This window comes from Solanum pennellii, chromosome 3 (genome assembly GCF_001406875.1).
Source record: "Solanum pennellii chromosome 3, SPENNV200".
NCBI classification, from domain to species: Eukaryota; Viridiplantae; Streptophyta; class Magnoliopsida; order Solanales; family Solanaceae; genus Solanum; species Solanum pennellii.
The window spans coordinates 74,823,697-74,893,177 of NC_028639.1; the positions used below are offsets into that span (position 1 = coordinate 74,823,697).

A 69,481-nucleotide genomic window follows, 5' to 3' on the forward strand; every position below is an offset into this window, starting at 1 on the left:
ATTATCTGATAGAATATATGATTATGACATCTATAATGATCTTGGAAATCCAGATAGAGGCATTGATTTTGCTCGTCCTAAACTTGGAGGAGAAGGCAATGTTGCTTACCCTAGACGTTGTCGTTCTGGTCGTGTTCCTACAGACACAGGTTAGCTAATTAGTTACACTCTCAGTGTAGATAAGTTAAATTTGTGATTCAGTTACGATTGTTGTCTTATGATTAATGTTTTGTAGATATAAGTGCGGAGAGTCGTGTGGAGAAGCCAAATCCAACATATGTTCCGAGAGATGAACAATTTGAGGAGTCTAAAATGAATACATTCTCAACTTCCAGGCTTAAAGCAACGCTCCATAACCTAATTCCATCTCTTATGGCCAGCATTTCTTCTAACAATCACGATTTCAAAGGATTTTCAGATATCGATAGCCTTTATAGCAAAGGGCTACTTTTGAAGCTTGGTCTTCAGGATGAAGTCTTAAAAAAGCTTCCATTGCCTAAGGTTGTTAGCACTATCAAAGAAGGAGATCTTCTCAAATACGACACGCCAAAGATACTATCAAGTAATTAGTCCCTAACCTGTTGCTTAATAGGATGAATGACTGATTTTGCTGATCAAAACCTATTGTGCAGTTCTTTTAACTAGTGATGAATGCTTAATTTTAACCAATGTAAATATTGTGAACATTGCAGAGGACAAATTTGCCTGGTTACGAGATGATGAATTTGCTCGACAAGCAATAGCCGGAGTGAACCCAGTGTCCATCGAAAAGCTTCAGGTTTTTCCACCAGTAAGCAAGCTTGATCCTGAAATCTATGGCCCTCAAGAATCCGCCCTCAAGGAGGAGCACATTCTTGGTCATCTCAATGGCATGACTGTTCAAGAGGTAATTAAACACAATTGGATTCACTTATACTAACAATATACATTAGTTTACATTATCAGTATATTTTAACTTACTGTCAAACTAATTAAAAATGTTCATTTCCTAAATGTGACAGGCTTTGGATGCAAATAAGCTTTTCATTCTGGATCATCATGATGTATATCTTCCGTTTCTCGATCGGATTAATGCACTTGATGGCCGCAAAGCATATGCAACACGCACCATTTATTTCTTGTCTGATGTTGGCACACTTAAGCCCATTGCCATTGAACTTAGCCTCCCCCAAACTGGTCCAAGTTCACGATCCAAACGTGTTGTCACTCCACCTGTTTGTGCCACTGGTAACTGGATGTGGCTGATCGCTAAAGCACACGTCTGTGCTAATGATGCTGGAGTTCACCAACTCGTCAACCACTGGTAAGTAATTATCATGAAAAATGAGTTGATGCAGAAAAAACAGAATTTCATCTTTATTTAATACTTGTAGTTTTGTGGATGATTTTATTAACTGATTTTGGTCATGTAGGTTGCGTACACATGCAAGCTTGGAACCATTTATATTGGCAGCACATAGGCAGTTAAGCGCGATGCATCCGATTTATAAGCTTTTGGATCCACATATGAGATACACTCTAGAAATTAACGGCTTGGCTCGCCAGAGCTTGATCAATGCTGATGGTGTCATCGAGGCTTGCTTTACTCCTGGTCGCTACTGCATGGAGATCAGTGCTGCTGCCTACAAGAATTGGCGCTTTGATTTAGAAGGCCTTCCAGCTGACCTTATCCGAAGGTACAATTTCCCCTATAGTCAATAAGGATTTGAGTTATATACTGACATTGGGACAAAATTATATCGTCACAGTGTCACTGTTATTTATCGGATCCCAGCACATTAATTAGCTAACCTTCATGTTCTAATATTTTTTTTGTATGTAGTCTTTATTATTGTGGATAAAAAGTGAAAACTAAATAAATTTTGGTCTTATTTCAAAATGCAGAGGGATGGCAGTACCGGACTCAACACAGCCTTATGGACTGAAACTTCTAATTGAGGACTATCCTTATGCTGCAGATGGGCTTATGATATGGGGCGCAATCGAGGGCTGGGTTCGCGATTATGTAGATCACTACTATCCATCCTCGGCCCAAGTTTGCAGTGACAGGGAGCTGCAAGCTTGGTATGCTGAGACTATTAATGTGGGCCACGTTGACCTTCGCAATGAGGACTGGTGGCCCACGTTAGCTACTCCAGAGGACCTCATTTCCATCCTCACCACCCTCATCTGGCTGGCTTCAGCGCAACATGCTGCCCTGAATTTCGGGCAGTACCCTTACAGTGGATACGTTCCAAACCGACCACCACTCATGCGTCGATTAATCCCTGACGAGAACGATCCCGAGTATGCGGTGTTCCTAGCTGATCCACAAAAATATTTCTTCTCAGCTTTACCAAGTTTGTTACAAGCAACAAAGTTCATGGCCGTGGTTGACACATTATCGACACATTCCCCAGATGAAGAATACATTGGGGAAAGACAGCAACCGTCTACTTGGACCGGAGATGCAGAGATTGTTGAAGCATTCTACAAATTTTCCGCGGAAATAAGGAGAATTGAGAAGGAGATAGATGAAAGAAATGCCGATACAAATCTAAAAAATAGGTGTGGTGCTGGTGTATTACCATATGAACTATTGGCACCAAGTTCAGGCCCTGGAGTAACATGTAGGGGTGTTCCAAATAGTGTATCGATATGAGCAATTATAAGTAAATATATATTATATATAACCTATGTTTATAAAGCCCATAAATAGGGCGGACTGGTGTGTCTTCTCTGCATATATGTTATGTCAAAATGTATGTTTGTATCTACGGCTAGATTTTTGTAAGAACATTAATTAAATTAAATAATTAGCCAGTAATACTAGCTTAAGTCCATCTACCACATACTTAAGTGTCGTCACTTTTTCATTTGCATTGGATTATTATTATGTTCCAAAATTTGTTGCTTATCTTGACTTACAGACATATTATCTAAATGTTTTGCTAAATAACGACTCCGACACAGTCAAATAATATTACCGCCTGCCTTCGTTATAAAATTATACCGATTACAAATCATTATAATCATGACAAAAATCTTGGTTAAAAGATACTTTTAGATTGCGAATTCATAATTTTAATTAATTTTTTTCTTCAAATCATCAATACATCTTATTGCCACTAGTGCAGTTTCGTGCAGTACTCTTTTAACTTTTTTCTAAGACCTTACCTTTCGTTCTCGCTAGTGCAATAAATATTGCAACATCCAATTGTGTTCACGACCTAGATGTCCAGTTTAAAGCTTGTGGGAATGTTACAATATCTCACATAATATTGGACTATACGCATCTCATGAGTTGACTTTTGAAATCGTGTTAGTTTCACTATCTAATTCACATAATAAATAATGGTGTCTTACTGCGTGATCGTGGTGACGTTATTCTAGAAGTAATCATTATAGACTTGGACTCAAACCAACACTACTACAATTTATCATGACTTCCCACAATAATGTTCGTCAGCTTTTTTTGCCACTACACTTTCCATTAAAACAACTTTACTTTTTACAAATTGCAGTTGATTTTACAGAGCTACTTTCATTTCATGGATGGTCATGGAACCCCACACACACACACACACACCACCCGTAAAGGTACCGAATAATGTATGCCTCCAATCAGCTCAAATTTTGGATAATATTATGTATCATGACTTAGACCGATAAGAAAGGCCTTTCTCCCAAATTAAGATTGTGATCTTCAAGTTTACACCTACTTCTTTAGCCACTAAATTATGCTATTAGATGCTTGGCCCCAAATTGTCTTGTTATCAATGTGTACTGGTTGTTTGAAATTCACATATAAGAATAGAAGGTAAGGTAGCCTAACTTGTGAAATTGAAACATCAATAAGAAGTATGTAATTGTATTTGTGTTGTGCCCACATTTGTTGTTTAAAGAATTAGAGTTTGTTTGACATTGAACACTTACTTTGATTTTTTAAAAAAATTGAAAAGTTAGGTGTTTGTCAAATCTGTAAAATTGCTTTTAAAATCGAAGCACAAATCATTTTTCTCTTGTTGCAAAGAAGCTAAAAAAAATTTATTCAGATTTTTTTTTGTTTTTGCAAAACTAAAATATCACTTCCATATATGTATATTACGAATATATTTCTCATTAATTAATTAACATATCTCGTATGTATGGATAAGTTTCGTTTAATAATTTCATTTTTTATTTTTATATAATAAATTTTATATTTTATTTTATGTTTATGCATTATTTTTTTTTATTATATTATGTATCAATTTTCAGAATTAAAAAAAAATAACAACAATGTTTTTGCAAATTAGAATTTTTTTTAAAAATATTTTAGCCCTCTAAAATATATAATATTGATTGAAAATTTGAATATAAATATTTTAATTTAATAAAAATAAAATGTTAATTTTTTCTTTTTGTAATAGATGTTCCTAATTTGACTATCAAAAGTATTTAAAAAAAAATTAAATTAGTCAGACAGAATTTCCTTATAAAAATATTTTTCTAATGAATTAGCTAAATACAAATTGATTTTCCTTTCTAAAGCACTGAAAAGTTATTTTAAAAAAGTGCTTATGAAAATAAGCATTTTTCAAAGCAATACCAAACCAGCTCATATGCAGAATCAATTGCGAAATTAAGTTGCTATATTAATTTAATTAATATTTTGAAGGGACTCTATTTATTTTTTACCTTTTTCTTTTCTCTTTCACAGTTTGATGGTTGTTAGAGCAGTCCCCCTATATGATTAGAATAAATCCAGATTGAGAGTGGTTAAAGCTCAAATTGCAAGGAACTTTCTTTGTTTTTTAAAGGAAAAGTGAATATTAAAGTGGTACAGTCTGAAATGAAAATTAAAAAAAAAAGCTTCATTGTTATATATTTGATTATTGGGTTGTTACAGTCTGAAATGGAACACGTTACAAAAACATAAAGGGTCATTCGCACGAATGGGCCCAAAAATAGGGTGATCCTATCAAAATTGTTGGTCTTTAATTTTTTTTAAAATTATTTTTAGAGCTTTAAATAGTTGAAAATTCCCCTAAACGGAAAATTGCAAGGGATAATTTCAGTTAAAAAACATGACCAAGACATAAGTTCTGTAACAATTATGCCGAAAATAAAGAAATTTAAATAAAATTAAAGAAAACTCAACAAATAAATTTTAGGGGTAAATTTAATTAGCAAAAACTATATCTTGGTCTAAAATTATGAAATTTGAACCTACCTTAATGATAATATATCAAATTCAATATTGTAACAATATGTTTCGGAGCATCAACTGTGTTTTTCGATTAAATAGTGCCCAAACAGTATTGATGCTAAAAAAATGTGCATTTATTTATGAGTTCTCCTAAATTCTTTTTTCACATTTTAACTTCTTAAACTTTATTGTAGAGATGAAATGAATGGTGATACCTCAGGTTTTCTAATAACAAATTAAGTTGAGTGTTTTAATGATATAAAAATCTAAATTGAGTGATTTTATTGATATAAAAAGTAACTTAAATAAATTTATTAGATAAATTCTTATAATTGACTAACATTTTAAAATATTAATTCGTTATACCCGCACAGGGTGTGTACATCAATTCAATACATGCACACCACGTTTTTAAATTTACAATTCATTTTATTCAATCTTAATCAATTAACATGTGTTTTACTTCATTAAGTCATACAATAATAAATTTTAATGTAAACAACCGATGCCAGATAAATTTTTTCCGCTTACAATAACTTGAATCAGAAATATATGACTCGATTATAGTACCATGATTTTCTTTTTCTGAAAGAAAAAAAAGGGTCTGGTTGTTAGAAACATAAACAATTGTTAATTATAAAATCACCGTTCCTATTTTGTGTATTATTTAGCTAAGATTCATGTCAATGATTAAATTTAAAGAATGAAGGGTGACTAGTCAAAGTCAAGTTAAATTTCATTCCAAGTCTCTCAAAATTTAGCAGAAGGTGCATCACGTACAAAATTTGGAAAACTAGTGACCTCCGGTTAGACATTTTTATTACAAAAAAATCAAAAGTCAAAATATAGAAACTTACAACTCATTACTTATTCATTTCCTGGTTCATTACTGGTTTCGATTTATTTCATGTGATTATGCTTGATTAAGCAGTAAAATAGATAGAAAAAAAGGGATTTGAAATTTTATTTCTTTAATTTTAATTTATCTGGCGTTTTTAAGATTTCAAAATTTAAATAAGTTTATTTTTGCTCATGAATTTTCATATATATATTTGAATTATTTTAATTGTAATTTATATTACTTTTATGTAGTTTACAAATATATAAATTTTCTTTCAAAAAAAATTGAAGATTACATGTGCAAATTTTCAATCAAATTTAAATTGTTTGACTAACTCTCGAAAAATGTAAAGTAATACATAAATTGACACAATTTATTTTCTTAAACATTTATAAAATATAATAATAACATCTGTGTGATTATTTTACTCAGAGTGCCTCATTAAGCAACTGTTACAACTAAAAAAAATTGCCTTTATTTGAATCAGATTTGTTCAACATCCATCTATACTTTTTTCCAATGAGTTTCAAATTGGTGGACTGTGGGGTACCTTTTGTTTTTTCATTCACACAAATATTCTCTATTTCAGATGTTTAGTTTACCTCTTTGAAATATCTGATCTTGAATTTCTATTTTTTTATATTTTAAATAACAGATGAATTGAATAACAAATAAGTTTTCTAAAAATCTGTCAAGTAAATAAGGTTAAATGGATAGGTATATTTTGATCTATAAACTTCATCGAAAGAGGTCAAAATCTGAAAATCATCATAATTGAAAGTAAAAAATAAAAAATCACCATATTCAAAAGTAAAATTTTAAAATTATACCAAAACAAGAAGCAGTTTTTTTTATAAAAAAAAAATGAGAAGAGGGGAAGGTAGTAGGCAAGCTATTAAATATTCCGGCAAAAAAAATAAAAATAAAAATTGGTCCTATTTTTTTATTTTTTTATGTGGGCTAGCTTATGTTACTATTCCAAGTCGTTTCACATCCTGTTGGAAGGTAGTAAGGAAGAAATAAGAAGAAGTTTGTTGGAAGAGTAAAGGCAACTGAAACATAATTTCCAGGAAATGTTTTAGACATTTTTCTAACTATACAAGTCCACTCTCCCCGTTAATAAATTACTAAATTTATATTGACTCATTAAATTATTCAGGTAGTAACGACCATCTCTCAATTACTATAAATACAGCTTTCGTTAAGCCACCATTAACCATTACACAAACACTATCACTTTTCATCCAACGTCCAATCAACACAATGGAAGGTACTACCTGGACTGCAACTGCAGTTTTTCTTGCTACTCTGTTTCTTTTGTTTCTCTCCAAATTTCTTCGCAAGAGGAAACTCAACTTACCTCCAGGCCCAAAACCATGGCCGATCATCGGAAATTTAAACCTTATGGGTACCCTTCCTCACCGATCCATCCACGATCTCTCCGTCAAGTATGGACCCATTATGCAACTACAATTCGGGTCTTTTCCCGTCGTAGTTGGCTCCTCTGTAGAAATGGCCAAAATTTTCCTCAAAACCATGGATATCAACTTTGTTGGCAGGCCTAAAACCGCTGCCGGAAAGTACACTACCTATAATTATTCAGATATTACATGGTCCCCGTACGGATCCTATTGGCGTCAGGCACGTAGAATGTGCCTGATGGAATTGTTCAGTGCAAAACGGCTTGATTCATACGAGTATATTCGGGCTGAGGAACTTCACTCTGTTCTTCATAATTTGAACAAATCATCGGGGAAACCGATTCTGCTGAAAGATTATTTGACGACTCTGAGTTTAAATGTTATTAGCAGAATGGTATTGGGGAAAAGTTACTTGGACGAATCCGATAACTCGATTGTGACTCCTGATGAATTTAAAAAGATGTTAGATGAATTGTTCTTACTTAATGGAGTCCTTAATATTGGAGATTCAATTCCATGGCTTGATTTCATGGACTTGCAAGGTTATGTTAAGAGGATGAAAGTTGTAAGCAAGAAATTTGACAAATTTCTGGAGCATGTACTTGATGAGCATAACATGAGAAGGAACGCAGTGGAAAACTATGTCGCTAAGGACATGGTGGATGTTCTATTGCAGCTTGCTGATGATCCAACTCTGGATGTTAAGCTGGAGAGACATGGAGTCAAAGCATTCACTCAGGTATTCACTTTATTCTTATAATTAATGACCATATATATATAACTTAAAAGTCAAATAAAAATAAATTGGAGTAACGTTTTTCTAAAAAGGATACATAGCTACAGGACTTTTGTCATTCTTTAACACTCCAAGTTTTAAAAGAAGTCCACCCATCTCATTAACCACCGATGTGGGACTTTTGTCAATCTTTAACACCCAAAGCCTTATAAGGAGTACATAGCTATAGGACTTTTGTCATTCTTTAACAGTAATTTTCTCATTTAACCTTGCACTGAAGAATCCCTACTGCAGTGCTCTGCTCCACTTTATTGAATATGGATGCAGACAAGATATTGTGGCCCAAAATTTGGTTTATCACTTTTCAACAAGAAAATGAATATACTCTTAATAATTGAAGTGGATCAATGATAGTGTTATAGAAATGATATCACATCCACTTTCTGTCTAAGTAAAACGGACAATTTAAGGTGGTCCATTTGTAGCTATTTTAGAAATAGAAAGTGACTACTAAAAGAATATAAATGAATTTTGTAGCTAAATAACAAAAAATTACGGCTCTAATACTATTTAGCACCACATTATAATAAAGTTATTAACTATGATTAGCGAGAAAGTTCATAGCTAGTTAGGTTATTTGTAGTTGTTTCTTATGCTTGATTAAAGTTGATGAGACGAGATTAAAATGTGTATTGTACAATCAGGACTTGTTGGCTGGTGGAACTGAGAGTTCAGCAGTGACAGTAGAATGGGCAATTTCAGAGCTGTTAAAGAAGCCAGAGATTTTCAAAAGAGCTACAGAGGAATTGGATCGAGTAATAGGCCAAAACAGATGGGTAAAAGAAAAAGACATCCCAAATCTTCCTTACATAGAGGCAATTGCAAAAGAGACTATGCGTCTGCACCCCGTGGCACCAATGTTGGTGCCACGTGAGTGTCGGGAAGACTGCAAGGTAGCTGGCTACGACGTTAAAAAAGGAACCAGGGTCCTGGTGAGTGTGTGGACTATAGGAAGGGATCCAACATTGTGGGACGAGCCTGAGGCTTTCAAGCCCGAGAGGTTCCTGGAGAAGTCCATCGATGTCAAAGGACATGATTTTGAGCTTTTGCCATTCGGAGCTGGGAGAAGGATGTGCCCTGGATACAGCTTGGGTCTTAAGGTGATTCAAGCTAGTTTAGCTAATCTTCTTCATGGATTTAACTGGTCATTGCCTGATAATATGACTCCTGAGGAACTCAACATGGAGGAAATTTTTGGGCTCTCAACACCCAAAAAGTTTCCACTTTCTGCTGTGATTCAGCCAAGGCTTTCATCAAAACTTTACTCTGTTTGATTCAGCATCTACTATACTATGGTTCCATCGAAACAGCGTTTCTTTATCCAAATACTTTAGCTAAACAAACTCTAGCTATGGTCCTAATACTCTACTTTTATTTCGCTTTTGCCCCTCAGTCACCTGGATTTGCTTATATGTTTGTATCACTCAGGATGTGTTAATCAAGGTTAAGAAAAATGAATCAATTTCAATATTTCTGTAATGTAAGAATGTTTTTGGAAAGATTTCACATCATGAGTTAGCTCTTTTATTTTAGTTTTCAGAAAGTCAGTCATACTACTTTAGTTCATTATGATGAAATGGAATATGGATTTTTGTTGAAGCCATTCTTCTATCTATCGTTCTAGTTTTTAGTGAAGCGACTGTCTGATATCCCATCGTGTAAATAGAATGATTATCAGCATGGTCCCTATTATCATATCCTTGTTAAATATTTTAGATATTAGACTCCTCTTATAACTCAAACAATACTAGCAAAGGCAGTCAAGAAGAAACAAGTATGTATTTGTCTTATGGTGTTGTGGATAGGTCACAATCAGTTGTGAATTAGGAAAGTAAATCACGCAAGTTGTTCATTAATTGATATATCAAGTGTATGAACTTCCTTAAGAATCTATTTTTCTTTTTTCAGTTTCTCTGGTGATTGGATGGTACTGGTAGTTGGGGCACTCCACTGTGTGGTGACACACTTGAAAGACATGTTAAGGGTCCTAAGCTATGAACTTGTACTACTTTATTATTCGTTGTAATAGTTTAACGTAAAATCGAATAACTTTTACAAATTTTAGAATATGTAAGAAGTGTTCATTTTATTATCACCCATCCCATTCATTTGTCATTAAAAATCATGTAGGGATTAAAATAAGAGTCACTAGTCAAAGTCGAGGTAAACGTCAGATCAATTCTTCACAAAATTTGGTAGGAGTGAAAATTAAAGTTACAGGTATTTAGTAGAATTTTCAAGAGCAATATCTTTGATATTTGTACTTAAGAAAAATTTAAACAATCTTGACTATATGATATTTAAGGAAGATATTTGTAGGAAAGATGACAATCATTCCTACACAAGTATAAATAGAAATGACCTTAGTCATTTGTAACCAATCCAAGAGCTACTCAAATCATATACTAGTTCTTTTATAATAATTAATAATTTTTTTATTATTCAAAAATACTCATTCTCCTTTCTAACTTTTTCTTCTTTAACTGAATCTTTCGATCTAAGTTAATTATTTTGAGCTAGCAGAAGGATTTATCGATTATACTTTTGTTTTACTATTAAGGTGCAATCAATCACGTACCAAATTGGAAGACTTTGACATTTTTGTACACGTAATTTCTAATTTAAAGTGAAATGCACAAACATATAACTTGTTATTGTGTTATAAGATCAGTTCACTCTTTTATATAAATTAATCGTATAACTAAATTTTAAATGACAAATGTTACCTAAAAAATAAACCACTCGTTCTACTTATTAAATTCTACTTGTTTAACACACTGTTGAAGGTAGGGAGGAAATAATAAAAAGTCTCTTGGAAAACCAAAGGCAACGGAAACATAGTTTCCAGGACATTATTACACTTTTTTTTCTCTTTCATTCGGCGTACGATATCTATATTAAAATCAAATTAAATTCAGATAGTACCAAGAAAATTTTCATTGGGATAAAACGCTTCCTAAAAAACGACTCTATATCAAAAAGCCTCAAACTCAGAATCTCTGTTAAGTATGAAGCAATAGTTATCGCTCCATCACAAATTTTGTTGGTACTCTCTCTATTGAAGTGACAGAAAAATGTTCAACAATCTATTAAAGAAAATAGTTGTCCCAATATATATATGTGTAACACATGGAGTATATATATATATAAAATATCTATCGATTATTATTCATGTAACACTTAGACCATCTCTCCATTACTATAAATACAGCTCTGGTGAAGCCATAAACAACACACTCCAAACAATTAGCACTTGCAGTCCTGTTCCACTACAAACAACATAATGGAAGGTAGTAGCTGGACTGCAGTATTTGTTGCTACTCTGTTTGTTTTGCTTCTCTCCAAATATCTTCTCCAAAGGAAACTCAACTTACCTCCAGGACCAAAACCATGGCCAATCATCGGAAATTTAAACCTTATTGGCAGCCTTCCTCACCGATCCATCCACGATCTATCGGTCAAGTATGGACCCATTATGCAACTACAATTCGGGTCTTTTCCCGTTGTAGTAGGCTCCTCCGTTGAAATGGCAAAAGTATTCCTTAAAACCATGGATATCAACTTTGTCGGCAGGCCTAAAACCGCTGCTGGAAAATACACCACCTATAACTATTCCGATATCACTTGGTCCCCGTACGGATCCTATTGGCGTCAGGCACGTAGAATGTGCCTGATGGAATTGTTCAGCGCAAAACGGCTCGATTCATATGAGTATATTCGCGCTGAGGAACTTCATTCTATTCTTCATAATTTGAACAAAACATCGGGAAAACCCATTCTGTTGAAAGATTATTTGACAACTCTGAGTTTAAATGTTATTAGCAGAATGGTATTGGGAAAAAGTTACTTGGACGAATCCAAAAACTCCATTGTAACACCCGATGAATTTAAAAAGATGTTGGATGAATTGTTCTTACTTAATGGAGTCCTTAATATTGGAGATTCAATTCCATGGCTTGATTTCATGGACTTGCAAGGTTATGTTAAGAGGATGAAAGTTGTAAGCAAGAAATTCGACAAATTTCTGGAGCATGTACTTGATGAGCATAACGTGAGAAGGAACGCGGTGGAAAACTACGTTGCTAAGGACATGGTGGATGTTCTATTGCAGCTTGCTGATGATCCAACGCTAGAGATTAAGCTGGAGAGACATGGAGTTAAAGCATTCACTCAGGTATAACCACAATATACATAACTTAATTAAACTCAAGTAATTTTCATTAACCAACCACTCCACTCAGGACTCTGTTGATATGGCCAATGACAAGATATTGTGTGGACCCAAAATTTAGCTATCGTTTTCCAACAAGAAAAAGGAATATACTTGTAATAATTATCTATGATAATGGCATCACTTCCACTTTCTGTCCTAGTAGGAAAAAACTACTGTTTTATCTTTTTTTAGCTAAATAACAAAATCTGTCTCTATGACATGAGTAAAATCAGGACATGTTGGCTGGTGGAACTGAGAGTTCAGCAGTGACAGTGGAATGGGCAATTTCAGAGCTGTTAAAGAAGCCAGAGATTTTCAAAAAAGTTGCAGAGGAATTGGATCGAGTAATAGGCCAAAACAGATGGGTACAAGAAAAAGACATCCCGAATCTTCCTTACATAGAGGCAATTGCAAAAGAGACTATGCGTCTGCACCCAGTGGCACCAATGTTGGTGCCACGTGAGTGTCGGGAAGACTGCAAGGTAGCTGGCTACGACGTTAAAAAAGGAACCAGGGTCCTGGTGAGCGTATGGACTATCGGAAGGGATCCAACCTTGTGGGACGAGCCTGAGGCTTTCAAGCCCGAGAGGTTCCTGGAGAAGTCTATCGATGTCAAAGGACATGATTTTGAGCTTTTGCCATTTGGAGCTGGGAGAAGGATGTGCCCTGGATACAGCTTGGGTCTTAAGGTGATTCAAGCTAGTTTAGCTAATCTTCTTCATGGATTTAACTGGTCATTGCCTGATAATAGGACTCCTGAGGAACTCAACATGGAGGAAATTTTTGGACTTTCAACGCCCAAAAAGTTTCCACTTTCTACTGTGGTTGAGCCGAGGCTTCCATCAAAACTTTACTCTATTTAATTCAGCACTGTTTGTTTGATTTGATGCCCTGTTTAACTACTTTGTGATCTTGTATCCTTTTATTTGCTTGGAAGTGAACATCACTCATAATAATAATAAAGAATTTAATTACAAGTTGAAACATATCTCTTATGGAAACAATGTATTTCTTGTTTCAAAAATAATTCATCACATTTCATTCCTCCCAGTACAATTTTTGTTATACGAATCCTCTATTCTGCCATGTCATTTTAATACCCAAAGACAAGGGGGGTCATTTTCACAAATACCATTATCTTGGGGTGATGTTTAATTTGTGCTCTCTAATTTTATTTTTCCACTAGATCAATGTTCTTTTTTAAATCGATTTTATATGGTTATATTATACGAGGATAAAATGTGACATGAAATCAACCTATGGAAGCACTAGTTCGAAGGTGTCAAACCATGCCAACTCTAACTGAAGGGGTCAAAAGAGACTACAATGAACTTCCACTTCCGTTAAGGAAGTGATCTCAAAAGATTGGTTTAGCTAAAGACGCCTATATTTTTATCTTTTATGTTGTTTATTGTTATGACGATGATACGATATGAGATTTAACTGACGAAAGGAAAATTCATATAACCAACCCCCCGCCTCATGTAAAATTGAACCATTCAACATCTGAATGAATGACTAACAGAAAACCATGTTAAAACACAGACGACTTCAGAAAAACTGATCTTTATTTGACAATGTACAAAACAACAAAACTAACTCCCAAGTGCCTAATTCTTCCCACTATTGAACAAATAAAATTATAGCCAAAATACAATCAAAATCCACTACTTCATGCAAACGCTACCACAGAAAAAACTGCAATGACATTGGGAACCACCCGCCCTCTCTAAAAATCCCAACCCACCCGCATACTGAAGCACATAGAACTAACTGAAAATCCTTCCACTGTTAAAAGAAGACGGGACCAGAGAGCAACTCAAAGGCGCTGTAAAAAATATTCCCTTGCGGCGTTGTAAAAATAAATACAGTTACACAAAAACGCCTTCAGCAGCCTTCACTGTTGTGAGCAGCAAAATTGTGATAATTAACATTTTCATATCAAGAAACTGCTTCCGCAAATTTACACCTACCAAATGAGAGCATAAAACAGATTACAACATAGAATATGAATAGGAGTTTCGAGTTCACCAATAAAAGCATTCTATTTGCCATACCTCGCTGTCCATGAGACTCGACAAATAATATGTACAGAAAAGAACCCTGTAAAATGAAAAATAACAATATTATAAAAGAGTCGTGCAGAACAAGTACATGAAGCTATTAAACAAGTATAGCATATACATTGGGACACGTACCTGTTGACAAAATTATTTAACCAGGACAACTGGTTACAACAAGAAGCAAATAGGCAACAATAAAGTGATTGATCTCATCGCAAGGAAATGCTATCTAAACACCAAGCTTCCATTCTGTTGACGTCTCAAATTTTCAATAAGTGACTGGTAGAATGATTTCAGCGCTTTAATATCACTACCCTGCTAATAAAAGCCAGAACAATACAAGGAAAAGTCAGTAAAAGCAGATTATCCATTCTGTTTGCTTGTACATACTAATGGAGGTTTTATTCATAACCAGCCCTTCAAAAAAACAGGAGGATTCCAACACTGTGATCTCTACTTCTCCAGTTCTTCAAACAGTGCTTTCTGAACAGATGGTTCTGTCACCATCCTTACTAAAATTTAATTCAGCATGTCAAAGAAAAAAGTACAATACCTGCACTTTTTGACAATACTGCTCAGCTAAATCTTGAGGGCAATGAGCACTTTGCAAGCTTTTTGATACAAAATGAACAAGAAAATCATTGCCAAATTTCTCAAACATGACCTTCTGAACCAATACAATCTCGCCAAAAAGAACAAGCTGCCATGGTAATTAAAGAAACAAGAAAAGGGAGATCAATTATGCAACCCAGGAATATCAGATTCTTGCAATCATATTACTATAGCAAACATCAAGTATGATTTTGCAGATCAAGAAAATGAGGCAATCAGAGAGATCAAGTAAATTGCTGCAGCAGGAAGAAACAGGAGATATTTAATTGGTCCATCAAATGCTATTTCCAGAAGGGGAAGGCCACAAATAATATCAGCCACATGACAATGAACTAATTCACAGTAACAGCAACATATTCATATCAAAGCACTGTGTGCTCATATTGTTGCGCCATAACAGATAACAGACAAGATTGATAATGTTAGTTTAGACTAGCCAATGCACCAACATACCGTATTTGCATCACGGAACTCAAAGGATTTGTCAAGGACACTGTACAGACAACAGTTTGTTGCAAAGGCCTCCATCACAAAACTTCGGAAACCAGGCACCTGGAACAGAGAAGACATTTTACATACTAATAGACACAATTGATCTTTATTGCTGCAGTGAAGCTCAAAGACAGTTTCACCTTTTCTTCACCATATGGACTCGCACACCAGTCTTTGATTAGTCTTATAAATATCTGTACACATGCCTGAAAGAAGCGTAAGGAATGAAGTTCCAATAAGTGGGCTATAGCATATTTTTGTGAAACTCCTTAACACTAAATAGCACAAGTAGACCAATGCTAAACTAACCTTACGAACAAGGATATCCTTGTGATTACAGGATGCATGTAATATCAGCTGCATCATCGGATCCAAGTAAGCCCTACTTTTGGAGGAAAGAAAAACTGATGATAGATCATGTGTAGCAATCACATGAAGGTAAGTGTAAAATGTCCTCTGAAGTTCCTGTAGCTCACGGATTTCCTGAGATGACATACAACTATCATGAAAGGACAGTACAAGAAACTATAAAAAGAAGCATCCTCTGCTCCAAATGCAAATACAAAATCCAGGATATACATTAGATAGTAATAATCCAACCAGGATTATGGTCTGCTTAATTCAAGCTTTTAAGATATTTCCTATACATCGGTCGTATCCTTTTGCAAAAATGAGTGCATATGCTGACCAATCTAATCTGAATGAAGGAACAATAATAATGCAACTGGCGAGAAACCACAGACAAGGAATCCCAACGTATCTGATAAAAGCTCAATCGCATCAGCAGACATCCTTAGTGATAGAAATGGAAGCAAGACAAATAAGGAAGATTCTAGAGAATAACCATGAACATGAGGTAGCAAGGGATTGCTAGGAGTTGAAGATAGATGAGTACCCAGAAAATAGGGACATGCAAGGGTAAAACAATCAGTACATAGGAAAAAGGGACAAAACAACGGCAGAGCAATTGGTACTAAAACTCGTGGAAAATCCAGCATGAACCAAAATTTATGAATATCAAATGAGCTGGGACTGGTTGGACTATGCATGTGGGAGTTCTCAGTTGACAGCGAATACGTTAACTTTGGTCTTGGACATGGTCATGTAGGTGTTTGTGAAAATCATCTCTTAAGGTCTCTGCTAGAAAATAACTGCAACTTAGACGGTTCTCATGGATAGCAATTAATTAGCCTTCGTATCTTGGGAAAACAAAATTTGCTAATGGATATCACCTTCCCTCTCCCTCTTCTCCACTTGCAAGCCATAGAAAAGAGTGCAGTCCATATACAATACAGCAAGGATGGGCTGAGCTACTAAAGAGTTGCCACAGCTTACTCTCTAGATATTTGTGATGGCAATTCTCTACATACAAAGGATGGGTTCACATACCTCTGTATTGCTTCCAGGACCTGTAGGGAAAGCATCTCTCGGGAGGATATTAAATACTCGGCTAGCAATAGCAGGGTAAACTTCCTCCAGAATGTCTTGAACTCCAGTGTTGAATTTGCAGATAAGCTGATTAAGCAATAGCAAAAAGCCTGCTAGTTCTTTCGGCTGCATTGTGAAACAAAAGAAAGTTATTCTCATGAAGATATCAATCATTGATGTGAAATGAACACCACGCGTATGCTCTCTGAACAAAGTTACCTTCCCATTTTATAGTCTGTTACAATCTCTTAAATATCACGATATCAAACATGTTAACATAGTTTAGTTTACATCAATATAACAAAATCTTTTATATAACATTTGTTGGAACTTGGAAATTTTTGCCAACATAATTTATTCATTGTTTCCAAAATTAGTACTGTTGATTTTTATCAATTTCATCTGTATGCATCTCAATAATGTTGTACTCGTTGATAAATATCATGCTAACCATTTATAAGATTTTACACTTCCCAACATTTCCTAAGCTTGCCTCTGATTTAGATTGAGAAATTCGGTAAAGAGTGGTTGAACATAACCAAGAAATTATGCAAGTCTACCAAATAGAAACCTTGCATTATCTAAAAATTCTTGCAATCTATCTTGCTAGGAAATTAATGAAAATTATATACATAAAAATAATGAAGGATCTACACATGATGCACATTAACCTAGAAAAAGTGTGCAATGAAGTGCTACAAAGAGCCCTGGGCATGAGAATGGAAACGTATTAAATATTAAACAATCATTAAGGATAAATATAAATTAGCAGTTATTATGAGAGAACAGCATCAGGAGATACAAAAGATTTCAGTAAAAGTCTATAACTGTGAGTTTACACCGTGAATCTACCACGGTCATGCTTTTTAAAAAAAAACTGACCTCAGGTGTACTTGTTTACCCTAATCGTGAATGAGGTCTCATGGCGTAATGCTATATGTAGATGATGGATGTGTTTGTTAAGAAGGAAAATATTTTCCTTGAAAGTTCTTTTTTGGAGATTAATTGATTTCTTTTATTGAGGTAAAACTGAATGGGACTGTGATATATGCTCCCACTGCTTTCCTATTAGTTGTCATGTTTTTCCTAACTGCCATTTTTTCTTTCCATTACTACTTTGAATAACTTCACTTGAGCCGATGGTTAAAAGTCTACGTATACACTATCCTCCCCAAACCACTTCTGTGGGATTCACTGGGTATGTTATTGTAGTAAAATAGTTTAGAACATTCTACTTCGCCTAAAATACATACATCAGAAGCAAAATGCATTGCATTTGTCAACATTATTTTTTCACAAAGGAAAATGCAAAGCATTGGCCAATGGTTTGCTCCTCAAACTATGAGCCAGAAGACACAAAATTAAGATTGTTATGGCCAAAATCAAAGTTAATCATACAACACAGACCAAATAGTGAGACATGATATCGCAGTACACTTTCCAAAATATGATTTGACTTTGGTTAAATGTATCATAATGACTTCACCTCACTTTCGGCTAGCAATTGCTCCAGTGCCTTTGGTAGATATGGAAATACAGATGATCCCAGTATGTCCACCATGCGGTGAATGAATGATGTGACCTAGAGGAGTTAACATCATCAGGTAAGGAAATGCATCACCAAAGGTGCATCAAATAGAACAAAAATAACAAGAAATCATACCTTGCACCGCAGGGGTTCTATCTTTGGATATATGATAAGAATACGTAGAAGGACATCCAATGTCTGGATGAAAAAGAAATCAACATGATAAGAATTGATGCAGAAAAGCAATACTTGGATTAGGGCATTATTTAACCACAAAAATTTAAAATCTGTCTCCCTACAACCGGTGCACCAGAAAAACAAATAGTGTAAAAAAAAGGAAGGGGAATAACAACACACTTTGTCATTCACTTATTCTGAGAACAAAGTAAACAACCAAATATCCATTGAAGTATAAAGACAGCTAATCCAGATACCAGCCTCCTTAAATAGACACTACTGAAAGGAGAATATTCAGGATTTCTTCGAATTCTAACAACATACGAAATAATTGACATGCATATTGATAATCAAGTGTGCCAAAATGTATGGTTAGCAGTAGTTGGTAAGCACAAACAGATAAAAACATGAGGTGGAGTTTAGAACTAATCTAGAAGAGCAAGAGAAAAACTCAAGCACCAATCAACCAACCTGTTTGAACATGAGACCAATTGCAGGACGACTGGCAGTTACAAGACGCTCGCTAAAACCCTGACATGCAAAAACATTGTGGCGAGGTTAGGAGGAATAGGCTACAAATGCCGAATCAATCGCCAGTGCTTGAAACATGATATGGTAGTAAGCTCAGCAAGAAGACAGAAATCCCAAGAAAAAAATTGCTTAAAGGCGGCTGTCATATTGCTGAAAATATATTGAGAATTTCTTGTACTTTTAATTTTTAATTTTATTTGGTATAATGTTGTGGATTCGTATAGCCAATCCAAACTTATCAAGGACCGAGGTGTAGGCGTTGCTCTGCATAATGTTCACTGAGATGAATTTATATGTAGAAATATGTTAAGTGAGGAATCTGAGGCATAATTGTTGTTATCAGGTATGGTATTTCTTAGATAATTCATAAAATGCTGGATTGGGAGCAGTGAAAAATTGCATCTTCTTTTTTTCGAAAATGGCAACACTGTGAAGAATTGCATCTTAGCGGCATACATTATAAAGAGAGGTGATTTATTATGAGTTGCTCATGCAAGGAGTTTGGGGAGGACATTAACCACATTTTGCATTGCAGCTTTAAATCAAATATAGAACTTGGATTTCTCTTTGTTCAACAATTCAATGGATTTTCAAAATCTGATGTTGAAGCACTGTCGAGTAGCATGCTATATAAGATTAGCACAGAAAGAAGGGCAGCTTGAAACGCAACAATATCTTTTTTTTGTGGGTTATTTGGTATAAAAGAAATAGAGATGCCCATAGTCATGAAATATATGTAACCAGTACTAGAAGATCTTTTTGTTGTTGTTTTATGTCCATACTTTAAAGGATAATTCCAAATATTAGGGCTACCTTGAGAGACAATTGTGATTGAACTGCAAACCAACTTCTTACATACTTTTGACACCACATTTTTGTGTTATTGATAAAATAATTTGATGTACAAGACTATAAGGATAAAAAAATTATAAGATAATGTAGTGAGTTTGATAGCACAAGTACAAACCTTGCTCAGAGCATTAATGGCCATAATTATCTGCTGGATATTTGTGATCTTTGCTGGAGACTCTTCAGGATTCTGGGCTTTGGCATTTAAGAGCAAATCCTCAACCTGTGAGATGTATCTAAAGTCAGTTCATCTATTTAACAGAAGCAGGTGACCATAAATACTCGTATTCCATATTAAACATGCAACCATACAATGCAAGCACCATTTATACCATTTGAATGCATATGTGCATCAATCAAGCTAATCAAAATCCAAAGAAAATTCAATTTACAGTCTTTGGCTAATGAAATGACCTGCTGACAAAGAGGAGTAAGCAAGGCGGTCAGGTACTCTGACTGCTTTTCAAGTGGTACATCTTCCATTCCAATTAATAAGCCAATCGCCTACAACATGACATGAATGTGAGTAAGGAAGTAGGCCAGCAAGTCGAAAAAATCTCTGATGCACGTGTCCTAAGAACATGACCATGTCTGCAGATCTACCTCAAAAATGTGACTACCATCTTCACAACCTGAGAGCCCCTTAGTGACAGCATAAATTGTTGTGAATTGAGCAACTGTATCTTGCAAACTCTGAATGAACATATCAAGTGAGTAATTTAGAAATAGAATCCAAAGAAAATGAGATCTTCCCACAGACAGAAACTTGGGAGATGAAATGTGGGCAAGGGGGTGGGAAAATCATACCTGCAGAATAGTCTCTATGTAGGGTACAAGTTTTGCTTTGAGCAGCTTCACAATCCTCATGAAAAGATAACTTGCCCTTCGACTCACATTGCTATTTGGATGATGTATGCCTCTTTCATCAAGAAAGGCACTCAAAACCAAAGGTATGTATTGTGTATTCTCCTGAAAAAACTTCATATACCTCGTTACTGTTTCCAAGTAGATAAGTGCAACAAGCCTGTTGTTGTGGCAAGGGAACTTTGTCGACAAAAGCATTGGTATTAGTTCTCCCAAGAGACCATTTCCTGTTTTCATTGTTTCATCACTAAGTGATTCCCCAAAGGCATATAGGAGAGAGAGTGCAGCTTCTATCTCCTCAACATTCACATCTCCATTAGATGCAACAGCACTAGCTAAGGAGTTCCTGATGAAAAGCTGAGTTGCATCAGGTGCTACACGGCCCACACTCCGAAGTAGAACAAACAAATCTTTCCTAAACTCAGTCATCCGATCTTCCTCTTCCTTTCCTGTTTTGTCCAACATATCGAGGTTATTGCGATACGCTGGGTCATATCGGATCTGGGACCGAATAACATCCAGTATCTGACCTACATGAAGTGATTGTGTCTCGGTCAATGGAGCCAGACTCTTCAATGTGCCAACATACCCAGAGAGGAATTGCACAATACTGAAGGTTTCATCAATTTCACAATTTTGCATTACATAGAAAACAGAGGGTAAAACCTCATTCAATAGTTCAGTTGAGACAGCTTTCCCATCCTCGGAGTTCAAACGCTTTGAACACTCCAAAACCTCAGTTGAATATCCAGTAAGTAAAGAAGAAACACTTGAGACCAACTCAGAGTCATTATCCTCTGCTACCAAACCAAAAACCTTTCTAATTTGAAGGCTCTGCAAAAGAGTGAGTTTTGCTTTCGGATCCATGCGCTTAGCAGCAACAGCGTGGATGCAACCAGCAGCAGCACCTCTGAGTTGATCGGGAAAACCACTCACCAACATCAACTCAAATAACAACCCGACAAACGCATCATTTGCTATCAAACCTATGTCGATCCACGAAACATACCTCCTCATAGAATCTAACACACTGCAACATAAATCTGGATCGGAATTCCTGTACATTAGAAGGATATCATACCAAGCCCTAACAACCTGAGAAATACACTGCTGCCTCATTGCATCCTTAATTTGCCCAGCCACAGCCACCTCCTCTTGGCTTCTCGGATAGTCCAAGCTAATAACTTCTTCATCCAATGCATTGAGAACTCGACAAAACATATCAATAACCACTATACCTTTACTAAGATTTGATAAAAAATCAACAAATACAGAAGGCCATATCATCGGATACTCGAAACAAATTAAAGTAACCATAACCTGAGCAAGCTTATTCTTTATGAAAGCTGGACCATCCAAAACTCTTACCAAATTCTTATCATCAATGCTCTCATAACAAGCCAATGAAAACACAGATTTCCGGATAAAGGATTTCTCCTCTGGACCCATTGATGAATACCGAATTCGAAGAACCTCGTGCAGACATTGTAAGCACCAGAACTGAACTTGAACCAGTTTAGAGAAACATAAACGCTCAATACATATACTACAAATTGATGGGGTTTCTTTAATTTGTTGGCAATAGCCAACTGCTTGTGCTTTAAGAGCAGAATCAACTGCCCCAGATTCATCAAAACTTATAAGTATTGCCTTTTCAAGATCATCCATAACTGTTCCTTAAACCCCTAAACCCTAATAAAACCTCAACAATGATCAGATTTTTTATTCAAAAATCTTCCTTATGAATCTGAATAATAACTTAATAATGAATTTGATTAGATACTTAAGCGTTTATTAACATAGATCTTTTGGGGCTTACCTCAAAATGCTTGCGGAAAATTTAATGGTGGGCAATCGCAAGATTAAAGAACTAGGGTTTTGTATTGAACAATGGAGTAAAACTTACGGCCCAGAATTAGGGTTTCTTAATCAAAATCACTGAAAGATTTTTCTGATTTTTTAAAAATTTATATAAAAAATAAAAACTGCGAAGGAGCAGAGACTGTGTAGACTTGGTTAAAGAGGTTGAGGAAGAAGGAGAAGACGGAGGCTTTTGTGAGATCTCTCTTTATATACTTCCTTCACTTGCCTATCAACTCTTTTTCTCTTACCTCCTCTATTTTTCCTTTTACTAAACAAATAATGTGCTTTTGGTTTTAAAATTTCATCTATTTTTAAAAATTATATTCCTTGTTCTCCCACTTAAATTTGAATTCGCGCGAAAAAAGTCTTTAAGTTGATGTTTAACTAAACTTCGGGTTCAAATTTAAATTAAAATCACGTGAAAGTATCTTATGTTGTCGTTTGAATAAGTTTAAATTTGCATAGAAAAATTTCATATTAGAGCAAGAGACTTCTTTACAAAACTGACTTCATGATTCGATTTGAATTTGAAGAATATAAAATCGAAGGTTAGGGATTAGAGTACTTATCACTTTTTTACAACACTATTAGATAATGAAAGATTAAGTTTTCGCCGTTATTGTTGAAAACTTAGGACCATTAAAAATGTATTCTAGATTTGTCTGTCGATCCTAAATTTATCTTGTTACTTTCTTTGATTTGTTTTATGGATTGATGAATATGAAGTAGAATGAGTTCAAAATTATTGATTCAACTTCTAAATAAAATGCATACATTTTTATATGGGAAAAGGGTCAAAAATAGCCTTCAATTTTGTTTTATTGGTTGATTTTATTTATATCAGTAATAAACTTAATAAATATACCCCTCCTTGAATGGAAAGTTTCAAATCAATTAAAAAATTTCGATTTTACTTAAATTACCCAATTTTAATTCAATCCGACTCGACTCACTTAATAACACAACTCATTTCTTTTACCTAAATCAATTTCATTTTCCCACCACCATTATAAAAGCAATCACCCTCTCCCAAATAGCATTTAGAGGAGTGGTGGTAGTAGGATGTAGCTTGACAAACCAAGAAGGCACCAACGCCAACTACATTGCTTGCCCAATTCCTCAATTAATAGCCAACTCGAGGTTGCTTCTGTGTGGGAGTAAGTTAGTAAATGTCGAACTTTTTCAAAAATTAAATGTCTCAAAATAATAGGTTGGCGTGGGGGTGCTTCTACATGAAAATATATTAGCACGAATCGAACTCCTTGAATTATAAAGTTGTCTAGTAATAGTTCATATTATGTGTTCGTTCTTCAATAACTAAAAATGAACAAAGCAAGTCTCCATAAGCAAATGATTCCGTGTTAGGACCTAAAGCTAAGAAGCACTTTGTGCTAGTTCATACGGCAAGCCACGGAGCTTGGCGTTGGTATAAGGTGGTGGGGAAAGCAAAGTTGATTTGGATAAAAGAAATGAGTTATGTTATTAAGTGGGTCGGACTGGAATAAAATTGGATAATTTAATTAAAATCGGGTAATTTTAATTGATTTGGGGCTTTCCATCAAATGAGGGGTATATTTGTCAAGTTTATTCCAGTCCAAACAGGATAAAGTTAACGAATAAAACAAAGTTGAGAAATATTTTTGACTCTTTTCCCTATTTATATTTTATCTGTTCAACAAGATTAGTGATGCATATAACAAGAGAAAAAGACATAAATAGTCCTTTAACTATAAGAGTATGTATAAAATGGTTTCTTAACTATGTACTTGACAGATATAGTCCTTTGACTATTCAAAAATGGAAAAAGGGTTAAAATGCCTTTAACGTATCTCGAATGGTTCAAAAATGCCTTCCTTCCATCTTTTGATTTAAAAATGCCCTCAACAATTTCTTAAGGTTTACAATTGTCCTTTATTAACGGCCCACCAACATGATAAATAATGATTCATTTAATTAGCCAAATGACTTCATCTTATTGATCCACCTAATTTTTAAATTTCAGCCAACAACCCGACCCATTTATTACAAAAACTCAAACTCACCAAAAACCCGTTTTAGTATTAACCTATCTTATCTTTGATTTGAACTCCAGTTTACCTGATTCTCAACCTCTTTTGTAGCATCCGAGATGACAGTTTAGGAATGCAAATTACAACACCTCTAATTATGTTTTTGTTTCTTCAATTTTTTACTTCGTTGATTTCATTACTTTGCAACTAAGGTAATGTATTGCTTTTTTAGGGGGGTTACAGGTTTGCTTGTGAATTGCTGAAATCAATTATTGAATTTTAATGAGCTTTTCTACTCTATTTGGGTTTGCTCTTAAGTTTTCAAGACTCTCTGAATGCAGGAGATTTTATTCTTCTATTAAAGATGTCCTTATTGCAAATTGTTGGACATAAATGGGAGCTTCTCTTCAAGTTCTGAGAGCCTTTGCCCAGACCAAATTATGGGTGGAGATGGCAAAGGAAGCTTTTGTTTTTACAGCTCATTTTCTTTGGAATTGAAATTTTTTTAATTGGTCTTTAGCTTAAATGGTGGTGTTCATAGTTGGAAGCAGGAGACTTCAGAACCAAATGAAGAAAAATTTTATTGAACTTTCAATGTCAGCAAGAAACAAATTTAATATTTAACTACCTTATTTTTCTTCTTAAAATTAATCGAGAAATGAAAAAAAAAAGATAAATTAAAGGAGGTAGGAAGAAAGAAAAGAGTTTGGAACAAAAGACCCAATATCGATCGGGCATAGTGGGTCAGATCCGAAATGAGTTTCTACATTAAGTGGATTATATATTATATATTTAGAAATAGGTAAAGAAAATTCATGTCACAATTGTCATGTCATTCTGATGTTAACAAAGGATAATTTTATACCTTAAAAAAATATTCACGATATTTTTAAATCAAAAGGTGGAAGGAGGGCATTTTCAAACCTTTGAGATACGTTAAGGGCATTTTTACCCATTTCTTCTTCAAAAATTTGTCAGTTTTGATCTCTTAACTATACGCTTATCGATTTTAGTCTCTTAACTATAAAATTATCGATTTTACCCCTTTAAGTATTCAAAAACTTATCAGGTTTGATCTTTTTCCATTTTTAATAATATAAATAGCTTAGGTTTATACTAACAAAATCCATGTCTTGAGAAATTAACCTTATGCGAAGAACTTTAGCCTTACCGACTCAAAATAAAATTCACGAGCAAAGAAAATATAAGTCATAATTTTATTCAAAGGAGGATAAAATGAAGCATATTTTTTGCTATTAATGACTTGAATATGCTAATCTTCATTATAAAAAGAAAAAAATTATTTTTGTACTCCAACTATTTCATTGAGTGAAATTTATTTAATTTTCAGAAAACGAAATTTATAAAATGATATATCTGTAAATTAAATAAAATTCACACTAATTAAAAATTTAAGTGTGACTTCAAATCATTGACAACAACTATATGCTTATTTTTATCCTCCATTGAATAGAATTAGGACTTATATCTTATTTTTTCATTAATTTTATTTTGAATTATAGACGTTATTGTTCTTTTTATAACAGTAGTTTGAAGAAAAAAGGGCAGAGATAGAAAAACAACTTCAAACCTAAGCTATTTGTATTAGAAAATGGAAAAAGATCAAACCTGATAAGTTTTTGAATACTTAAAAGACTAAAATCGATAATTTTATAGTTAAGGGACTGAAATTGATAAGTGTATAATTAAAAAACCAAAATTAACAAATTTATAAATAGTTAAAGAACTATATATGTTAAATATATTGTTAAGAAACTATTTTAGACCTACTTCTAATAGCTAAGAAACTATTTATGTCAATTTTTGGGTATAAGAACTTTATTTCTGTATCCTACATGTAAAAGATGAATAATTCAATTTTCCTTGCACTACGGAATAATCCAATATTCCTTACTCTTATCATTTAACTTATTTTATGAGCTTCCAAAAGTACATTGAAAAATTACAACTATGACCCTTTCAATGAAATTTCTTCTTCACTATTTTTGTCTAAAGAGGATCTTGACTATAAGTGAAAAGAATATTAATATTACAAATTACGTGTTCCCCAAGCAAAATCTTATCGTGCAAAATGTTTCCTAAATACATGACAAATTTAAATAGTACTTAATTTGATTTTTAAAAAACGTCTCCTTTTTTTTTTTTTGATCAAAGCATTTATATTAGAATAATAAATATATATGTATCAAAATTAAGATTTTTTCATTTAATTATACATTTAATTTTAAGATATTGTGTTAAAACTTAAATAATTAATAATTAATCTCAATATTATATTTATAAAATCTTAAATAAATTCACATAGTAGTTAAAAGTTGTAATTGCGAGCTAATATAGATGGTTAAGAGTGTTGATTATTATTGTTGTTGAGTGATAGTTATAACTGAAAACTAATTATGATAATATCTGATAATAATAACCGATTGTAATTGTTAAAGATAATGTCTAACTGACAATATATTGAGGAGATTGGTGGTGGTGTAGTTGATAGAAGAGGCAAGGCAGCTTATAGCAATAAAAGTGGATGCAGTTGTTAAACAAATTTTTCATAAATGAGAAGTATCTTAAAAATAAAGAAGGAAACTTACATAAATATATTGTATTAAGAAAATATTTATCATTTATAGTAATAATATTTATTTTTAATGGATCACTTTTAATATATTTATAATATAATTTTGATACATATTACAAAAAATAATTTATTTCATATATCATATAAGTTTTATTGATGATTAATACGTTTATCACATATTTTAATACACTTATAACATAATGTGTTAATTTCTCACAAAACAAGCATAATATATTCTTAAAAATAGTTATACAACATATTTATTGCGTATATAATTCACTTTTAATACATATTTCAAATTTAATATAGTGATATTATAAATAATAATAAGTAAAAAATCATTAAAATCAGTAATTACTAAAAACTCGTCATTTTCACATGGAAGTTTTAGAAAATGTGCCTTGTTCATTTTGACTCTGGAAATTAACTGAAAGCCCAATTCAACACAATTATGATGGGCCGAACTTTGAGGTTAAAGCAACACAAAAGAAAAGGGAAACTTATATAAATATATTATTTTTAAAAAATATTTATCGTAATAATTTTTTTTTATTTTATCACTTTTAATGTATTCATAATATAGTTTTAATACATATTGCAGAGAGCAATTATAAAGCACGTATAATACTAACTTTATTGATTGATAATACGTTTATCACACATTTTAATATATTAATAATATAATGTGTCAGTTTCTTACTAAACAAACATAATATATTTTAAAATAGTTATAATACATATACATTACATACATGATTCACTTCTAATACATATTGCATATTTATTATAGTACTACTATAAATTATAATAAATAAAAATATCATTAAAATTAATAATTACTCCTATTTATTAAAAGATACCCATTCAAGTAATTTTTACAACATAAAGTCAGTACGTGACTTGGGTATTTGATGAGTATAAGATATTTTTGATGCAATTTGAAATCAGATTTTATATCTCTAGTTATTTAAAAAGCATGATTTGAGATTTTAAATCATGATTTTAATTTTTTATAAATGCAAAATTTAATTCATAAGTTTATATTTTGTAAATAAAAAAGAAACCAATCATTTTGCAGAAAAAACCTTATTTTTGGTGTGATGAGATTGTTAATACATCTTAAAAAATTATATTAAAGGATAACTAGCTATTATTATTATTATTATTATAGAATAATGAATCTTTATCATAATTATATGTATGTAAAAGTTTATAATCACAAACATTGTTAAAGGAAACATAAAGAGATGCAATTTATAAATGTTGATCATTAGCATAGTTCAATATCAATATTCTGTTAAATAACTGTTTGCTTATTTGTTAAGAAGGTATACAAATTGAAAACTTTTTGATGGTTTCAGAAATTGCAGAATTTTTTTATGTTTATGAAAAAAATATAACTCAAAAAATTTAAATTGCATATTTAAACAAAAACTTTAATTATCAATTTAATTACAAATCACATGCATGTCCAAGCAATCCTTTAATCAAGCTCTATTAATTTAATGCATAAACAATATGGACATTAATGATATTTATAATCTATCTCGTAATAAGTCAATCTTGTGGTCCATCCTGCTATCTCTCTCTAAAACTAGAAGTAACCGTCCCACCATTTCATTGCCATTCTTGGTCACCATTATTAGGATGTGAAAATAACGTGGAGTCAGAATTTCTAATAAACGATTGAAAATATGTAAAAATAGATAACCGAAAGAGGTTCAACATCTATTATATATATATAATAATATAATTTTCTGCTAAAAGGGGTTCTACAAAATAGCTCCGCCCCTTCCCCCATCCCCATACACACATCTAATTAAAATATATATCATACTTCTGATTTCACATTTCTAATAATTAAATTTGATTTTAATTTTTACGATATATGATCAAAGTATATATAACAATAATGTTAGACGTGTTTAAATCTAAATTATGTAAATTACCTTCATATGGAGATACCAATATAATCTTTTGATTTGTGCCAAATCAATAAAAATTATTACAATATTATTTATTTTAGGAATCATATGCTTAGCTTGCACGTTTAACACAAGAGAGTTCCTACGCCACTACAGAGTTACTAGTATTATAATTCCACACGCAAACCCATTCCATCTACTTTTCCTTGTGTCCAAATTGTCTTCCTATTTTCATACCTCTGCTTTGTTACAATAAATAATTAATGGACGCAACAATTCACAATCGTTCATTGCTTTTCCTAATTGCTGGTCGGTATTTAAATTAACTTATTTAAAATAATTTCTTTTTATTTATTTTGAAAAGGTGCTTGAGAGATGAAAAAAATAATTAAAATACATTTCTTATGTTTTTTAAGAGTTTGGTTTCGATTGACTTATTTCAAAAGTGTTTTTAGTAAAAAAAATTCAAAGTACTTTTGAAATATTTGAGTAAAATACAAAAAGTGTTTATAAACTTTTAATTTTAAATTAAAATGATAAAATAACTTGAAACCAAAAGTTAAAGCAAATCTAAAAGGTAGAAATAAAAAAATCAAAGTCAAAAATTGGGTTTTTATGAATTTTTTCTAAAAGTCAATCGATTTCTAATAAATTTGTCTCATGTAAGGCTTGTCCACTATTCAATATCATTTGGTGATGATCTCTAATTTCAAATAGGTTTATTCTGAAAGTTATTTTTTACCGTAAATAATTTTAAAAATATTTTAATAGAGCGTATTTTTTATTTTAACTAATTATTTTTATCATATGAAAAGAAATATTATGCCTCGCCAAGAATTTGAAAGTGTTGTTCAAAGATCATTTGCTACGACGTAACAATAATTAGTTTTCTTCCTAGAAACTTAGCCAATTAGTACCTAGCTACTGCCAGACGGATTAGGAAACTTTGTGTATGTTCCATCTAATAAACTCAAGCATATGATGCTATTTTCCTTACCGCACATTTGGGGTTTTGGATATTTTATTAAACTAATTGTCTCAATTTCTTCATCACCAGAATATCCCTTCTATCGTGGGCAAGGACGCAAGTATTTAATCGTATGAATTGAATTAAACTTATAATTTTTTATGCAGAACACATATCTATATAAGAGTTTATTTAATGCTAAAAATCATAAAAGTTTTTTTCTTCTAATAATTGAATCTCTGTATTTTAGTTGAGTATGATAATATGATTACTAAAAGTAAAGTAATATATATATTTAAAGTATGTCATTTATTCTATAATTGATGTAGTACTTGCGTAAGCTTCTTTAATTTCAATGCTCAATTATATTTCGTCATTGATAGTAATTAAAAATTATACCTAACAGCATCTTTTTCTCATCACTGAATGGGTATAAAACGTATATACAAAGGCAAACTTTTGGATTTTTTTCAAAAAAAAGTTTTTAATATGTATATAATTGTCTGTGAAGGTTATTATTAGAAAATAAGCAAACGGATTATAAATAAAAAGACATAAAAAATATCAATAGATTTAATGAATAAAATAAGACTTATTGATATAATATAATCATTGATCTTAGACAATAACTAATTGGATGTTCCGCTCAACAAGCAACATAGTCATAAATCATAACTCATACATAAACCCCAATTGACTCCATTTTTATCAAATATCAAAATAAAAATATTTAGTTTATAGCTGTCAAATATAAAATTAAACTAGTAATATATATCACTTTTTAGTTTAGAAAAATAAAGAAAAAAGCTTGTGGATGACAGCCGAATTTACATGATTTAGACATAATTACAAATAAATCATTGCATAACAAAAAAAAAAAACACATTTCAAATACACAGGCATATTCTATATTTAAATTTTTATGGATTTAATATTAAATTAATATATTTTAAAGTTAATGGTTCATATTTAATATTTTTACAATTTTAATAAATTATATAAATTTGATAGCATGACGTTTTATTGATGCTTGACTATAATTAATTTCATGCGTGTTTTGTTACATTGTTATAGCATGTCATTAAAGTAGGTGAAATTGTCATATTTCACAAATGATTGTCACGTATAATAGACAAATAAAGTTTGAGTCACATCAATGAAAAGTTTAATTTGAACAAGTTTAAATAAGTGAGTTAACTTAAATTTTTATCGAATTTTGATTTATTTATACGTTTTCTTATAATTCATTTAAATTATTAAACAAAATTGATAAATTAAAATGAACTGAATTTATAATAAAACGTTATTAATTTGCCTAAACTCGAATGAGTCACAATAATCATGTTTTTAGATACTGATTTTGCTCGTTTTCAGCTTGGTTTAATTGGTTATGGTAATTGACAAATTAGATAGATGTATTAGTTTAAAATAAAAAACAACAGCGTATTAATATATTAACGTAATTCTATATATAAAATCTATCGATAATAGAATAAACTCCGCCAATTCCGGTGGGTTAAGAAAAGTCCGAGATATTTAGTAGAGTTGACTAGTTAATTGTTTTTCACATGTAGAAAATAGAAAGAAGTAATTCCCTGGAAATTGGAACTAAAGTCCAAGAAAATAAAAAGTTGATGACCCGTATTTTAACCCGTTGCAGCCGAACAACTTGGTGTTGTTACAATCCAAGAAAATACTCTAGCTAATTAGATTGATAATTGTTCAAGACCCATACTTATTATACAATAATTCATTGAGATATTTAGGCAATAAATAACGTTTTTATCATTTCTCTAATATTTTCACAGACAATTCAATGAATTACTATATATAATTGTTTTAATTATTTGCATATTTTCATGGATTTCCTATTTTTATGAACAATCATAGACTTAGCCACAACAATCGCTACGTATTTAGTAAGTTGACTAATGCAAAGCCATCAAAATAATGTATTTTTTTTCGACTAATAAAATTAGTACTATATTATTGAATTATTATACTTCATAATCACAATTTTTTTTTCGACAAGAAGATTCGAAGTTGGACACGTGGAGTTGAGAATCCACCATTGGTATTCAATAGTCATGGCCGCCAAAATATCGTCCAAGTGTTACGCTGCCACTGCTGACCACGTGTTTGTCCGTGCTACTTCTTCACACGACACGTTACTGTTCTCACAGTAAACCGGTTCTATTTTCCGGGTCGGGTAAATTAACCCGTCCTTATCACCTTCCTACACCTAACACTCGTTCTAGAACCAAAACTGCGACAAGGACTGAGGGACAAGGCGGATTCGTTGAATTCTTATTTTTGCTAAATCATATGTCCGTTTTACCCTTGCACTTTCCTTCAAATTACATACTTTCGTGCGGGTCCCGCTATTTTTTCCCGCATCTATAGTGGGTGGAAATTGACGGTCAGGATTTCTCATTGTGTGTCCCCACTATGGATCAACGGTTTAAATCATATCCTCAAAAATTAGGATTTGGATTTTGTTTAGAGATTCATCAGAGGAATCCTGTATGCTGGCCCCATTTAGAATTAGGAAAGAAAATAATATCTAAACACACTTATCTAAAACACAAGCAGTGAAGCAGGTCAAGAAGAAAACAAATAAAAATAAATAGAACAAGTTGCCATTTTTTTTGCAAAAAATGAGAAACAAAAGCTACATAAATCCGCAATTTTAAGAGATACGGAGAACAATAACCTTTTTTTTGTTTTTTAAAAAAAGAGAGGTAAATAACTATAAAAAAACAATCACAGTATATATATAAATATAAAGTATAATATAATTGAGAAGAAAAGAAAGAAGGAAAAGGGTATAAATGAAGTCATTCCATCACAATTATTGAGTTAAATATTTGACTTACTAGAGCTACAGAAGATGGATTAAAATAATAAGTATCTGGTTCCTTTTTATTATTATTAGGTAAATGATTAATTGTGAAAGAAAATATATAGATAATTGTACATCAAAGAAATTAGGTTTAATATTCCTAATCTAGACACTATTGATATTGACCTTGTCTTCCGGTGATTAAATTAGCACAAGAAGGTTCTAATTTTCATATTAATGCATCATTAATCATTAAATTAAAAAGTAGAAATGAGGCACTGACACACTAAATACAGTTCCAATCTTATCTAAACACTAATTTTCATTAATTTAATGTTATGTTATTGTTGTAATCCATTAGTACAATCCTTGGCATTAAAATATTAGGGTATTATAGTTTTAAAAATACATTGAAAAAGATGTTACCAATAAAAAACTGTAAACCGGAGAAACAAACGCCAAAGGAAAGGAGGAAATTTCCCGTTATTTGAGAAACATCTCGAGGCTATTCCGGTCATTTTACTTTGCGTACTCCTGGCCTCTAAGCAACCATAAAGAGGTGCATGAATGTATAGAATATCAACGCAAATAGTATTCTCATTTTTTCCAGATCGAAGAAAGAGTAATTTGGAGAAGAAACAAGAACAATTTCGGTAAAAATATCAGTTCGCTACCGTCTTCAACTCTCTCTTCCAACAATTTTTAGGAGTTTAAATTCTTGTTCAAGTTTTTTTTTCCTCATTTTCCCCAAATTTTTTTGGAAAAAAATCACTCAGATCTTGTTGTATATACCAAACTTATCTTGAAAAAAAACTGTGAATTTATAGGTTTTCCACACATTTGTTCAGGTTTAGATTGATTATCTCTGAATTGATTGTAAACAATTTAGGAATTAGGGTTTCGAATTGCTGTAAAATTTGGATCTTTGGTGGTAATATTCAGAATTTCAGCTTCTAGATTGGTGGGTTATGGCTGTTCCGACGATAGCACTGTACGCAAGTCCGCCGAGTAGTGTGTGTTCTACGCCGTATCAATGCCACTCTCACGCGTCTTATGATTTCGATTTGAACGGCAGATCATCGTCGTCTTCCTCGTCGACATCCTCTTCTTCCCAGAAATCCATTGTCGGTGGCCTGTCGTCTCTGTTCTCTTCGCCAGCCGTGAAGGCCAGCTATTCAACTGGAACCGAGGATTTGGGGTCTTTGTGGCATGATAGAGGCGACGAATTGAGCAGCTCTTTTCGTTGTTCATCCCTCAGCTCGTCATTGAAAAGGGATCATCAGAGTCCAGTTTCTGTGTTTCAAGGGCCTGTTTCATGTAGCACTAGTAGTAGTGGAATAGGATCATATTCCAGAAGTCCTCCAAAGAGAATTGCTGGGGATGTCTGTTCCATTCGTTCTGGGACTGGTGGATTGTTCAATGGTTTTGTTAGGCACGCCTTGGGATCCTGTGTTGATCACGATCCGGCGGCTTTCCAGGTCCTGGATGTTGATTCCCGTTCATCAGGGCTATTGGATGAACTCACCTTTAACATGGAAGAAGGTTTCTTAGAGTCCATTACAGAACCTTATGCTAAAAATTTGCTGTTGGGTGCACAGGCAAGGCATAAAATCTTTTATGATGATTTTGTGGTGAAGGCATTTTATGAAGCTGAGAAAGCCCATAGAGGACAGGTGATTGTTTTTGCCTAACTTTTACTAATTCCCACTGCTATTAGTAAAAGTTTTAGTTTTGACTTGTTGTATTGTATTGGTTTTTTAGGTGCGCGCTTCTGGTGATCCTTATCTACAGCATTGCGTTGAGACTGCAGTTTTACTCGCAACCATTGGGGCTAACTCGACTGTTGTTGCTGCTGGACTTTTGCACGACACACTTGATGACACATTCATGACTTATGACTATATATTCCGGACGCTAGGAGCTGGTGTTGCTGATCTGGTTGAGGGGGTATGGATATTGTCTTGTTTTGTTCTTGTTTTCTTATATTAAGCTCCCTGTTGTTAACACTCTCTTTCATAACTTTGGGCATTTAAACATTTTGTTAATGGTCTTTTTTCCTTATTCAAAGGGTTTTGCATTTAAATTTCAAATGTAGATTAGATTTGGTTTTTGTTTAGGATTTGTTTTAGTAGTCATTTGAACAATACATAAGTTTAGTGTTAAAACAAGAGTACTGAGTTGAAGTTGAGAGAGAATATTTTGAATGTTTCAGCAGTATCCAGAATGTGTTTGCAATCACTCATGGCCAAATCATTATTGGCAAAAAACTGAACTACAATTTTCGGTATGAGTATATCTTTGATTAGTGAAAGGTTAAAGAGGTCATAGGACTATCAAGCATCTGCTGCCTTCTATGTTTAATAATGATAGTCCCGACTCCCAAGTGTTAAACTTGTTTTTAACTTAAATCATTTTGTCCAGGTGTCGAAGCTTAGTCAATTGAGCAAGCTTGCACGAGACTTCGATACAGCTAGTAAAACTGTTGAGGCGGATCGATTACACACCATGTTCCTTGCTATGACAGATGCCAGGGCGGTGCTCATAAAACTGGCTGATCGTTTGCATAATATGGTTACTTTGGATGCATTACCATCTACAAAGCAGCAAAGATTTGCTAAAGAAACTTTGGAAATTTTCGCCCCTCTTGCTAATCGCCTAGGCATCTCAACCTGGAAAGAACAGCTGGAGAACCAATGCTTTAAACATCTTAGCCCTGATCAGCACAATGAACTGTCATCCAAACTAATGGATTCTTTTGACGAGGCAATGATTACCTCTGCCGTGGAGAAATTGGAGCAGGCGTTAAGTGATGGATCTGTCTCTTATCATGTGCTTTCAGGGCGTCACAAGAGCTTGTACAGCATTTACTGCAAGATGCTAAAGTAATTTTTCTGCCCATTTAGTACACTTATAAAAGTTGAACCGGTGGATTTGGGTGATCAGCCAATTTTGTGTCTGTAGTTTATAGACATGCATGTCGTTTAAGGCCCTACTGTGTAGGAAGTGGTTTTCTGTAGATTATTCAATGTGATGATAAGAATTACTAGTCATTGTCATTACACAGTTAGAAACTTTTGGAAGCCTTGTGCATTCCGTGCAATGCTACTTTCTTACCAATGTTGCCTTTGTGGATTGTGACAGTTGAGCTAACAGTATTTTCATATTCTACAGGAAGAAGCTTAGTATGGATGAAGTCCATGACATTCATGGGTTGAGGTTGATTGTTGAAAATGAGGAGGATTGCTATAAAGCACTTCAAGTTGTTCACGAGCTATGGCGTGAGGTACCCGGGAGATACAAGGACTACATAGAAAAACCGAAATGCAATGGGTAAGCAGCATGAGAGACTTGATTCTACCTCTCTCTTTTCTTTCAAGTTTTTGCCCCTAATATGAATGTGTAATTTTTAGGTACCAATCTCTTCACACGGTTGTTCTTGGGGAAGGCATGGTGCCTCTTGAAGTGCAGATCCGAACAAAAGAGATGCACTTGCAAGCTGAATATGGCTTTGCTGCTCATTGGAGATACAAAGAAAATGACTGCAAGCACTCCTCTTTTGTACTTCAGATGGTAGAGTGGGCTCGTTGGGTTGTAACCTGGCAGTGCGAGACAATGAGCCGAGACCAGTCATCTGTTGGCCACACTGAATCGATTAAGCCACCTTGCAAATTCCCAGCTCATTCCGAAGATTGTCCCTTTTCTTGTAAACCTGATTGTGGAACTGATGGGCCTGTCTTTATCATTATGATTGAGAATGATAAGGTCCGTATCTACCTGTGAATCCTGAAAGTTACAGAATTGATAATCATGGTGTCAACTATCAGAATGTGTTTTGACTCCCTGTTTTTTCTTTGCAGATGTCTGTTCAAGAATTCGCAGCAAACTCGACCGTGAAGGATCTGTTGGAGAGAGCTGGCCGTGGGAGCTCAAGATGGACACCCTATGGATTTCCTGTGAAGGAAGAGCTAAGGCCAAGGTTGAACCATGAACCAGTTAGTGATCCCAACTGCAAGCTAAGAATGGGAGATGTTATAGAATTAACTCCAGCGATACCACATAAATCGTTGACAGAGTACAGGGAGGAGATTCAACGAATGTATGATAGAGGTGTAAGCCCTCTTCCTGCCGCTGCCAATACTGTAGTTGGTCTGAGGAGTTGACAGTTGATGTTTCTCCTCCTCCTAGATTAAGGTCCTCCTTTAATCTTGTACATAATTACAAATGATAAGCATTTGTACAGAACAGCCGTGGTTCTGTATATAAAAAAATATATTAGGTGACTGATTTATTCAAGTCTTGACTTGCATTTGTTAGTACTTTGGAAATGCAGACTGCTTTAGCTATTGCTGCTTTTCCATCTTTTATACCATTGTGTATCTCTCTTTTACCTTTTTTTATTCTTCTTTTGAAGCTCGATTGCAACATGATGTTTTACTTGTCCTGTGCTCAGCAGCAAGGATAATTTCCTTGTATTTTCAGGTATATCTGCTTTGGTACCTACCTGATTTTCTCTTTTGGATCAGCGGTAAGATTATATTCGAACGAGCGAAGATTCGTGTCTAATGTTTCACTTATGTACTGTTCAATTCTGCAATTAAATATCTATTTGAAACACACATAACAATCACATTATAAGATAAAAAAACAGGAGACCTTCAGTACAATGCTATTGGTTTTAGAGGAGAGAATACATTAAGATTAAGGCTAAGTGAACAATATTTTGTATGATCATTCTTAATCTTATCGCAAATGGTGTGCACTTCCTCTGATTACAGGGAGGAGATAATACTGATGTCGAAATTGAAAACATCTATTTCCACAAATATTGTTGCATAGAACTCTGCCAGGAAAGCACACATAAGAGCATTACCAAAACACCAGCAAGACCCCAAGAGGAACTCCCAATTCTAAGCACAGCCGAAGGTTGTGGAGATGCAAAAATCGAAGATGTACTTGCTCTTCCTCGTACTGATGATGAAGAAGTGCTTCTAATTGCAACAACTAATCCAGCCAGTAGAACAGGCAATACACAACTCCATCTCGTCTCGTAATAACTGCTCTCTTTCTTTCCTCGATCCACATATAATGGCGATAGGACAACAGCGGAAACAAGGGCTAGAACCATTGCTACTCCTCTATGCGAAGAATATTGGTATGAACTTGATGCATAATTCTCCATATTGATCAAAAGCTCGATTCCATCAAAAAACCTTCAAATGTACCGATGATGGTTCAAATTTTACAACATAGTGGAGGAATGAATATATTTATGAAGGAACAAGATGAGCTATCAAAGGAATAAAGTGTAGGATCTGATGATAAAAGTGACCGAAAAAGCCGTCCAAAAAGAAGTATAGAAAGAAGATTAATTATTCAAAAAATAAGATTTGGTTAAGAAGAAAAGGCAAAATGTGAAGGAAAATGGTGAAGTAAGGTATATAGAAGTGGATCTTTTTTCACTTTTTCGATGTTCACAAAAGTTGAATTTCTGGTTTACTTAAACAGTGTAATGGAGAAACACCTGGCACTGAATATTCATTTGGCATTTGCTATTATTATTATGAACAAGTGATTACATGGGGAGGAAAATAAATGAAGCTCTTTTCACTTTCTTTCTGAATTTCGATTACTTCCAACACAATGATTGAACAAAATGTGTTATATTTGATTGTGCTCTCTTTATTACATGATGGGTTTGCACATTGTTGCCCCCTTACAGAGGAAACAGAAGGGTAATGATAGCAGTATATCCTTAGCTGCATCAACACCGGAATACAGGACCTTATATAAGCTCCTCCCTAAACTAAACCTTAAACTTTGTTTTAAGAGATGCTAATTTATTTATTTATATTTACAAAAAATGAAAGTTAACTATTATATACAACGTAATTTTTTGACGAAGACACCCCTTGAACAAGCAAACGCAATTTTATTAAAAACGTAATGAACTCAATTAATTTAAATTTGTATTATGAGATCACAAAGCACTACAACCAAAGACAACTTCATATAATTCCAAACTTTCTTATGAATAAACTTTTAACGCTCTTGCATAAATTGATCATTATGAAGAGGAAGGAAAAGCTCACAACTCAAAAGTCCTAAAAGGCCCTACTACAGCCTGGTTAACGTGCCTTTATTATCCTCACATATATATTCACTTCACTTGCTTGCTTACTTATATTATATTTCACGCAAGGACAAAGGAGTCATGGTCCTATTTTTATGATTTTGCTTTATTATCACCTCCTTTTTTAAACAATTTAGCCAAATTCCCATATAAGTTCACAATATGGCCAAATCCTGATGTCTCATATTGCAAATTGCAATTTATTTATATTATTTCTTCCACAAGCTTCATGATGTACTGAACCCCTAAATCACAATTCACTCATAATGGGCCGCTAGCTGGATCGGACACCCATCACTCCATGAAGTATAAAATACTCTCCCGTTTTAATTTTATTAAATTTGATTAAAATATACATATATATATCTATAGTTTCAACTTTTTATATGACTTGTACATTTAAATACATGCTATATATTGAATCTTATAAAATTAATATGATATATTTTTATTTTATTTTAAATTTTATGTAAAATAAAAATTAGATAAATAAATTAAAACAAAGAGTTTACGGTGATCTTTGATCAAAATGGCTACAATTGCTACATGTTTGGATCGCTGTGAGAACAAAAGTTACCCATTATTTCAGTGTCCAAAAGGAATTTTGTTTACTCATACATTGTCTAACTACACAGATATCAATGTGATGAAATACTGCCATGTCACTGCTACATGTCCACAATAATCAATACATTTTGCCGAATTACCTTCTTTTTTTTTTTTAAAAAAAAATTGGAGTATTGATATTGACAAATGCAGTATGCCCAAAGTGTAAAATTTTAATTGTGATACAAATATCGTAATATCTAATTACGATAAGAAAAATGTCGTGCATACAACTCTATTATAAGTGGCAGATAAATGTGAAACTCTATAATTTAGAGAAAGTTGATGTCAAATTGTTTATTTATTAGTACTATAAAAATAAAAGATAAGGTCATTCTACAGCTGGGGTGCTATAGCACCAAGTTATATATTTTCAAAAAATGAATTCAACGTGATGAAAAAAAAAAACTCTCCAATTTAATGTTAGCACCACACTAGAAAGTAAGTCTCATATTTTATTTATTTAGTCTGTTTTAAAAAAAAAAACTTATTTTTATATGTATGAGTTTTTACATTTCAATATTTTTGTTTTGAATCATAAAATTTTAAAATATATCTTTAATTTAAGATTATAAATTTAAAAAATATTTCTTATTTTTACTATATATATATATATATATATAATTAAATTAAGACACTTAAAATAATTATTACTATTATATTGAGAGGATCAAAATTTAATAGAAAAAAAATATATATTAGTAAGAGGTAGGCTTGGTAGATGAAATAGTTGTTTTTTCCGTTAGGCAGTGATGGAGAGTTTGCGCCTCTGCTTCCACAATTTCTTATCTTTCCATCTCTCCATCATTGCTAAAATTTTCCGGTGGTTATTCTCCTCTTTGCCTACCATCAAACGCTTCCCTCTCTTCGTTCCTTTCATCGACGCTTATATATCCCTCTTATTCCGATTTGCCAACTTATCACCATGCACCCTCGATCTAGACGACCAAACCACCATCCATTTCTGGGCTCCCAATCACCGGCGTTACGATAAACCAAATCTCGTCCTCATCCACGGTTACGGAGGCGATGCCAAATGGCAATTTATGTACCAAGTCAAATCACTGGCTGAATCCTTCAACCTCTACATTCCGGATCTGTTATTCTTCGGTAAATCTTATACAACTCGGAAGGAACGAACGGAGGAGTTTCAGGCGAAATGCGTGGTGCAAGGGTTAAAGGAATTGGGAGTGAGAAATTGTTCGATGTTTGCAATTAGTTATGGGGGATTTGTTGGGTATCGAATGGCGGAGATGAATCCGGAAATGGTGGAGAAAGTAGTGATATTGAGTAGTGGAGTGGGTTGCTCGAAAGATCAGAAGGAAGAGCAGTTGAAAAAGATTGGAAGAGATCCGGTTGAATTGCTGATACCGGCGAAACCAGAGGATCTGCATGTCCTCGTAAACTTATCAATTTACAAGTACAATCCTTTCAAGTGGGCCCCTGATTACTTCCTCCAAGAATTCATTGATGTGAGTATTCAATTTATTGGTTACACAAAATTTTACAAACTGCCAAAGATTTTCAAAATATTCAATTCATAACCAAATTCACAAGAGTGGAAATAGTACTATCATTATTCAGTGATATACTAGTACTACTTGTGTTCCAATGATTGGTTTTGCTACCATACTTCTGGTAATGAAAGTGTATTTTTTGTTATCTTGTTGTTGCATGCAAACGAACATATATAGTTATCTGTATTTGATGTTTAAACTAAATAATTTCCACTCATCATAATTAGCTATTATTAATTAAGTTTATGATTGATTAATAGAAATTTATACTCAAGGTGCGGGTATATGCTTACATGCCTGGAATATTCTTTATTTTTAAAAGGACTGTATTTTAGCACAGAATTTTGTAAGATGGGTTTAAAATGAAAGAAAGTGTTTTAACTAAAAGTGCTTTTCTGAAAATAAGTGATTATTTTGCTTGTTTTTTTGGTGTTCTCTAGAGTAACAAGTATATCAGTATAAACTGAGGTGGACCTACGTGCACCCGTTAATTTCAAGAAAAATAATTAACAGTGCACTCTTGGGTTAGAGTGTTTATTTTACTATTTTTATTTTAAGTTTATCTTAAAGCTCAATTTTGAGCTAACTAAATATTGATACACAAAGTCCTCAAATCCTAAGTCCGTCTATGAGTATAAAAGATATTGTTCTAGAGAATCTGTATACTCCACATATAATTAGGCAAATACTATGAGAGTGGGGTTGGATGGGATGTTGAGAGGTAATAAGTAGACAATCGAAGTACAATTTTTGTTATCAGTCTTACCTTTTGTACTAGGAAATCATTTTCTTTATTTTCAACACATTAAGATTACAGAGATTTAAAAAGTGCTTCTCTTGATGCTCTTTCTGTATTGTTTGAAGATGATAAGTAGGACTTACCTGAAGGAGAAGCAAGAGCTAGTGCACCACTTGCTGTCCAATCATACAGATTGCAGATTGCCCATCCTAAATCAGGTCAACAAATCAAACACATTATAGCAAAAAACTTAATGGCTGTGAAATCATTCTGCTGACTATACAATCATAAAAATAACTTGTTTGTTGCTTAATTTGGTGTATACAGGAAACTCTGCTTATTTGGGGTGACAAGGACAGAGTCTTCCCTCTTATGTTCGGCTACCAGTTGCAAAGGTACTTTTAATTCTATTACTCCCTTAGATTCTTCGTACTAAATTTGTATTTATTTGTAGGCATTTGGGGCCAAGAGCAAAGTTGGAAATTATAAAAAACACAGGACATGCAGCAAACATTGAGTCTCCTGATTCTGTCAATGCTTTGATTAAAGCCTTTATCTTGCCGCAAAGCAAAGACTTATAGGGTTGACACTGGGATTGATCTTGATACTGCTAGGCTTAGCTGGTGGGGGTTCTTGCTCCCTATGTTACATATCTCTATTACTTTCTCATTGTTTGTAAATAATGAAACTACTAATGGGACTTTGAAGTATTACCAAGTCTCCTAGATGATATAAATCAAGTTGATTAGCTTAATTTTTGACTTGTTGCCTTTACAAATTCACTTATGAAAACACGTCTAATGTGGAAGTAAGGAAGTACAATTTGACTCAAAATAGCTAAATCTTCCATAATGAGCAGAAAGAAATTGGCTGTCCTTTCCACCATAGATCCACACAGCCATCTTTCTCCTCCAACCTTATCTCCCAATTGCTGTCATACTTCCTCAGCAAAGCCCGAGCTCCATCAATGGCATCTTCACCAAACACCGCTTTTACAAAACCAGCGCTCCTCATTCTCTCACACCATTTCTCTTTTCTTTCATTCATTTCTCCCATGTTCGTCAACGCCTTTGCTGCTTCTCCTTCCATCATCCTCCTTTCTTCGCTCTCCCGCCCTTTGTAGGCAACACTCGTGGAATCCAAAAACCTCCATAAGTACTCCACTCTCCTTGAGAACGTGGTCGCAAAGTCCCCACAGCTGTTGCAGCCGCACTCCGTGTTATTCTCGCTGAGAACTAATCCTTTCGGGTCCAAACTCTTCAATATCTTCAATAAATCTGTTCGATCATCCGGGATAGTATGATTCAAGTTATGCAGTCTAAATTGAGCACAGATGACTAAGGTTTCATCAGATGAAGAATTTATGATTTGGGAATTGAGGTTTTGAAGAGGAAAATTGTCCAGTCTGTTGATCTGTAGATTGATGTTGATAGCCTTAGCATAGGCTAGTAGTTGCGAGGAAAAATCATAACCAGGTGGCCCGATCACAAATGGAGTTCCTGTCAATTCTCCGTTTTCTGTGGTTGGTGTAATAACGGTCAGTCGAACCAGTGGTGGCGGTCCACCTGACCGCCTAGTCAATTCTTCAAGAAGAGTTGGCCATTGAAAACCATGAGAAACTCCAATATCAAGGATATGAAGGTTCTTTAGCCGATCCTGTTCTCCAATTATTTGGAGAACAGATGAATTCGCAATGTTATTGGGGATTCGGAACCAGGGACTAACGTCGATGAAATTAATCAACGAGTCCCTGAAGAATTTATGATTGGCAGAAGAGAAATTAGTAACTCCAATAGTTCCAGAGGATGCTGATGATGAGCCAGGGGAAGACAGATGATGTGTCAAGGCGCGGAGTCCATGAGCAGCTAGCCTGTGGTTGGCATCGCCTGTGAATGACGCCAATTCATGGAGAACGTACAACAGATGTTGCACGCGGTTCATGTTACCTACAGTGATTGCAGCAGCACAGGGGTTGAGCAAATGTTCTGCCCATCTTCCTTCTTTGTTGTTACTGTTATTTCCTGTTGTTACTCTCTTCGGTCCTATTGATTTTTTTAATTGCACTCCTCCTTGATCAACTATAGTAGGAGCATGTTCTGCCTCATTAACCTGAAGTTTATGATTCTTCTTTGACGCCTTTGGATTTTGATCAGATTTTTTCCTTTTCTTAGACAGATCCACCGGCTGTGGATGATCCAAAATGATGGGCTCCAAAGGGATATTGTTAATAGCTGTGTTGACTGGGGAGCTAATGTTGAATGAGTTACAAGTATTGTCGATGATGATGTTGTGATTAACGATCTGATCCTCTTGATCAGGAACCCACCATGGCTCCGCGTAGAAATTTAAATCATCGGTGTAACTGTAAGGTTCATGGAAGAAGGATGGAACATCGGATAAAGTACTAGCTAGCCACTCCGATATGGGGTCGGAGTTGGAATTAGGCTCAGGTTCTTCAATGGCCATTGTATCACAAAAATTTTGATGAGAAAGGATGTTTGGTCATTGACTATGCAAATAGAGAAGAGGTTATGATGTGAATTTGTTATGTGGAATTGAAATAAGTGATGTAAAACAAATGGTGACAATAATTTTTTTCTTGAAGAACAAGACAGAACGGGGCATATTTAAGAGGCAAAATTGCTGTTATTTTGGAAGTTATGCTGTTCTATTCTGATATTATTTGTTTATTTTTTTAAGCTGGTAATCTTGTCTCTGATTCGTGCTGTTATTTGACTTATTTTGTGGCGTGTCACGATTGTTCAGAGTGTTACCAACAACACAATTGGAGGCACTAAGCTATTACTCCCTCAGTCTAAGAATATTTTTTTCCTTAAAAAAGAATTCTATTTAATTTATCTTTAGTTGTAGTTGTTTTGAAGGCTACAAATACTTTAAATAAGGACATACAAAAGGGCTCCTAATTAATATTCAACATGTAAATAGAAAACACGAAAAAGTATTTTTAGACGGAGGGAGTACTGTTTATTTAAGTTTCCTGGATAGTGACAAGTTTTTGTGATTGAAATTACAGGGGACGGCAATCTCTTCATCACCGTGATTAATTTAATGGTGTTTTTGTTTGATATTGCTCTCTCCTAAGCTATTGGCTGATGCACTTTTGGCATCTTTCCCAAATAAACAATTGACCTCTAAACAACTCATAATACTACTTGTCTTTTTCAAGAAAATATTTTTTTTGATCTACCAAAGATCCTATTATTAACACACCATTTTCAATCTTCATTGCAACTTCTTTACAAAACCAACAAAAGTTCTCGTTTGGACATTATATATAACAGCGTTAAGATATTCTTGTGCTAAATAAGTTGTGAAATTAGTCATTCTCAACGAATAACAAAATGAGAGTCTCAGTATTTATGTCAAACTTGGCAAATGACAGGTTTTAATTATTAAAAGTTAAAATGAGAACAAGTTTGCGATAAATATCTGTATGCAATTAAATAGTAGATATTTATTCATTTGATATAAATGAACAATTTTTAAATGCCACACATAGTTTGGAATGGATCCATACAAAAAAACCCTAACTATCAGGATCAATATGTTTTTTTTTTTACTTGATTAGATTATTGAGCTATTATGCTTTTGATGACTACTTTCGAACCCACTTTCTAGTTGTCATTGCTCATTCACTTTCTTTTCCACTAAATAATTGCTTTTAGTTGAAACGATAGAAAATATTTGTTACTTAAGTATTGATTGAGGTTGATGATGGTTGTTTTATTAAAGAAGATAAAATGTAACGAATCATTTTTTGATAATTTTTTTAAAAAAATCTAAACTATTTATTAAATAATGTATTTTCTAGTTAAACTATCACGAGTTATTAGACACGCCTCAAAGTTAATGAGTCAGTTGTCATGCGTGCGATACGTGCAAATTATCATACATTTTATTTAAGCACTTGGGTGTAGTCATTCCTGATAGTTTAGGAAAAGAAAAACCCAAGCAAAAAGTGATACATTTTCTTTATCTCATTAAAGAAATGAGTAAACTCATAATTTGTAATGTTTGAATTCCACTTGTCTCGTAGTCAGCGCAGTATAGTTTCACATACATAGTCATACTCGGAAAAAAAAATGTTTAGTTCATTTCCAAACAAACAGAACATAAAAGAAACAAAACAACCTTAGAGAAAAAATACAACAGACCCAATAAAAATACCCAAAAACAGAATTAAAAGGATTAACAGCTAACAGAATGCAATTGTTGCTTAATTAGTACCTCCAAGCACACCCTTAAGTTTCTTAATTGTTGCTTCATCAAGGAATGTTGTTGCCCCAACCAACTTAGTTGGCAAATCATTAGCAAATAATGCAAAATCAGTAATCTGAAGTCCAGGATTAGAGCTGCTAAAGAATACATAACCGACAGAAGTATATCCAGCATCACTCACTTGAAAATGTAATAATCCTTGTGGAAAAACCATTAGATCACCCTTTTTAAGTGTTTTTAAATAAACAGAATTTGCTGATGAAACAAATCCAGCAGTAATTGATCCTTGCACTACAAGTAAAATTTCAGAAGCACCAGGGTGAGTGTGAAATGGGATCACACCACCTGGGGCCAAATCTAAACGGGCTGCAGAAAGCCCAAGCCCATTAAGGCCTGGAAACTGGGCCGCAAATGCTGGGGTAACTGCGGCCTTTATAATGCTTGCTGTGTTTCCAGCAGCACTAAGCCCAGAAAACACGAAATCGTCAACTGTTACATTTGTAACACTTTTGCAAGAATAGCCAGAAGGTGATTCCGGTGCTTTTAAGTCTGCCACGCAGAAATCTTGAACAGCGCCATCGCTGCTCAACATTAAGATAGCCAACAGAAAGAGCAATTTAAACATTTTCTTAAATTAAAAAAAAAAACAAATTAGTAAAAATATGTTATGTGAAGTTTGTGAGCAAGGAAGGTTAGTTTGTAAGTGCGTTTATATAGAGAGAAAAATGAGTGAGAATTTTGGATATTGAAGTGCAAAAAGGGCAAATTAAATGCCACTTGAATTTCTAAAGGGAATGGTAACCACAAGTTGTGTGATAGGGCTATCGTGAGTGTGTTTTGTCATCTCCTTGGAAATTACCTTCACTAGCCATTTCTTGGAAAAATAATTAATGTTATCGTAAAGGTATGACATACAGGCCTAACTTAATCTCCAAAAGTTAGCTCTTGAGAGTAAAAGATTGTCCGGATTCATATGAGTGAACCAACGATCTATTCACTAATCAATTCGTAGGATTGTAACCTATTATAACAAGCTTATTTGGAGATTCACTATGTGCTACTTACATTACTAGGATATTTAAAGCAATGTAGCTTTTATTCGTGTTTTGTTTGTCTTCAAACTATCTTGAATTGGTAAAGCTTCTCAAATTATGCGCATAGTCAGTCTACAATTTCTTACTTTTAGTATGATGTGGTATTGTTCGTTTTTTGTTAAGCCAACACAGCTCCTCAAAAAACATTACAGTATTAAGAGTAGCCCTACAACTTATACGTAGTTTTTTCTTCTTTTTTTTTTTTCAGTTATCATTACAGCACAACCAACATCTTCAGTTGAAGAAATAGACAAAAAAAAAAAAAGGAAAAAGAATAGAGACAAGGAGTATCTTTTTGGTGTTATATTACATTATTAGATTATTAAGAGGTGATGTGATTTTGGGATATTTTGATTTCCAATTTGATAGGTCCGACTTCAATCATCAAAAAATCATTTCAAAGAGTAATGATTGCTTAGTGCATTGTTTTATCAAGGCAAGATGTTGTTTCTCTTCTATATTTTTCTCACAATACAAATGATATGCAAAGTTCAATGGGGCATCATATGGGAGTCCGGAGCCTAAAGGGTGAAAAACGTTAACAAAAATTACAAAATGGTATATTAAGTAATACTTCGTAATCGATTTTGCCGTTTTGGTTTTAAAAAAATTCTTATACCGTTTTAAAATTTTTGTTAATATTTTTTACCCTTTAGGCTCCGGAGTCCATCATATGGCCTTTCTTTAGGCCACTTTCCAAATTCTAAAATTAATTCATTGGGGTTTAGTTTCGCCTTTAAAGATTGTTTGGATATTTTTTTTTATATAAATAAATTTAACCAAGTGATCTAATAGAGACATATATAATTTAAAGAACAAACTCAACAAAGACAAGTATTCTTGAGCTAAATATCAATCATAAATAGCATTCACCACCGAGTATGTTATATATGTTATTGTTGTAAAAAATAAAATGCAAGTATTGGAAATGCCCATAATGTGATGGTGTTGATTTATTGAAAGTGGTCCTAATTTAGGGCACATGGTGGGAAAAAGTAAGGAAAAGGAGAAGTCTACAAGAAGACATATGCTGACAGCTCGAATCCAGAAAGGCATCAAAGAGATAGTTGTATGATACTCTTACATGCATAATAATGCAATATTGTAACTTCCTTATTAGCTAGAAAAGGAATTATATGTGGACAACAGCAATTGTCTTTCCACTAAAGAATATCCATCACCATTGAAGTCATAGAGGACAAACTAAAGAAAATTTTCTTTTATCATTGATTGACGTCTGATATGGTGCAATGCTACCTTGTAAAAAGGGTGGAGTTCGAAACTTGAGTTAAAAGATTTTTTCAAACAAAAATATACTTAGTTTGGAGTTTGGATTAAGACTATTGAATTATCTCGACCGATAACAAACTTGTAGCTGCGTTCTACTTTGCGACGTCAACAAATTCGCTTGTGCTCCAATTATCTATGACCATATTAACTGTTTGTATTTCGTTCTTTCCATTTTTGGATCGCTTGCTTGTTAGTTAGGTAGAAAGATAATTATTCATGAATTGAAAATAACATGTTTGATAGTCATTTAGAACATCGCTTTGTATAAAATTTACATACTAGGTAGTTACGGTCTTTGATTATCATTTTACAATCCCACGTAAGCTATAAGTATGAAGCAATTGATTTATTATTTTACAAAAGGTACATAGAAGATGCGAAATAACTAGTGAAATTCAAAATTTCTTCCATTACTAATCTCTTCCTAAATCTAATAAGATTCTGTGGAATAGTATTCTCAACAAACATTCACCCTCTTCCAAAAGTTATATTCTAGAAAGAGTGCAAGGAAAGACAAATGGGATAATTGCAAAATTACAAATCAAATTATTTTGAGGAGTATCGAATAATAATAATAACGTTGTTCTAATAAATGGTGCACCTACTGAAAAGCCATAACAAATTTGATTTTTGTTTTTTGTTTAAATATGATTTGGGCTAATAACATAATACTGGATCAATGACGCTAAAAGCCTAAAAATAGCTTGTGGTTTTCGAAGTATAGGTAAGGGCAAACCAAACATAATAACTTAAGGCACAATTGCACAGATAGCCAATTTAATTATGGCACGCATTTAAAGTGAAATGTAAAGCAACAAAATACACCGTGCACAAGTCTTACTATTGGATGCACTTTATATCCAATCAGTAATACTTAAGGATCGTTTGATTGGGAACAAGTTATCTTAGAATTAGTTTGGCTATCCCGAGATAACTTATCACACCATCTATATGAGATAAACTTATTTCATCACTATGCTATAAATAGTAAGATAAGTTATCCCAAACATGACAACCAAACAAGATATAAAATTTTATTCCATCACTATTTATTTTTATCCCTCACACCACCAAAAAGTCTAGTGTGTGTGAGAGAGAACAAGAGCAGCAGTGCTTTTATGTAAAGTTTGTCAATACTGGCTATAAGTTAAATGATTTGAGAAGTTGAATACAGCTTAAATAGCAGGTAGGAATCAGATGCAATTCCAACATAACTTAATTAAAAACAATTTGGGCTGCACCCACGCCAAAAATCTGAAGTCCAAAGCACAACCTTTTTGTCACATTGAAACTCAATAGACCATCAAGATATAGAATAATAGAAAAGGCCATGTTTGGGGTAGTGTTTAATTATTATCCTTCAAATTTGTGATTTTTTAATTTGTCATTCAAAACTTTTTAAGTATATGATACCGAATATCCCTGACATAGAAAAAAAACAAAATCGCAAGACATATGTGTTTATTATCATATTATGATATAACAGTCACTTGTTTCTACATAACATGAGTCATGAGTTGAAAGAGGCATAAGTTCAATAATAGGTATAATAAACTTGTCATCCAAGGGCAAGTTCTATAATTAGAAACAATACAACTCATCCAAGATAACTTATGCCTTGTGACATTAGGTCAGAAAATTGTACGACCCCTAAAACACAAAGGAAAAAAGGATCGACACTTCTTCACATTATTATTACAGAAAGAAACATTATTCAGATTAAATAATAAAGATAACCTGTATTTAGTGATGTTTATAACCGTTCAAGTCAGATACATTTTATACACTTCTGCCTGTTTTTGGTTAATAATATGGAGGACAATATTATAGTTATAAATAACTGGTTTTCTTGGTGTTCAATCTCTATGGTACAAATCATCATTACAGCTCAACAATGACAAGTCATGCCTCTAACAACAAGTATCCTTGCCTCTCTACAAGCTACAAGGTCCACATCTTACCAAACAGAAAATAGGTAAATCTTTAATGTCCTTCAAAACAAATCCAGGCCACTTCCTTACAAATGATAAATGAGGCAAACTTTCCTTTATCACCTACAATATCAAAGATTTAACAGTCAAGAATCCCCATTTTGTACACACACACTACTGTAATCAAGAAATATTACTTACTAACAAATCCAATTTAAGTTAGTTGGAGCTAATGTTGTGTCAAACTAAGTTCTACTACAAATAACACCCCCACACCCCCACCCCCTCATTCATGGACCAAAGCCTCACATTCCAGACTCAACATCTTAATCCATTTCTCCAATACCCTTTTCTCCCAGAGTCTTCATCTTCTCCCATACCTTTAACTAGTTAATTGCAGTAGACAGATTAAGATTTCGACAATGATCCTTCGAAATTTCAGTAAACTGGTAAACATACTACTCTATTATTTAGATGTCCAACAAAACTTTGCAAGTGACGTTTCTAAACAAATCCACCATCTTTATTCTTTCTAAACAAGACTTTTATTTTTGCGATATAAATATTCTAAGCTATGCTACAAAGGTAAACAAGAAGCACCCAAAATATGATCCTGGTTGAGATATGAGCAATCAAGTATAAAAGACGACTCTCCTTCACATACACAGATTCATCTATATTTCTCAAAGTAGTGCTAGTTCAGACCCAGATAGACAGAAGGGCAATGGCAAATGAATTTCAAAATCACAGTGGATTTTGCAAGATGCTTTGTGCACCGGGCTGCCCCTTTTACAGTAGATTTTGCGAAATTGCAGAACACAAGCCTACGTGTACTACATTCTACCCTCCCTGACCTCATTTATGGGATCTCACTGAGTATGTTGTTGTTGCAGAACACAAGCATCATGACAATACATAAAGAAATATTCCACAAAAAGGAAGCAATGATGCACAGAACATGTAACTTTGAAGCATATCTATTCAATAACTTTAGATCACTGGCGGAGTCAATCATTACTTTAGGCCCCCATTAAACGAAAACTTCACCCAAAGCAACAGTTTTAGTACAAGGAGGTAAACTACCAAATAATGGCTTAGAATAGAAAACATCAATTAGCTGTAGATCATTCACAGAATCATAAGGAAAACTGTAATATTCACAATAAAATGTCAGAAGGAAAATGGACAAAATCCCCCAAAGAGAAAAATTGCTAATAATGCCAATCAAGAATTACCAATTTACAAGAGCAAAAACAGAAATGTCGACACCAATCTTCTGCTGAATCCTTAATTTAAGTAATCCATGGAGTGCCATATTCGTTGCCAAATCCGCTGTTCAAAGAATCTCAATTTGTATAACTCTAGCTATATAAAAACATGCTCCACCAGCTAACAATAATTAGTCAAAGAAATTGAAGCAACAACAGATTCATCCAATGGAATTGTGTCTTCAAAATCCAGAATGTGCTTTCAACAATTGCCTTCTCTTGATTATTAAAAACGCCACAACACAGACCTGCAAGATCGCGGCAATGCCAACAAACATTAACCCAAGTCTCTTCCCCCAATTTAGCTTCTTTTCCTTTTGTGGTGGGCTTAATTTAACATTAGACTTATGGTGGTCTCGAGGGTGGTGTGAATGTTCCTTCTCTGAGGTTTTAATCTTGGGAGGAGGTGGCGGAGGGGCTCTTTGATTGGGTGGAGGAGGTGGAGGAGCCAATGGTGAAGGTGGGGGAGGCGGAGGGGGAGATGGAGGTGGAGGTGGTGGTGGCGGTGGTGGAGGCGGCGATTTCTCAGATTCCGGCGGCGGCGGTTGTAAGTTAGGGGAATTCACATTGCCCTGCGACTGCACAGGAAGACTAAATAAACAGAAGAAGATCCCCAATATGAAGATTACCCAAGTCGACAATGATCGATCCATACATGGGCAATCAAATCACAATAAAAATTAACTCCTCCCAATCCTCATGTCATCTGGGTCGGACTCAAATCCCCCAATATTTTCCCCAAATCGAAAGAAGTAGGGTTTACAACCGTTTCCCCCAGATAATATTTTTTCGCTGATCTTGAAAACAACAACTAATTGTTCCAAAACAATCACCCCAATATGCTAATAATTCAAGAATCTGACAATTTGCGAGATTGAGAAAAGGAAGATATCTTTTCTTTTACCTCATATGAGATTATCTAAATGCGGCAAATATATTCTTGTTGTTGACAAATTTCTTCCCAAAAATGGTCGTGATCCCCCTGATATTATTCTTGAGAGATGAGGAAGATGAGAAATGGGGGACAACGAAGGGAAGAGAAGGAGAAAGAGAGAGAGAGATAAATGGAAAATGCAGGCGGGGTGGGGGATTCAACGGTTGGTCTATTTTGGGAAATCAATTCACCATTTCATCGCCTGCCACTGTTAACTCTTCTAACACCGTTATTTCATGTGTTTTTATCAAATGAATAAATAGTATAGGTTTCACTTGATACGAAATTTAAAAATATATGTAAATTTTATAATTTTAAATTAATGTTTGATTAATTTTTTTTTTTTTAACGGAGCAAATATATTGTGTTATTAATTTTAAATTGATTTAGGAATATGTTTTTGTTCAGAATTGAATGATATGAATGTCAATAGAATAGTTAGTGCATTACGTTTTTGATGGACTTATTCATTTCGAATTTTAAAAAATTGCATGAAAAATAATTTTAAGAATTCATTTGATCGAATTAACGAAATAGAAGGGTAATGCTTAACAATACCAACAAATAATGGAACATGGAGCTTCCTACATTCTTGCTCTTTAAAGTATAACTATATTTAACTCCTATTTACTATAATTATTGTTAGAAGACGTAATTTAATTTGTCAAAATATTGATAATTTTGAGTTTGAATTTTGAGGATGAAAAAAATTATATCTAGAGATTTGTCTTGGAATGGGAGAATTTAAATTTTGTTGGACAATGGAAGTTCTACTCTTAACCAAAAGATTTGGAGTTCGAGTACCCGAGTGAAATTTTTTTAACTTTCTCATTAAAAAAGAGAAAACATGGCACGCAGGGACTATAGTATTCAAATCTCCATGTTTTATCTAGAACACAAATCACAATACTAAAAAGATTCCTTTATAGTTTTTGTGTTATAAAAACACTCCATCTGATAATTGATAGTAAAGAGTAACCATGAGTAACATTTGATTAAATGGTGCCGAAAAAATTGTATATGAAGTATGAATCGTTAGAATTCTCTTGATTTAACATGGTAGTTAATTGGTTAATGAAGTTGGTATAAAAGCATAAGACATCCCGTTCAATTTTCATTATAAACAAACATTTTTCAAATATGTATGAGTTAGTTGAAAAACGGATAAACTACTTTGGATCGTTAAAAAAACTTTATATTTCCTTTAAGATCAAGGATGGCCCTATCTTAGAAAACCATGTTCTAGGATTGGTGCATCTCACTCACCAGATCTCTACTGAATTAAATAAACAAAGTATAATTTTAGTAAATCTGAATTGTGCAGTACCATAACGTCTGCCAGGGAATCCAATATTTCCAGCCCTACATACTACTTATAATTATTTCACTACACATATTTTATATTACTATATTTCTTATCTTAATCAACTTATTATTCTATCTGTATTTTCTTTTTCACCATTCGACTATAATGATCTAAGATCAGTATCTAATTTTAAAATTAAAAAAAAAAGGTAGCTGTCTAAAAGGTACACCAACACTGCAAAGAATAATTGCACACACTTAACATTCAATTATTTAGGGTCAATTATTTTGCAAGTCTGATTTGTTGTATATAGCTTTTTCTACAAATCAGACAGCCTAAAACCTACTAGGACTATACACTTTTTTTGCAATAAAATAATCTCATTACAAAAAGAATTAAGCAAAAGATAAGTTAAATTATGAAATATTAATAACTTAATCTCAAATTTCCTCTATTAAGTTTGTCAACTCCATTATAATCAGATCTAGCCAGAAAAAAAAATTAACAAGGATGATGGACCTTGTGTGTGCTGTTCGACAGCTATATATGAAGACAGTTTTGGCCTGATCATATAAAGAGAAAAAAAAATTGTACCTACAGAGGATGAAAAAGTTGCATTCCTAATAATCAAAATAGCTTTATTGACTTAATTTTGAAACAAAAATTCTTGCAAATCCCTCCAAAGGGTCCTACTTTATTTATTCTATGAACTGTTTTTACTATTTTTGATAGATTGGTTGGTTAGAACCTCTAATTAAGCAAAAGATAATATTTAACACTCACATTGTAATTTGTACAAGTTTTTTTGTCTGAATTTCAATTATATGTTATTTCATATGTTACATTTTTTAAGTTATTCCAAAATAGGTTGACATGACGTGCAATATATAAAAATAGTGAATTCGTATTAAATAACATGTCCAAATAGGATACTTGTGCAATTTCTACCATTTTTAATGTGGTTTGGTCCTTTCTTAAAAACTTGAAAGAGAAAAATAACTCTTTCAAAGTATTTGTGAACATATAATTATTAATGTTACTCAAGATAACCAAACTTATGGAAATAGAAATAACTTATTCGAGACAAATGTTTTCTTTTGAAATATATTTTATGTTAGTAACAACTACCAAAAAGAAAACCAAATTGGAGGAACTGGGCCGAAGACTGAAGAATGGTTTGTAAGATTGGGCCCAAACGCTTCGTGAGGCCTGCCCTTTCTCGGGCTCATATGCCACTTTTAGATGACCTTCAGCCATTTTTGCCGTTTCAAAATAAGTAGAAAAATAATAAATTTTTTAAATCAGAATGAGACAAATAAATTGACTATTGTTCAGGGGAGTATTAAGTTTGTTTAGATAATTATCTAATCATGTCATTAGGTTCGTGATAGTTGTTTTAAATGAATTATTTGTAATACAAATACGACATTTATAATTATATCATATTGAAAGTATTATGTTATGCCAAATCGCAAGAGCAAATAAGGAATTCAAATTTACTCAAAGTTTAATGTTTGACCCCTTTGAAGAAACATGAAAAATGTTGGAGTTGAAGAGACAGAAGAGACTTTGGTAGAAATTGTACAGTATGATGTGGGCCATGGGATGGGAATGTGGGCCTACTTTTGTGGGGCCCATTGGCATGTGGATATCTTTCAAAACTACAATACACCAAAAATGCATTGGGAATTGTTGCCAAATTATCTCTACTGATTTAAAAGTTTTAGGGTTCGTTATAGTTTCTAAGTTTGTAGTGTCTACCAAACGTAAAAGATATTACTTCCTCCGTTTAAAAAATTCGTTTAAAAAATGATGATCTAATTTAATTTAGAATAAAATTTTAAAAAAGAAAATAGACTCATTAATCTTGTGATTTTAAATTAAAGTTATGTCAAATATGTCAAAATGACTTATAATCTTGTAGTTTTAAACATGCCACATAGAAATTTAAAGTTAAAAATATTGTAAAAAAATTGGATCATTCTTTTTTAAACAAACTGAATGAAATAAGGACATTTCTTTTATCAAATTCTTGTATATTTTACGAAAGGTGTAAATTATAATTCATAAATAAGATATTAAATTGTTGAAAAAATTTTAATTGAAAAATCTGGTAAAAAAGGTAAACTAACATATTTCAGAATATGTTATTTTACTTTTTTGGAACATTTTTATCCTTTTAACTTTAATAGTTTTTAATTAAAAATAAAAAAAGATCAGTTTATTTTAAAATAAAATAAAATATTATAGACTTCTTAAATTTTTGGTCAAATTTGTTGGATATTTAGCTTTGCCCTAAAATATTCTAGGATGTTTTTTTAGTAATTTTGACATATATCAAACATAAAAATCATATTTATATGTAATGACTATAGTTTGTATAATTGCACTCCATAATAAATTTTATATTTGCTATGACTCTTTTTATTTATATAAGAAACACGTTCACATATAGCAAACATGAAGAACAATTTTGTACTATATTATAGCTGAAGTTTGCATAATTGTGATTCATAACAAATTTTCTATTTGCTATGAGACTTTTGATCTGTATAATTCGCTAGATACATCCAATTTATACAAATTGTTCAGTTTTGTATCAAATTATTTATACAATGTAACATAAATTTTGTATTTATATAATTATAAATGTATATGATAAAAATATATATATTTGTATTTGTATATACACTTTACTCTAGCTTTATAAAAACACAAACACATTTAGTATATTTGTATACCAAAAATGATTAATTATATACTAAATCAAATGTCAAAAAGGAAATATTTATTACGAATTACAAATAAAATAAACTATAAATATAACATTTAATTTAAATTAATAATTTATACTTTATACAATTTTCTCATAGATATTCATGTTACAAAATTTCAAATACATATAATTTTATAAAAATATACTAATTAATAATAATAATAGCAATTAAATATTCTTTAATATAATTTTTCACATAACATAAACCATCTTTTCATGTAGAAGTGAGTCTTTTGTTGTAAAGTTTAAATTGATGTTATTGTTCTTTTAAAAGTTTCAAATCATGTTTTTTTTTTAAAGAATTTAAGATTCAATCTAATATAGCATGTCCTAATGTAAAAGTGTTATTTTCTTCGCTTCTAATTTCGCTTCGTATTAGTCGATTGCTTTTCTTTTTATGAGATAATTTTACAAACTCATCCTTTTAATGCTTCGAAAAAATTAAGTGCATGGTTAATAAAGGAAAAAATTATTTAATATTTTTTGATTTTGTAAAATGGATAATTAATATATGACAATAATAAAACAATCCATACGGGCTATGGCGGAGCCACCTTACTATTAGGATTCATCTGAATTTCTTTTTAACAGAATATTATATAATATATACAAGATTAAAATAATTTTTTGATATATATAGTATATATCGAACTCTTTCGATTATTTTATTTGTCTAATTTTTATATTTTAATCCCTTTTATTGAAAATTTTGACTCCACTCCACCAACGAGAGAGGAAGCGTAATTTTAGTTTAATTTTGGGATTCTTGCTACATTGTCTGATGTTTGCTTTATTAAATGTGGATACCCAACCTTTTGTCAAACAGAGATGGAAAAGTTGAAGGGTCACAGAGAAACTGTGCAGAAAAATCCAAAGCTCAACACCCAAAATTGTGAAAAGCTCAAAAAGAAAAAGAAAAAATAGTGTTGGCGTCACGTAAGTCTGAGTAGAAATATAAAGATGGATGCTGCAGTACCAGCTAGGAACAAAAGTAGAAAACTTCTCTTTTTTCTTTTTTTAAATAACTGAATGATTGGATTGAGCTAAATTTAAATCGAGTATAGATGCTAATTATCTTTCGAAGATATCTATGTGGTGAAAATAAAGGGGCTACTTTGTATATTTGAAATATATTATAACCAATTTAAATTTAGGGTTATCTAAATTATTTTCATAGGTTAATTTTAGACTGTATTCGTGCTCCTACTATTGATATCTTATAAGCCGGGAGATTTGTTCAGTTAGATTCTCTTCGCTTGCTTTTTGGTACATTCAGAAAACTCAGTAATCGAATCTATCCATCTATATATTCTCTTCTTCGATTCATTTTTCTTCTTGCTTATTTTATTCTCTCCTTTACACAAACAGGTAGATGGAAAATTAACTGACTTTTTAAATGGCTTAGATAATTTTTTGATTTGACGTGAATCGTTTGGAGATTATGATTTGTCTTTTGATTAATTGATGATTATACGCCCCTTCAATTAAAATAATTTTTAGATGTGAGGAGTTGATGAAAATAATTTCACATTCGTTTGAAACGAGATTACATGACTTGGACAAAAAAAATTTAAAAAATTAAATTAGATTGAAATTTGATATGTTTGTGTATAGTGAAGGTCAAATATATTATTAGGTTCAAAGGGTGCATATATAGATGAGGGGAATAAAATCAGTTTAGGAAAAAGTAGAACAAACTCTCCATGCAGTTGTCACAGGAAAAAGAAAACTAGAGAGAGACTTGACATGAAGGCACGCATATTAAGGTAAAAAAGTCTTACTTCATTTCTTCTCTGAAATACTACAACTATGATTTTGAAGAAAAGATAATGTAAAAATTTCCGATATTAGAACTTGCAAAATATCTTTGTATTACTCTCTTGTAATATAAATTAAATAATAAGAAAAAGATACTTTTTATTATGAATTCAAACTTAACATCTATTAACTATTTTGAATAATTGCAAAATATCATTGTATTACTCTCTTGTAATATAAATTAAATTATAATAAAAAAATTACTCTCGAGTATAAACTCAAACTTAAGATCTTTTAACTATTTTGGAATAATTTTTTAGATTTGAAAATGAAATGATAGAAAATATCATAAATTAAAATAGTTAATAATTTAAAATATTTAAGAGATATAAAAAAAATTACCGTGACTCTCAAAAATCAAAAGGTACCACATAAATTAAAAGGAAGGAGTATTGTGATATAATTTCCTTCGTCTCAATTTATTTATTTTTTTAGTCAATTTGAATAAGAACTATGAGCCCTTTGGATTAATTTTAAAAAAAAATAACTTTTAAGTTAAAAATAAAAAAAAATCAAATTGAAATCACAAGTCAAAAAATAGAAAGTAAATATTTTTTATTTCTGATTTATTTTAAGTCATTTAAACTTATTATAAGTTATTTTTGACCTTGCAAAATATTTGCTAACTTATTTTAAGTCATTTTTGACTCATTCTAAATTATTTTTAAATCTTTTTCATATACTTTTAAAAATAAAAAACTAACTTAAAAATAAATTTATCAATTTTTAAATCAATCCAAACGAGCTTTATAATTTTCTTTTTGACAACTCTTCAGTTCAGTCTTTCCAGATGATATCTTTGAGACGACATATTAAAGAGTATTTTTGCAAAGACGACATATTAAAGAGTATTTTTGCACGCCTGTTTGCAACATTCAATATCTACAATGCCTTTAATTTAAAATCCATAATGTTTTTTGATTTTTTTTTTATAATTTTATGTCACGTCAAATTAGATAAATAAATTCAAAGCAGAGAGTAGTGTACATGTTTGCATTCATTTACTTCTTTCTAAATGTGGATACAATTGAAACATTTTCTTCATTTACCTTTCTAAATGTGGATATGGTTGAAGTAATTTCTGTGTGACCCACTAATTAACTGGACCTCTAATTTGACTTTTTAATATAAAATTTTGGATGATTTTGTGTTATTTGTTTCTCTATATTTAAGAGGATTTGAATTTGGCAGTATCGACGGGGCCCTTCTGTTTATAACACTGCTCCTTCACATCAAAATTGACTTACGTAACCATCGCATCACTACTCAATCATATTTCTAATTTGATCTAAATTAATTCACAATTTGAAATTGCAATTCTTACGCGACATAGCTGTTAAAGATTTTAAAATATGTTCTTAGAAAAGAAAAAAATATATTATTAGGTTCTTGATAAATTTATTTATAAGTGACACAAATTAAAAGTGTTACACCAAGGCTAATAGATTATGTCGAACTATATAGAACTTGCTCAAACGATTTATTTACATAAAATTAAAATCTTGATTGTAAATTAATAGGAGTACATAATTCTAGAAATAAATATAAAATGTAGATCAAAGCTATTAAATTGGATGATCTAACATGTCAATCTTTGATTTCATTGCCATCAAATTAACATCCAAAAACATAATTCATAATCTAAAGGCATCTTAGAAGCAAGATTTGAGTATTCCTTTGAGCCAAAGGAAAGGAGGATTAGGACTAGTGAGCTAGCAAAACTAATCTCTAGAAATGTATCATCATTCATCACTAGAGGAGTAGAGGTTTACCCAGCAGTCATATTTGGTTATCTGTTTTTCATTGGTTCCATAATGCAAACATGGGAACGGGATGAACAAGGTCCATATTTCCAATTTGGCCTGAACTCGAAGAATTATCATCATTCCCCTTGCTACCATCTTCAAACTTGTGATCTTGAACCTGTACGGATGAATAATATGCCTGGGGATATTCTAATCCGACCCCAAATTCACAACTCATTTCACCTGAGCCAGAGCATTTGGGACTTGGGGCATTAGAAGAACTCCTGCTGCTTGATCCTGCAGCACCCATCATCGGTACCATGTCCATGAACGAATCTATAGGTTGCTGCAATTGCTCCCCATTTGTTATGGCTAAAATGGGCTGAGGTGAAGTTGTGCATGAACTATAGTCCTCATAGGAAGACGGGCAGACCACAGAATCTTTCGATGGGGAGCGCTTGGCAAGCTCTCCAGTTATTAAAGTTGAGCTTGAGCAAATCCGTTTGACATCGTACCTACTGATATCAAAATTCGTCACAGCGCTTGTCCCCCTGAACTTAATTGCAGCAATATCATAGGCTTCTGCTGCTTCCTCCTGCGTACCTGAAATAAGAAACATGACCAAATATTAAGGTTATCTACAATCGGTCAGTTTTAAGTTGAGATTTTTGAAGATACACGAGCTGATCTCAAAACTGAAGTAAAAATAACTTGAGTTTGTATTGCTACATCCTAATTATACTCAAATTTAAATATTATAACTTCTTTCTTAGTTGCTGGCTCCATTTGTCCCACCGGAGATAGTGGTGCGCTTTTGATTAACATTGTGTGGGATGAGTGTATGGGTCACATGACTTACATGCTCTCAACTAAGGGAGGAGCCAACTTGAGCCTGGGCGGATCATCTCAATCCCCTTCATTTGAAAAATTACACTATTTATATAGGACTAAAGTTAATTTTTATGTATATAAAGAATATATATTGAACTTCATTCAGCTTATTCATGTGTTTACTTCTTCATATTTTGAGCTCCTTAGTGAAAATCCTGACTCCATCATGTGGTTTCAATAATCTATAATTATATTACAAACAGAAATACATCACAATCTGAGTTGCAACCAAATTATGATCAGAACTTGTATTATAAGTTTTCTGTAGCTATAAGAGCATGCACATTTTTGGCTCAGCGCAATAAAAAATAACTACTGCTGCTGTACTACTATTATTCTAGTACATAGAGAATTCAGAAGCATCACGAAAGTCACATGTTTAAAGATGTAGCATTTCTTTTTCAAAATTTTTGTATCAGCGTGAAGAGAATAAAAACAAAACACCTATTAGGAAAATGAGGAAGACAGCTAGAACAAATAGAATTTTAGATGAATAATTGAATAAAAAAGCGTAAAACAATAAGTGAATCAAATAACTTACTGAAGGTGCCAAGGTACAAGTCTTTGTTGCCTGCAACTCTTCCAATTCTGGCTTGCCACCTCCCATGCTGATGATGCCTGCCCAATTTCCCAAGTTTCAATCAATGGGTTTGCTATAGTACTAGATTTCCATAGGTATGGTTTATTGGTTTTTGCATATGATTGCACATGCATAATAAAGTTTGCCTGTGCCCCTATTATTGAACATGGACAATTGCATTCAAAGAAAGCTGCAAATTTTGCAGCAATAAAATAGTAAATGTGGTAAAGAACTTTAATCGTAAAAAAGGTTGGTTTCCCTTTTGGTTTAATGCTACTACGAACCTTGTTACTCCTCTGAACATTGATGCCCCTCTTGAAAACCCACTGCTTTTCCTGTTTTAACATAAAAATGGGATACCATACTAGGTCAATTTTAGCAATAGTATTGCAAGTATGTTCCTTCTTTTTCAGTGTAACAGGCCATCAAACAGAAGAAAGAAAAAGAGGACTAGTGAAGAAAATAGAAGGGACATTACTCCCCTATGTACCTTCTCAAGTGTGCTACAAACTCTTGCCTATTCATATTTTTCATCTCCTCCAATTCCTTTTCGTAAGTGTTTAGCTGACATTATACATGAAAGATAACAACATAAATTCTTAGAGAAATAGAACAATATTGTTTAATTACGAGTTGTGTTCTGCCCATGAATAAGAGGGGACTTGTTGCAATAACAACAATAACAAGCCAGTTTAATCTAATGACAAGTGTGAAGAGGGTGGGGTGTGTGAGCAAGACCTCACCTCAACCTCATACAGATAGATAGACTGTTAATGTAAAGACCATTGACTCATGCAACGCACATAAAAACCGTTAAAAGAAAAAATATAGAGGACATATTATTTGAAGCAGCCCATAACATTCAGTAATTAAGGAGCAATAACAAGAATCAAATAATCACAAGTGTACTTACGGGGGAATTAATATGCGTGTTAGGACCCCAGTATTTTAAAGCAGCTAAATCATATGCTCTAGCTGCCTTTTCCTCCGTGTCATAACCACCTATAGAATTGAACAGTTCAAGAATTAAATTAATCACAAAAATTAGTCCAAAATATACATATACATAATATATTCACATTGGTTTCCTTTCCACATGTCAACAATATATTTTAGGCCCGAAAGTCAATATGTAGATAGAGAATGTCAATTACCTAGATAGACTGATTGATCCGAATGTTGGAGGAAGCAAAGATTAGAGAAGAAAACAAGATAAAAGTTAATTAGTATATTCATGAAGAAAAACTTTTGGAGAGTAAAATGTTGAAATTAAAGTGTAATTTTTTTCATTGAACACTAGTTAGTTGTAGAGAATCAACTACACTACTGACATTAATCTAAACACAGTGAGAGAATGAAGCATTACTACACACCTTGTCTGCCTTTCCTAGTTTGCCCTTCCTTTCTGCAACTGTTATCCCACAAATGTGCCTCGTATCTTCCAGTCCACCGATGTCTAATTTGGTCAAATTCCATTTCATTAAATAAAGATTATTCAAAATGATTTAGAGTTAATATGGCTAACATATCTTTTTAATACAAGCCTTAAATATAACTATAATATAGAAATCATTGTAGATTTTTTTTTTTCAAAAAAAAAATAGTTGAATTAGTACCTGGTGACTCCGCGGTACTGCGAAGTTCTTTGCCCAAAAGTATCAATGGATTTGCGCGGAACTGATTCCTTTGAACCACCAACATTTTTAACTGCTACCGGCCGTTTTTTGGGAGCGGCTGCAAGCGACAGTGCCTGGCAATTGGTAGGATTTACAATTTCTTCAGCTGACGACATTAATGGTGCAGCAACAGAAGCCTGGCGTAACCACGATTTGAATCCAGAAACAGAAGTAGCTCCGTCAAATGGCAGATGATAGACACTACTAGTAGAGTGTGCAAACTCATGATATGAGCTCTGAAATTGACTATTTTGAATTATCATCTGTGGAGACGGGATCAATTTCATGTTTGCTCCAATTTCTAACTGGTGTTGTTCGTGATCAGATTGATTTATGCTTGGTGGAATATTCACGTTGATTTCAGAAATTTGTTGTTCTTCATTAGAAGGAGAATTTGAGTAACAGCATCCAAGGAAATCCTCAAGCTTCGGACCCTCTTCTTCTTCTGGATTATTAGCAGTACTCATTTCATGATTCTCATACCTCCAACAATCTATTTTTGAAAAATAAAAATTAAATTACAGTATCAACTTCTCTTTTAACACATGAATTAGCAGTGGAAAAACGGAGCAAATCAGTAGAAATACCTTCAGTGGGTTCACAGCGTGGGAAAGGATCCATCATACATAGAGAACCATTAGTGCTTAAAGGCATGACCGACAAAGGAGTATTTTCAGCAGCTTCGTTTCGTCTTTCGTAATTTTTTACTTCTTCTTCTTCATCATCATCATCGATTCTGAAATCGGGAGTAAGAGAGAACCCCAACCAATTACTCATTATAACTATGAAGCAATTTGAACTCAATTTCTCTCTCTAGAACTCCGTGAGCGTTTTTTGTGTGGAGTTGGAGCTCATACTTTGAAGATCCCAGTGAAAGGAGACTGGAGTGTACATTATATATATATATATATATATATATGTTATATTCCTCCAATACCCATAAAATGTCTTATTTTCGCTAGTGGACTAGTGGAATATATAAGATTGAGAACAACAATTTCATTTTTTCTTGTATTCACATGCCCATGAGTATACCTACAAAACTTTGAGACATTCGATATACTAATTTAGGAGTGAATTTTAGAATGCTTGAGATACAGTAAATCTTTTGTAACAGTTACAATTAGGAATTTCATACAATTTTCTTTTATTTTTGAAGTATTAAGAATTAATTAGATTATATTTTTACTTTTTAAATTTTTTATAAAGATCGTTCAAATTTGATGAAATTTGAATATATCTTAAAACATTTTGATTCATCACGTTTTAATTTTCGATACAATCCTTTTCGTGTTGATACGTCACGTCTCGATTTGTAGGAAATTTTTGAGATTATAATAAAATATGTGGTATATTTAGATAATTTTTTTTAATTCTTATTGTTGTAGTTAATATTTTTTTATTAAAAAGGCATTTTGGACTAGAGGTGTGCATTTGGTTTTTCGGTTTTGAAGAAGTGTAATCCAATCCGAACCAAAATAAATTTGGTTTGGTTTTTCTCTTTTTGGTTTGAATTTTTTCGATTTGGTTAATCGGTTATGTCAATAATTAGAAATATAACAAAGTAATATTTGCAATTTAAAAAAAAGTTATATATATACATAAAATATTGAATTTCTTAAATATACTTTTTAATGTAAATCACAAGTAAGATAAAAGGGACAAAAGTAGTTAACTCCAACTTAATTCTAAACATATATATATACATAATTCAATTTTTTCAAATTTTCGGAATCCGAAAAAAATTAAAAAACCAAAAAAAGAAAATTATAAATCCAAAATCAAATTAAGAATCCAAAAAAACAATTTAAATTAGAATTTGATTAGATTAAATTTAATTTTTTGATTTAATCCAAATAGTGCACACCTCTAATTTGTAGATAATTTTTGAAAAAAGAGTTGTATTTAGAGTTGAAGTGGAAATACTTATATGAAAGTTGAAATTGTATTTTAATAAAATAAAAGAATCAAATTTCTAGGTGAAAACTTGAAAGTAACTCCTTTATCCTTTATTAATTTTTTTAGAAAAATGGGTGTTGGATTTATCTAGTAAAAGTTTTAGTTGATCTCTCATATTTTTAACAAGTAGATGAAGGAAAGATAGAGTAATATTTAGACGTTATAAAAAAATGTAACAGTGAAGGGTTTTTCTATTTTGTTATAACAAATTCATGTGTTTGGGATATTGATAGAGTAATCCGTAATAAATTAGTAGTAGTATTATTTATAAAAGAGTCTGAGAAGTAGGCAGGGAGAGGTGTAGGCTGTAGTTCTTTATAGAGGTGCCTCGATTTTCGTTCCGACCCTCTCCTTTCATTTCGTTTCTCAGTTTTGTGGCAGCGCAGCTGGCACCACCTGTGGACATGAGAGAGAGAAACGCCTCACAGATACACTACTACATTTTTCTTTCCTTTTTTCCGCCAAGTATTTGTCAATACATATTGCATAATGGAAATGCCTTTCATTCTTACTGCAATGTATTTAAATTTTACGACAACTTGTTTGTGGAGAGGCATATCGGAAATAACTTTATGACTAATAAATAACCTATATAGGAAAAATATTATAATTTTTATTTGTGAAAGATATTAATAATCAATAATGAAGAAAAAAAATATTTAAATTACTATTTGAAAAAAATCATTACACCAATTATAAAAATTACATAAAAAACCAGGGCATATGTTTTCACGCTATGTCTTCAATTTGTGCCCCAAAAAGTTTTTGATACGCCCTCCCGAGACTCGTCACAAAAAAACATTTCTGGAAACACTGGTTACAACCATAATGACTAAATCTATGCAAGATTACTTTGAACTTCCAATACTAATTGGAAGTACTCATTCGATCACTCAAAATTTTAGGCACCTATTGGCCTACTTGAACAAACAATGAATATACAACTCTACCAACAGTTGTGACTTGACAGGGTAAATCTCATTTATGAAATTAGACTATAAACCAAATGAACAATGATTCGAACAAGTACAACAAGAAAATCCTGTCTTGTAATCTAAATATAGTTAAAGAATGAAAAAATTATGAGCAACTATGATGAATTTTGCATCGATAACACTAATTATCATTCATCATCAAAGTTCTCTATATTTCCTTTGGTGTGAAATCGAGCATGGAGAGGTCTAGGAGCCCTCTGTTTTCTGTCATATCCTCTTACCACCATGAAACCTGTAAGGAGAATTAAGGTGAAAATACAAAAGACTACTTCAGAAAATATTTCTCGTCACATTTATCCATCTATACACATAAAGGCAACTGTGAATTACGGTTGTGATATTTGACTTGACCTTTTTAGGAAACGTAACATCATCAAATCCAACACTATAGGTGAACAACACTAAAGTGCCTTCTCTTTTGTTTCTGATTTTATCATAGTTAAGGATTTCCTTTGCTAGATTCCGTATGACACCTTTGATTCGAAGGTTTGTAGAATGTGCAAAGGTAGGGTGTAAGATTAACGTACATCCTAACCTCCGCAAACCTACTAGGTTTGTTGTTGATCATATATAATGTGCAATCTGTTTTAGCCAAGACTTACTTTCATTTTTTTTACTAGACTTCTGACCGTTCTTCATAGTTCTATCTGGTATAGAGGTGTAAAAAATGAACCCGGTTATGCATAACCCATCCATAATTTTAAAAATTGACCTCAATATAATTTGAATTTAGCTCAATCTCAACTCATTCAAGCATTAACCCATTTAAAGAGAATTCTTAATTGAGTCCAATTGAATCTCCAATTTCAACATGTCTTAAGACTCTTTATTTTCATCGATGTAATGTATCCTTTTAGGATTTAACTATCCATGTGTAACTTCTTTTTTTAAATTTTTATGAGTTGAAATTCAAGTTGTGGTTATAAAACTTAAAAAAGAATATATAAAAAATATTGAGATTTAGAGGGTCAAATTGGCGGGTCAAGACCTAACCCATTTTAAAGCCCATTTAGCTTAAGTAAACTTGGACGGGTTAGGAACCAACCCAATTTCTATTTTAGCCCAATCCGCTCATTTGATACTCCTAATCTAGCATATTAAGTTCAAAATATGAAGGTATAGACATTCCTAAGAAAAAAGATTTGTGAAGGTATAAAATCTCTTAAAATGGAAATATCTTCTTTCAATTTTATATACAAAAGAGACTATCCACATACCTTTCCAAAAACATTTCTGAATATCCCTTGTTGACAAGCCTGGTTTTGATATTATGAGTAATATTAGTATATATGAAGTCAAATCTGATAAAACATTATATCATATAAAAGTAAAATATAACAAGCAACAATATAATTTACCTTTTACAATGGACGAAACTGAAGTTCCGCAGTATAGAGTTGTCACTCTCAAATTCCATATGGAGGCTCTTGCAACGGGAATTGGATTTAGGCTCGACTCATGATCAGCGAAAACCTGGTATACAAAAAAATTGATTTGTGAGTGGGCTGTAACACAACAAACTAGTTACCCATACTAGACAATAACACGATCTGATTACCTCGTTGATCTGGAAGTAAGTCCCATTCAGTGGAAAACTTCCCCTATTTGCCGTCCGACATGGAATCTATAAATTCATGGATATATGTATTCATCTAAATAAAGAAACTCTTAGGAAACAATATGAAATGAGACATTTATGATTCACTTACCAAAATCGTCCCATAGATTATTTGATCTTTTGGGAAGTAATTTTTATTGTCCGAACATTTCTCTGAATCATAAAGCTCTAATTCATTGGAGCTAGAATCTTTTCCATTTTTTTCCTGTTTATGCACAACTTGCTCTAAAAGTTATAAAATAATTGTTAGTTCAAACTGTATATGGCCAGAAACATGATTAAAAGAGAATTTTTATAGAAACATTTATACTAAGCATATCCACAAATGACAAATACTTTTTTACCTGTTTGGCTGATGGCAAGAAGGTAAGGACAATCGTCATCAGGCTCCCGTTTCTCAAACTGCAAAGAAATAACATTAATAAATATAGTTGCAGTGAAGAAAATTTGATAGGATGGGATGTATAAGAGATTACCCCACTCAAAAGAGGATGATCATCTGGAAGCTCATACCTGCAATAGACCAATTGTGTGGGTTTATTATACACGTGGGACATACTATTTACTTATGCTATAAGCATATAATTCAGTAACTTTAGATATTTGATACACAAAAAGACGGATTAAGTATTACTGTTACTAACACTAAGTGCTCAGTCCTAAGTCGAGTCTCCGTCTTCAATTTACGAGCAGGACGTGCAGCAGATTTTGGATTCAAAAGAACCAAGGCTTTGGACACTTCTTCATCACTTTGCAATTTACTGATCTCATCAACAAAGCTCAACACAATTTCTTTGAAGTCTTTATTGGACTTGTCAATGAAGCTCAAAATATTTTCTCCAAAAGCTTTAGTGTTGAGTTTGATGGTAGGAATCTCCTGTTCATGCTCTGCCTCATAAGAGAAGTCTTCAATGTCTTGTTCCAGTAATTCTAGAGGTCTGTGCTCTGGAGATTCTGGCATTTCTACGATAGGCTCATACTGTTGAGTCTGGAAGCTGGACTGCGAGAAGCTTTCGCTAGAATGGGGCAAATTTGGTAACGACACACACATGTTTAAGACGTCATCAACTGTATCAGGTTGCTTAGAGTCAGCCTCTCCTTTCTGTTGTGGTCCTGGGAGGCGAAGCCTAGTACTGTATATTGCAAAATTTATAAATATTGTAATGCACAAGGATGAATTTG

The 69,481-nt window shown here is 32.8% G+C and overlaps 11 protein-coding genes across 15 annotated transcripts in view; 5 read left to right on the forward strand and 6 right to left on the reverse strand.

The window, feature by feature from the left end:
- LOC107014949 (linoleate 13S-lipoxygenase 3-1, chloroplastic) overlaps window positions 1-2,829 on the forward strand; it is a 4,374-nt gene extending 1,545 nt beyond the window's left edge. Inside the window, exons 3-8 of the mRNA XM_015215079.2 lie at window positions 1-149; window positions 236-562; window positions 693-886; window positions 1,002-1,303; window positions 1,413-1,676; window positions 1,885-2,829. The exon at window positions 1-149 is cut by the window's left edge and continues 92 nt beyond it. Coding sequence (XP_015070565.1) covers window positions 1-149; window positions 236-562; window positions 693-886; window positions 1,002-1,303; window positions 1,413-1,676; window positions 1,885-2,641 — 1,993 coding nt within the window. The 3' untranslated portion in view covers window positions 2,642-2,829. The remainder of the gene's footprint in view (window positions 150-235; window positions 563-692; window positions 887-1,001; window positions 1,304-1,412; window positions 1,677-1,884) is intronic.
- A 4,413-nt stretch (window positions 2,830-7,242) lies between these two features.
- On the forward strand, window positions 7,243-9,771 carry LOC107012542 (cytochrome P450 71A1-like). The gene is made up of 2 exons (XM_015212412.2): window positions 7,243-8,171; window positions 8,873-9,771. Exons 1-2 carry the CDS (start codon window positions 7,275-7,277, stop codon window positions 9,500-9,502), a joined length of 1,527 nt encoding a protein of 508 aa, XP_015067898.1. The 5' UTR covers window positions 7,243-7,274; the 3' UTR covers window positions 9,503-9,771.
- A 1,627-nt stretch (window positions 9,772-11,398) lies between these two features.
- Window positions 11,399-13,429, forward strand: LOC107012233 (cytochrome P450 71A1-like). The gene is made up of 2 exons (XM_015212015.2): window positions 11,399-12,402; window positions 12,675-13,429. Exons 1-2 carry the CDS (start codon window positions 11,512-11,514, stop codon window positions 13,302-13,304), a joined length of 1,521 nt encoding a protein of 506 aa, XP_015067501.1. The 5' UTR covers window positions 11,399-11,511; the 3' UTR covers window positions 13,305-13,429.
- A 531-nt stretch (window positions 13,430-13,960) lies between these two features.
- LOC107015012 (exportin-T) lies at window positions 13,961-23,078 on the reverse strand. 2 transcript variants are annotated; one of them, XM_015215160.2, is made up of 15 exons: window positions 20,929-23,078; window positions 20,725-20,814; window positions 20,536-20,625; window positions 20,240-20,344; window positions 19,213-19,272; window positions 18,700-18,762; window positions 18,523-18,618; window positions 16,998-17,162; window positions 15,918-16,091; window positions 15,749-15,814; window positions 15,570-15,668; window positions 15,058-15,204; window positions 14,640-14,822; window positions 14,499-14,544; window positions 13,961-14,410 (listed from the first exon to the last, which is right to left on the reverse strand). In XM_015215160.2, the coding sequence occupies exons 1-13, from the start codon at window positions 22,651-22,653 to the stop codon at window positions 14,730-14,732; spliced, it is 2,973 nt and encodes a 990-aa protein (XP_015070646.1). In that variant the 5' UTR covers window positions 22,654-23,078; the 3' UTR covers window positions 13,961-14,410; window positions 14,499-14,544; window positions 14,640-14,729. The 2 variants fall into 2 exon arrangements, with proteins under 2 accessions (XP_015070646.1, XP_015070647.1); XM_015215161.2 differs by having other exon boundaries at window positions 14,640-14,819; window positions 20,929-22,653.
- A 10,674-nt stretch (window positions 23,079-33,752) lies between these two features.
- On the forward strand, window positions 33,753-37,473 carry LOC107014488 (probable GTP diphosphokinase RSH2, chloroplastic). Its single transcript, XM_015214417.2, has 6 exons — window positions 33,753-34,860; window positions 34,949-35,134; window positions 35,609-36,069; window positions 36,359-36,517; window positions 36,598-36,949; window positions 37,045-37,473. The coding sequence occupies exons 1-6, from the start codon at window positions 34,156-34,158 to the stop codon at window positions 37,345-37,347; spliced, it is 2,166 nt and encodes a 721-aa protein (XP_015069903.1). The 5' UTR covers window positions 33,753-34,155; the 3' UTR covers window positions 37,348-37,473.
- A 3,141-nt stretch (window positions 37,474-40,614) lies between these two features.
- On the forward strand, window positions 40,615-42,927 carry LOC107014447 (2-hydroxy-6-oxononadienedioate/2-hydroxy-6-oxononatrienedioate hydrolase). The gene is made up of 4 exons (XM_015214362.2): window positions 40,615-41,395; window positions 42,305-42,397; window positions 42,507-42,574; window positions 42,634-42,927. The coding sequence occupies exons 1-4, from the start codon at window positions 40,676-40,678 to the stop codon at window positions 42,758-42,760; spliced, it is 1,008 nt and encodes a 335-aa protein (XP_015069848.1). The 5' UTR covers window positions 40,615-40,675; the 3' UTR covers window positions 42,761-42,927.
- On the reverse strand, window positions 42,907-44,970 carry LOC107014446 (nodulation-signaling pathway 1 protein-like). The gene has a single exon (XM_015214361.2). It carries the CDS (start codon window positions 44,643-44,645, stop codon window positions 43,017-43,019), a length of 1,629 nt encoding a protein of 542 aa, XP_015069847.1. The 5' UTR covers window positions 44,646-44,970; the 3' UTR covers window positions 42,907-43,016.
- A 1,297-nt stretch (window positions 44,971-46,267) lies between these two features.
- LOC107014448 (auxin-binding protein ABP19a) lies at window positions 46,268-47,112 on the reverse strand. Its single transcript, XM_015214363.2, has one exon. It carries the CDS (start codon window positions 47,041-47,043, stop codon window positions 46,417-46,419), a length of 627 nt encoding a protein of 208 aa, XP_015069849.1. The 5' UTR covers window positions 47,044-47,112; the 3' UTR covers window positions 46,268-46,416.
- Window positions 47,113-50,315: 3,203 nt separating this feature from the next.
- On the reverse strand, window positions 50,316-53,152 carry LOC107012526 (inverted formin-2). The gene is made up of 2 exons (XM_015212392.2): window positions 51,969-53,152; window positions 50,316-50,856 (listed from the first exon to the last, which is right to left on the reverse strand). The coding sequence occupies exon 1, from the start codon at window positions 52,652-52,654 to the stop codon at window positions 52,184-52,186; it is 471 nt and encodes a 156-aa protein (XP_015067878.1). The 5' UTR covers window positions 52,655-53,152; the 3' UTR covers window positions 50,316-50,856; window positions 51,969-52,183.
- Window positions 53,153-60,314: 7,162 nt separating this feature from the next.
- Window positions 60,315-64,604, reverse strand: LOC107012946 (AP2-like ethylene-responsive transcription factor AIL1). 2 transcript variants are annotated; one of them, XM_027915365.1, is made up of 9 exons: window positions 64,315-64,604; window positions 63,668-64,172; window positions 63,425-63,507; window positions 63,206-63,214; window positions 62,965-63,053; window positions 62,542-62,615; window positions 62,336-62,386; window positions 62,013-62,089; window positions 60,315-61,183 (listed from the first exon to the last, which is right to left on the reverse strand). In XM_027915365.1, exons 1-9 carry the CDS (start codon window positions 64,502-64,504, stop codon window positions 60,636-60,638), a joined length of 1,626 nt encoding a protein of 541 aa, XP_027771166.1. In that variant the 5' UTR covers window positions 64,505-64,604; the 3' UTR covers window positions 60,315-60,635. The 2 variants fall into 2 exon arrangements, with proteins under 2 accessions (XP_027771166.1, XP_015068407.1); XM_015212921.2 differs by having other exon boundaries at window positions 63,668-64,220.
- A 1,975-nt stretch (window positions 64,605-66,579) lies between these two features.
- The window catches only part of LOC107015285 (protein ROS1-like), a 9,688-nt gene continuing 6,786 nt past the window's right edge, over window positions 66,580-69,481 (reverse strand). For 2 of the 3 annotated variants that reach the window (XM_015215505.2, XM_015215506.2), the window contains exons 14-21: window positions 68,944-69,432; window positions 68,776-68,812; window positions 68,644-68,701; window positions 68,391-68,524; window positions 68,240-68,305; window positions 68,040-68,154; window positions 67,899-67,937; window positions 66,580-66,913 (exon numbers count right to left, since the gene is read on the reverse strand). In XM_015215505.2, coding sequence (XP_015070991.1) covers window positions 66,810-66,913; window positions 67,899-67,937; window positions 68,040-68,154; window positions 68,240-68,305; window positions 68,391-68,524; window positions 68,644-68,701; window positions 68,776-68,812; window positions 68,944-69,432 — 1,042 coding nt within the window. In that variant the 3' untranslated portion in view covers window positions 66,580-66,809. Of the gene's footprint in view, window positions 66,914-67,898; window positions 67,938-68,039; window positions 68,155-68,239; window positions 68,306-68,390; window positions 68,525-68,643; window positions 68,702-68,775; window positions 68,813-68,933; window positions 69,433-69,481 lie in introns of those variants that run through there. The other variant, XR_003577474.1, reaches the window with a different exon arrangement.

Bases quoted from the DNA above. Each gene is read 5' to 3' on its own strand.
- LOC107012542 (XM_015212412.2), top strand. From the start codon at position 7,275: ATGGAAGGTACTACCTGGACTGCAACTGCAGTTTTTCTTGCTACTCTG. The intron at 8,172-8,872 runs GTATTCACTTTA...TTGTACAATCAG, and splicing joins GAGTCAAAGCATTCACTCAG to GACTTGTTGGCTGGTGGAAC.
- LOC107012233 (XM_015212015.2), top strand. From the start codon at position 11,512: ATGGAAGGTAGTAGCTGGACTGCAGTATTTGTTGCTACTCTGTTTGTT. The intron at 12,403-12,674 runs GTATAACCACAA...GAGTAAAATCAG, and splicing joins GAGTTAAAGCATTCACTCAG to GACATGTTGGCTGGTGGAAC.
- LOC107015012 (XM_015215160.2), bottom strand. From the start codon at position 22,653: ATGGATGATCTTGAAAAGGCAATACTTATAAGTTTTGATGAATCTGGG. The intron at 20,815-20,928 runs GTATGATTTTCC...ATGTTCATTCAG, and splicing joins ACATAGAGACTATTCTGCAG to AGTTTGCAAGATACAGTTGC. The intron at 14,823-15,057 runs GTATTGTACTTT...GGCTTTTATTAG, and splicing joins AGTATTGTCAAAAAGTGCAG to CAGGGTAGTGATATTAAAGC.
- LOC107014488 (XM_015214417.2), top strand. From the start codon at position 34,156: ATGGCTGTTCCGACGATAGCACTGTACGCAAGTCCGCCGAGTAGTGTG. The intron at 35,135-35,608 runs GTATGGATATTG...CATTTTGTCCAG, and splicing joins TTGCTGATCTGGTTGAGGGG to GTGTCGAAGCTTAGTCAATT. The intron at 36,950-37,044 runs GTCCGTATCTAC...TTTTCTTTGCAG, and splicing joins TTATGATTGAGAATGATAAG to ATGTCTGTTCAAGAATTCGC.
- LOC107014447 (XM_015214362.2), top strand. From the start codon at position 40,676: ATGGAGAGTTTGCGCCTCTGCTTCCACAATTTCTTATCTTTCCATCTC. The intron at 41,396-42,304 runs GTGAGTATTCAA...TATTGTTTGAAG, and splicing joins TCCTCCAAGAATTCATTGAT to ATGATAAGTAGGACTTACCT. The intron at 42,575-42,633 runs GTACTTTTAATT...ATTTATTTGTAG, and splicing joins TTCGGCTACCAGTTGCAAAG to GCATTTGGGGCCAAGAGCAA.
- LOC107014446 (XM_015214361.2), bottom strand. From the start codon at position 44,645: ATGGCCATTGAAGAACCTGAGCCTAATTCCAACTCCGACCCCATATCG.
- LOC107014448 (XM_015214363.2), bottom strand. From the start codon at position 47,043: ATGTTTAAATTGCTCTTTCTGTTGGCTATCTTAATGTTGAGCAGCGAT.
- LOC107012526 (XM_015212392.2), bottom strand. From the start codon at position 52,654: ATGGATCGATCATTGTCGACTTGGGTAATCTTCATATTGGGGATCTTC.
- LOC107012946 (XM_015212921.2), bottom strand. From the start codon at position 64,504: ATGAGTAATTGGTTGGGGTTCTCTCTTACTCCCGATTTCAGAATCGAT. The intron at 63,508-63,667 runs GTACTAATTCAA...TGACCAAATTAG, and splicing joins CAGTACCGCGGAGTCACCAG to ACATCGGTGGACTGGAAGAT. The intron at 61,184-62,012 runs GTAAGTTATTTG...TTCTTATTTCAG, and splicing joins CTTGTACCTTGGCACCTTCA to GTACGCAGGAGGAAGCAGCA.